Source organism: Melampsora larici-populina (genome assembly GCF_000204055.1).
Source record: "Melampsora larici-populina 98AG31 unplaced genomic scaffold MELLAscaffold_54, whole genome shotgun sequence".
NCBI lineage: Eukaryota > Fungi > Basidiomycota > Pucciniomycetes > Pucciniales > Melampsoraceae > Melampsora > Melampsora laricis-populina.
The window spans coordinates 397184-451954 of NW_006768818.1; the positions used below are offsets into that span (position 1 = coordinate 397184).

The window sequence follows — 54771 nt, forward strand, 5'->3', positions numbered from 1 at the left end:
TTGGATCCAATTGCTCCCCAACCACTGTCTTTTATCAATCCAGCCAACTTTGCCTGCTAACTTTGTCTAGAAATCTACCAAACTCACCATGTTCCTTCAATCTTATTGATTCACCTCACCATCAAATTTCAACATCAAACTCTTATTCCTCTAAGGTCAAGCCTTGCAATGTGAATGTAGCAAGTAGCTTTCCAAGCCAAACATGGCAACCAACTCATAACAATGAAAAAGAAACTTGAAGTGGAGAAAAGTCTCAACTAAGAAAACATTTAATTAGTGTTTGTCAACCTACAGACAAATTAAAAGCAATGTCAATATCCTCTTTCAAAGCAAACTCCTATTTATCTATAAATTTACAATATTTGACCCTTGATTTATACAGTTTGAAACTTTCAATAGTAACTCTGCTCAAGAACAAACCAATTCAAATCAAATTCAACCCCTGGATGCAATGCAACAAAAAAGTTACAAGCTCAAGGATGGTTTTATACAATGGGTCATGCAAGCACTGTGTGAATATTCCACAGACAATTTTGTTTTGGCAAAGTTTTTAGAGAACTTCATTGAAGGTGAGTATGAATCATTATACTACTTTGGATCAAAGCTGACATGGCTGTCTGTAGAAACAAAAGGATGCAATTATCCTAGTTATATCAAAGCGGCACAATCAAAAACAACCAAATCAAAACCAAGTACAACTTTTATATGAAAATTCAATCACCTGCCAATATCAAGGTGATACTTAGTCCAAACTAATTGTAGCTTGAGTGTTGAACTTTGTGTAGAGGCACCTTGCAATGATTAAATGGGAGTCAACAAGTAATTGAAACATGAGCATTATTCTTATGTGTAACCACCAGATAATTTGTGGGCACTGCTACTGATTGCTTTTACTACTCTAATCACACTGTATTCAATGACTACAAAACAGCAAGTGCTTGTTAAAATTTGTACAATTGATAAAACACATTTCCCTCTCTGTCACAAGAAAATATTGGACAAGCTTCTTGATCACCTCCAAGGATTCCTGACACTAAACCGTTCAATTTCTGTGAGGTGATGTTGTGACAATCAGCCTGGGTGGATTTATTTTCATGATCTGTGGAATTTTGAGGTTTGGTTGCTCATTCCACTGCGTGATTAGAATAGTTGAAGTAAGTTGGAAATTGAGGTGGTGCCACTGCGGGCACACCTGCATAGTCTCTTTTTTAATCATAAGGTAATGAGATATAGCAGGTGGAAAAAGTATCCAGCCAAAATTTACGGCTCCTATGTCAATTTTTTTTGGATATGATATCAGTCCTTCTCTTGCCGGCTTGCTTGCCCACAGGGGCATAGTTGGGTTAGCAGTTCCAAGAAGGGATGATAAATTCAGCAGGAACTTTCTGCAACAATCATCTCGAAAAGCTCATTATACACCACATATCCACCAATGTGGACACCACGGTTAGGCCAAGGGATTGAGGGGCACTAAACATTCACATTTATATTTGAAGTGCTATGCACCATGTAAATATCCTTGTAGCACTTTGATGTGCACACACAGGTCTTTCCTTAGACCTGGTAAATACCCATCAAAGAGGTACCACAACAGGCACATCTTCCCCTTATCAACTGTGGCGTTGACGGTCAGTTGACCCCAGATGAAGACAAAGAATTCTGCAGATCCTATAAATAAATCAATATTCACAAAGTTTGCTCAACAACACTCTCAGTCTAAATCCAACCAAAATACTTTCAGATTTATTTCAAAACTCTCCGTGTGTGCATGTCAACCTGCTACAGGGCCATTTACATGGTGGTGAGTCCTTTTGCTTCCTCCCATCCCTGAGTTTTTACTCAATTCTCAGCTTTAATTTCATGTTTGTTCAACAAACCCATTCTATCAATCTCCTTTCCTCTCAATCAATCCATTAAACCAATCAAAATAATTGAGTATAATGTTTGTCTTCCTTCTTATTTTCTAAAACTTTTCAGATCTTAATGGGGTTTTTGACAACTTCCTTATCCATAACCCAAATTTATATGTCCTGATCAATACAACCAAAAAGGATATCAGCGGCCTTGGCTGTTTGTGAGCTTGGTTAGTTTCAGTGCCAGGGGTCTTGACAACACAAGTGGCATAGGAAGAGCTTTGAAATTGATGGATTGTTGAAGTCCATCTGTCATCATGGTGCAATTACATCTCTGGACCCTTTGACATAGTTGCTCTTGGCTAACTTTGAAAAGTTTACCCTAATAGAGCTAGTGTTCTCAGTTGACATGACAGTCAAGGTTGAGAAGATGTGATGGTGGTTGGATGGCAAAGGTTTCACAGTATGAAGATGTGTGAGAATAGAAGAAAAAAAATTGTATTATTGTGTTTACTGTAGCTCTGGCCTCATACCCAAAAAAAATCCAGGTACTTGTGCAAGTCCTCCGGTAAAGGATCAAATCAGGCAATAGTCTAATGAAGGTAGACTCTCTGATGATCCACCATTAACATAGATGCCTTGGGTTGTGGAATCTGAGGCATCATCAGATGCAAACACTCGTACAGATCTTGTCCAAGGATTTGAGTCCAAAGATACCTCCAATTGAAAAATCCAAGGCAAAGTTGCTGGATGTGATAGATAAGCACAATAACTGATGTATACTCTTGGATGATCAAAAGAAGCACAATCTATGAAAGAAGATTGTAGCATAACAAAAGATTTGAGTTTGATTACAAGAGAGAAATAAAACAACAAGAACAATAAGTAATACCTGGTAATGAATCAGAGCAGACAATAATCTGATGAAGGTAGACTCCTGGATGAACAAAAGAAGCACAATATATGAAAAGCGATTATAGCACAACAAAAGATTTGAGTTTGATAGGGAGGAAGAGATGTCGTGTCAGGATCATGAAATAAGAGAAACATATATACAATGCGCATCTAAGTAAACCACATCTATACTTGTCCTGCGCCTAAGTGATCACTTTGTGATCCCAATTATAAATAAATATGTTGATATAGTAGAAAAGTGATACAAACTTGATGAAAGAAAAAAAGCCTCTCCATTATGTTACAAAAATAAAAGATCAAGTCAAAATCTTCTTCAAACATGACTAATAGATGTTGAAGCAGTACTTTCACCTCTAGATTGATGATTACGTAATAAATCTTGAACATCTTCAGCAGATAAACCTGATTTCAAAAATCCATAACCTGATCTATAATCACGTGTATCGAGTAATGGAATATTAGAAGTAGAAAAGATAAATTCGGACGGATCTGGTGGTGCCCGAGCCCTGGGGAAAAAAGAAAAACAAACGGACGTTAGTGAGCCTTCTTGGGTTACGGATATGAGAAAGGTCAAGAAAGACTTACGTGATTTTTGCAAGCTCAGGAGCAATCAGATGATGACAAAAATGATCCATATCCAAATCATTCAAATCTAATGTTCAAAAAAGCCATATGAATACATAAGTAGATAATCTTTGAAAAATCCAAAAACAAAAGCCAGAAAAGAAATAAAAAAAGTGAGGAGACGAACCATATCCAAATGGATTCTCGATTTCGTCACCAACTCTCAAAAAACCAAGAAAAGCAATTCCAACAAGAGCGGTAGCAGGGATGGTAATAAATCCAAAAGAAGTTACTAGTTGAAGTGGTAATAATAAAAGATAACCCCAAGTGACTAATTTCAAATGTACAATATAACCAAATGGGATTGGAGTGGTTAGAATTCTTTCTAAATTAGTCAATGCATCTGTTAGAGGTTGGACACCAGTTATGAGTGCATTCGCTGCAGAGGGACTAAATGAATACCAAAGTGAAACGGTCAGGATGAGGTTGACAGATAGGGTTGAGATGCAGAGCTTACTCGAGAACCTGGCGACGGTGAAGTTGAGCAACATAGCTATCGATATGCCAAATGATCTCAAGTGGAATGTTATCTTCATGTATCACTCTAGAATTAATTCCTCTCCGGCGACGCAGGCCGGCAACATTCCGTGTGCCCTAATTGACATGTCAGATTCTCAGCCTTTTTGTTGACACGTTACGTTCCGAAAAGAAGCTTACCTTCCAGAGGGCTCGGGGGATGGCCAAGAATGGAAATCGCTCAACCCATCGCTCATGAGGTGGATTATGAGCTGGTAGGAGGTCACGATCAGCTTTGAACGGATCAAGAGGTACAGCTCCCTTGCATTTCATTGGACGTCTTTGTTGTTCAGAATTATGTAATCTTTCTTCGCCAACTTGTTCATTATGACGAACTTCAAGAATAGTAAAGTCCGATCGGGGTGACTCGCTTCCTCGATTCTCATTCACCTTGACATCAAATTTCAGCGCATATCCATTAATTGAAGGCGAATTTTGAGCACAGTGGGCAGTAGTGAAGCCTAAGTCGAGTCTCTCGACGGGATGGCCAGACGGAAAAGCATACTTGGGTAAGAGACATGCTAGATCTGATAGTGAATACAGTTCAAATACTTCAGTAAGGGAATCATCAACTCTTGACACTAGCACACTGGTACGTACGGTATAAATCCTCGTAGTAAATCCCATATTCTAATGGAAGAATAACATCGTATGGTAATCATTTAATATCAAGGACACCATAACGGTTAGAATATAAGTTCGATATCCTAACTTACCTCCACGGAGGTGATGCTTCAAGCTGACAGCAAACCCTTCAATCAAGTTGATAATAGTCTTCTTCTCAATGATCGACCTCAAACGCTATGATCAAATCCACTTGAAAATATAAGCAAGACATCTTCAAAATGGTGTATTTTTTTTTGGGAAACTCTGACTACTAACCTCTTCTTCTGTGGGCAGATAATTTGGATCGTGTGGTCTAAGTGCATTAGGAACATGAATCCAAATGAGACGAGCAAGGTTACGACCACCAAGAATGATCGAGGACCATTGCTGTCGACCATCATTGTATCGTTCGTATGCACCTATCAGTAGCGAAATTAAATTTCAGTTCATAATAAGTCGTGAAGATTTTCGTACTTGGTGGTGAGAATGATTAGACATACTGGAGGTTCGATAAGATACTACGAAACCAATCACAGTTCCTTTGGTTCAAAATTTTCGATGATTTCATCATCGAGATCAAAATGATTAGACGTTTTACGTTGGTAATGCAAGCCGTACTACGCGAACAAACATACCGAGTACGTTTACGATGGTTGGTGGCTGATTTCATCGAGCAAAAGAGTTATGATCGACATGAACAACTGAACCCAATGTCGTGTTCTAGATGCAAGTTTACGTGACGCGACTGACCAATTGAAGCGAAGTTACATCGTGATGTAGGATAGCGATGGTACTCAGGGTAGCCCAGACCGTGAGAAAGGCAATCTGTTACACGATTTGATAAAGCATATCATCAGCCTAGATTTATATGAGGTGTTCGACTCCCTCAAGATGATTTGGAAGCAAAATCACGCTAGGCCAGAGTCTCCAGATGGTCAACGCCTTTACAAAAGTTAGTGCTGAGGGACTGAGGAAGGCAAAACAGATCAGGGTTTGACATTAATGAGATTTGAGGTGATAATATGATACTGAATCTTACGCTCGAAATGGATTTAGTAAAATCTGTTCTCTTTCTATTTCCCTTTTGTGATGAAACGGTGCAAAACCGAGTGTGGGTACTTGTTGATATATAATCGAAGACATCGCCTCCAACCTGGTATTCGAGTTTTTTAAAGAAATGGTCAGCCGTGTTTTTGAAGGTACCAACTTGTAACGCTGCTTTTTTATGGGCGGAGGCCGGTGGGGTGACCGTGTCAGTGTGGCTCACACTGACAGGTGCAAACCAATCAGTCGAGGAAGTGCCAGATCATCATCGTGCATCTACCAATTCCACGGTCCTTTGTGCCGTAAATGACATTAGCATGCTTCCATATAATACTTTAAGAGCATGAGCGCAATTTACATTTTCCAAAAATCACCCTCCTGCGCGCGCCAAAGCTGAAAGGTCACGCAGCTGGCTATGGTTTTTCGACAAATTTGGTTTCGCAAGTTGTTCGAGGTTCTATTTGGGCTCATCCGAAAAATCTGGAACCGATGCTTTCGCAAGCTTTGGGCAACACTTGTACATGTGCAGGCCTCTTTGGTCTAAATGTGTCTTTTTCTTGATCAAAGTGAACAGTATCAATGGGGCTTGGGACCTTGGGTAGGTGAGGAGAAGATGTGGCTACTCTAGGTGGCCCTGGGGCCTGAAGTGTTTCTTCCCCAAACCGCGAAAGCAAGACTTGAAAGGAAACAAAAGAAGATGGAAGGAAAGTGTAAACTTCCAAAGTCCCTCCCCCTCACCCAAGGTTCACGAGTACAATTTTTGCCTTAGAACAGCAACATGTTGGACTACGTTGGTGCCCGTCCATTACGAATGTTCCACACAAGAATACAACAAGTGTAACGAAATCCAAGATGAATGGCATCGTTCAACTGATTAACCGGATGAGAAGCTCCCCATAATTTTTTTCGATGAAAGTCGCGTCAGGTCATATTCATGGAAGTAATAGAATGATGACTTAAATTGTAAAGGTTATCAGCCATTTTTGGGGGTCTTGAAGTGTATGTTGAGTTGGATGTAGCAATTGCAGTCACCTCAGACACATCTTTGGCTAACCAGCTGAAGGTATCAATCAACTTCAACCAGGATTGTCACGTTTGTTAGCTCATATATAGACTAAGAGCAATGAGACTGTGGCCAAACAGTTCGCTACGTTTGAAAAGTGAAGGCCAGGCACTAGATCTTGACACCTGCTTTTTACTACTAATAGTTGAATAAACAGAAGGTTTCAAATGACTCCCCCACTGCCCACATTAAAGAGGTTCCCAGATGGGAATATAGGTTGTAGGGATCAGACCGCCATTGTGATATATGTAGTCACAAAGGCTGTCTGATTCCTACGACCCATATTCCCAGAGAAATCGAGGCATTGTGCAACCCATCAGGCCGGCCCGCAAAACTGACCAGCACGGGTCATTTCACATGTATTGACAAACCTAATTTGTATTTGATTTGTATTTGACATCCCCTGCGTGTCCCACGCCTCGATTCATCCTGATGCGGGATACTCTCAACAAATTCAAATTTGATTCATAGCAACCCCTAAATGTAACAACTTATTCTTCGTTATCAACCTTCCATGAACTCGCGATATATCGACATTTGCCAATTACCATTACTATACCCATTGTTTCTTAATGGGTATTTGCCAGCGGCAAATAGACGTGCAACAACGCTCAAAACAACGCACACACATCAGACGATGTGACTTTATCACCCAAAAAAAACACCTCGTGCAATGAATCCAACAAAACGTTCCATTTGAGCTTTCCACATGCGCAATGCATCTTACATGACGGGCTAATTCTAAGCGGATGAAATCCTCACCTCGCGAATACGTCCGCGGAGAAAAATGTAAGGTTGATGAGATCATATACACATCAATAGCCTGAAACCGATTTGTGTTTTCCTCCTGCCTTTAAGAATTGGAGGACCTTTAAAAGATATTTTATGAATATCTTTTAACCACCTTTCCAATCACTTTTTATATTACCAACTGCAAGGCCTCCTACATCTCGTCGTTTTTGAGATCGAGATCTTTGTGTTCATTACCAAAGTCTTAGACACTCAGCCAACGAACCATGCTTATCAAAGCCCTTATTTCACGGCTAGCCACATTGTACCCCGACACGTACGAGGACTTGACGCTAAGGCAGCTTGTATCTTTTGTCAATCTCTCCGCCGACTTTTTGAAGAGGAACAACGGCGCTCACAAAATGACGGCTTTACATGGGCCAGTGGAGCTTCTGAACCATTGCCTCGACCCCCAACAAACCACTGAGACATGGAGTCGGCTATGGTTGTTGACATATAAACACCTACCCTCCTGCCAGTATGACCCCCATATGATCAAGAAATATGGGATTCCATTGGAAGACCGACCACCACAAGACGTACTCATCATTCCAGAACGGACTTTCAGACCCCCCACAAACCACTGCTTCCAATGCATCGATTGCGAGACAGGCGAGCCCGAGCGACTGATGATCAGGCCTCACGTATTTGCGTATCTATTCGACATTGACGGCATTGAAACCGTGCAATACTTCCCTATGTACTGCCGCGGTAAGCCAACATCATTGTATAATTCCTTTTCATACAACTACTGAAACCATTTACCCCCGATGGTGTTTTAACTCAGGGTGTAACTCAACTTATACACCTTGTTACCTTTGCCAGGATGAATACCGGGAATATTACTCCGCCAAAGAAGGACAACCAAGAGATTACTTTCAGGTCTCGCAGCGCTACTTCATGACCCACCGCCTTGCCGATCACTTCAATCATTTACAAATGCAAGGCGTGTAAGCAAATTTCAAACACGCTGTGGCCTCAATCGTCACTGAAATAGACACATTTTCCATAACAGCGTCAGCATATACAATGTATTTTGCATTTACAATCGCGCACACGCGGCCCACAACACCACTTACTTGAATGATTTCCGCGACAACCAGTTCACCCGAAAAATTAGTCCCAACATATGCTCGCTTGGCCTTGACATCCACCGTCTGATGAAAAGCACCAATGCACGAGGTGTGCGCTTGAAGAGTGATGTGCATGGCATGGACAACCGCAGATTCCATAATGCCATGAAAAAACACCTGAAATGGCTTCAAGAGGAGGGTACCTCATTTCAATCGCATGTGTGCTTGTTGTGCTGCGAATTTGAACCCACAGGTAACGTTGAAGAAGCCCGAGGTGAGTCGTAATACACATAGCCCGCTTTTTGCTGTAACAATCCTAACACTGCACTTCAGTAATGCGTGCCATGGTGACCGACGGGATCACAATAGGTCATTGGTGTTGCAGCGTATCCGAAGAGCAAATCAAACACTACGACCCACATTCAACACTCAACTACTGCGAAGAGCCTCTCAATAACGTGAATGATCGGTATTGTCTAAGACACCTTCGCTTACTCAAGAAGACATGTCAGGTGCAACCCTGTGTCAAACCAGTCCAGAAAGATTCCGACACGTTGTAGAACTTAAAGCTCAACAAGAGCTTTACAGAGCTTAAAGAGGGATAATCTACTAATAAAGTATCTAGTAGAAGTTGCCTAAGACTGCCTCTTTGAAAGAATCAACACGGGGTTTTGCTGAATTCTTTGGGATAAGGCACCAGAGAAAGTTGTCTCAATACTTAATTCAAGTATTATTCCCGTGATTTTTAATTATAAAGAAATCTCAACACTATTGTAGTGTTATTCCAATTTGAACACAATAAAACACAATTTTAATTACTAGCAAAGCAACAATCACTTTGATTGTTATTCCAATGAAGACTTGTAGTCTTATCACACGTAAAGAAATCTCTCCTTTGATGTAAAGGGGCAATTTAGTGAGCTTAGTACTGGTAAAGTAATTTAATAATGATTAAAAACACTCTAACAAAAGTATAAGATGAGTAAAAAGGGGAACAAAGGCCCGTAAAATCCTTAACAATAGTATATAACTCTCCAACAACCTTCAACAATGGTCAACAACCTCCAAAAACCCTCAAAAACCGTCAAAATCAACAGAGTATCCTCCAATGTAATCATATGATGTCATAAAGATTATTGTTTGTAATGATTCAAGGCGTGAATTTGATCAATTGATGTAGATAAATGATGAACAGATCTTCTTATGATGAATACAGGTGATTTTTTCCTAATATTCATAGCTGAAATCCATTTTTGGAATTACGAATTTTTTGTAAGGTTGTTCAATTTTGTATTACTATAGCTCATTTAATAGCCCTCGTGATTCTGATCATTTATCACCCCTATATCACCTATTTCTGATGTGTGATGAATAAGTTATTGAGTTGTAAAGATTGCAAAAATAAAGTTTTGTCATGTAAATGTCACATGTAACCTCCAAATTCGAAATTCACTCCAGTTTCTTTGTTGCCTTATAACTTTTTCACTACTCCTCCGCTACTAATGATTTAAAGGTTGTACATTATGAAACCAATGATTTTGCGTCGAATGAACTATCACACACCTAATTCTGACAAGTTTTACCATATGTAATTAACTGAAAACTCCCATTTTTGATGAATTTTGACTATTTTCACGTCTAATAATGATTTTCCTTCTATCAAAAGATCATTCCACAGCACTCCAATCAATCACACAGCATTAAAATCCTTCTGAAAAACTCTTGGCACAATCAATCCATCAATGACATCACTACACAGGAATTAATACCATAGTACCTTTCTTCGAAATTTCCCTTTTCTTGAATAACTTCACACCTCCCTTATCAATCCTCATGATTAAGGTTGCTGATGACTAATATGATCCTTCTCTTTCACAATAAAACCTTCCTGAACCAATATCTCTTCTAATAATAAGCTAAAAACCATTTTCCAAAATTTCATACCCATATTTTCGAATTTTTCTCCAACTTTCTTAATATTCTTCTTATTCTTCCATTCTTTTCATAACAGTTTCCATTCCTAAAGATCCAAACTAAATGTTCTTCTTCCTCAAATCTCCTCTTACTAATTCTCCTAATTTGATTTTCACTCTTTTACTATTTTTATTGATCTTTTCGAATTTTTCTTTACTCTTAAATATTCTTATCAATTGCTTATGTAAATATGTCAGGGTGGCAAGTCTCTATATGAGCCTGTAAGGTCTAGACTTACTAGGTTCGAGGCCCTGACTGCTATTTCTCTGGTTACGAGGAATAGGTATGGTAGTAACACTACAAGATGTTTCACAAGGGATATCGAGACGGGTAAGTACTCTAATCCTTCAGCGTGATTTTGGAGAGATAGCGGCTTACCGAGGTTTTCGGTTGAAGGTTGGTCACACCTAAGCCGGTTCGGATCCTACTAGACAAGTCTAGAAGGTAGCCTGTTGGGAACAGGGATCTCGTCAGCTGAGCGATGACGGATCAAGATCAATAGACCAGAAGAATTCCAACTAACTAGTAGAAGGATGGAGCCTTATCCAGGCGTGGACTTCGAGCTGTTGGCTAGGATTAAGGACTGGGAAGCAGAGGCTCCGGAGGCGATAATCCAAGGGAACTAACAGGAATACGGACAGATAAGGGGCTTCAGTATGAAGCAGAGAACTGATTAGATAAGCGTAGGGGAAAGGATTTCCTCAGGCTTCAGGATCAAGAGTGGAACTAACGGGTGATTCTAAAGATTCTAGAAAACGAGTATAGTTGGGCTCTTGACAGGTGTTTTCGGGATAGAAATATCTATACGAAAGTAAGTAAGTTGAATCAGATGCCTTCTCTTCTTCCTGTCGAGAAGGTCGTATTTATACCCTTTCTCTCGACTGCCAGCTTGTGGTTGCTGATATGCTGCGTTTGAACTTGCTTCGTGGGCGCCCACGTTAGTTAGTTGGTTGGTAGGAACGGCTCCTGTTGCCTCATCTGTTTGAAGGACATTAGGTCGAGAGGCTCGTCGTCTCTTCTACGGCTGTTGATTTCATCTCAGCCTCCTTCCCTTTTGGGAAGGGTGACTTATGTCTTGTACTCGTGCTAGGGGCCTTGGAGTCTTGTGGGTTTCACACTTGGTATTCCTTCGTGATGTGGTTCGCGGTCTTTGACACTAGACCTATAAGTTGTAATTCTTTCATTATGCTTTTATTGGGTTTGGGGTCTTTGAAACTAGACCTTAAGTTGTATCTATTTTTATGTTATTTATTAATTATTGCTCAATCTCTTCTTGGAGTACCTTTGGCTCTTCCATCGGAAGGCTCGGGTGCTGACACTCCCCAACCACAAGGAGAGTCACACTCTCTTATGCGCTCTATACTTCCGCAGTATGGCTGAAGAATTAGGTATGTCTTTTGCTTCTAACCATTTGTCTTCATCCGCGTGCTTTCCTTTGAACCTTGCTAGGTATAAACGAGTGTCTCTGCCGTTCAGTCTGACAAGTTTCTCCTGTATTACAGATTTAATAGCTCCCACCGGCTCTTCTTCAACGGGTAGTTCCGGCTCCGGCGGTTGTTCCCTGTTAGGGAACTTATCTTTGTCAGACGATTCATACTTTTTCAACAGCGACACTGGGAAAGTGGGGTGCTTCCGCGCAATCGCTCCGGTCGGAATAACTTCCACAGCATTGCTGCCGTGTAGCGCTTTTATGACATATGGTCCAATAAATGGATCCCTCAGTTTCCTTGGCCCCTTGAGGTTCGTGAAGTGTGCTGTAGAGATTAGTACCAAGTCTCCTACTTGGAAGCTTGGTTCTTGGTGTGTCTTATCCCATCTTGATTTGTTGTACTCCACTGAGGCTTGAATGCACTCTGTCGCGTGTTGTCGCGCTTTTTCAAGCATGTGGTGAAAGCTAACAGATGTCGGGTGGAAGGTAGAGTCCTTTGGACGTAGTAGTTTACTTGGTGTTCGGATGTTAAAACCTCGCTCGATCTCGAAGGGCGATTTCCCTGTGGTGCTGTGCGTGCTAGTATTATATGCTATCTCCAGTGCTGGTAAGAGACTCTTCCAGTCATGTGTATAGCCGTCGGGGTCCTTGAATTCCAACCCAAATCCGCAATACGTTCGGATCAGGGATTGCATGCTTTGGATCATCCGCTCTGCGAGTCCGTCTGTTTGCGCGTGGTGGGCGGTTGACATTGCTAATTTTGTCCCAGAAAGACTAAAAAGACCTTTCCAGAAATCCGAGGTGAATTTAGGGTCTCGGTCACTGATGATGACCCTAGGGAGACCCGAATCACATACTATCCGTTCCCAGAATAGCATTGCTACATCCATGGCTGTCGCGTCTTTATGGCACGGCAAAAACCTGCATCTCTTTGAAAATCTATCCACCACGACTAACACGCAGTCGACATTGTCGTGTCCCGCTGGAGGAAGCCCGCTTACAAAGTCCATGTTTATGACTTCCCAGGGGACTGTGGGTTCGTCTATTTTCTGAAGAAGTCCCAGTCTTTTCCCAGTAGCTTTATTCGATTTTTGGCATCTGTCGCAAGATGCCACGTACTGCTCCGTCAGCGTCCTCCATTCCGGCCACCAGGCCGTTTGCTTGACCCGGTCAATGGTCCTATCGGTACACAGGTGTCCTGCCATGATATCGTCGTGGCAAATTTTTAATATGTCTGTCTTCATATCCGTGGATGTGATCACCATCACGCAGGAGTGTTTCTCCCGATGATACAGTACGCCGCTGAGTAAGGTGAATCGTCCTTCATCAAAGGATTTTTTCCACTTTCCGTCTAACGTTGTTGACAGGGGCAAGTTCTTGTGATCTTGCTTCAGAATTTCGATAAGTTTCATGGTATTTGGCTCCAACATGTAGTCTTCTTTGACTTTATCAAAGAATTCGTCTGAGAGATCGCAAATGCTGATCCCCATAATGTGGAGGTCTCTCGTACTGTCTTCAGGATCCCATGCTGGGTTTTGCGCGTCGTTGTTAAGTGCCATGCGGCTAAGTGCGTCGGCATTTTCATGCTTCCTCCCTTCTCGGTGTGTGATGGTCATGCACGACCTGTACTCTTGGATGGCTATTTGCCAACGCAACATGTGCCTATTAGGCGTTTTCATATTTAGCAAGGATTTCAAGGCCGTACAATCTGTAATTACTTCGAAATTTGCACCATCAAGGTAGTAATGGAATTTTTCCAGGGCCCAGACTAGGCATAAATTCTCAAGTTGTGTCGCTCCGTAGTTCAACTCAGACTGTTTCAATTTCCTCGAGATACAACTAATCAGTCCCTCTACTGGTTTGCCGTTGATGACTTGGGTTTGTTGTAGAGTTGCTCCCAGCCCGTCAAAACTGGCGTCAACGTAGACCTTAAACGGAAGCTTGAAATCTGCATGGAGCAAGAAAGGTGCTTCTGTAAGCTTTTGTTTCAGTGCTTTCCATGAAGCTACTCTATCCTCGGTCATCTCAAAAGTAACACCTTTTTGTAAGAGTTTGTACAACGGTCCACTTACTTTGGCGAAGCCTTCCAAGTGCGACCTATAGTAATTCGCGAATCCCAAGAAGGATTGCACCTCTTTCACCGATTGTGGTATGGGCAGCTTGAGGACTGCTGCGACTTTATTCTGATCTACTGCGATCCAAAGTCCTGAGACCACATGTCCCAACGCTTTCAGCTCTTGGAAGGCAAAGTTGGTCTTATTCAACGAGATCGTCAAACCCATCCGGATTAGTCGTTTAAAGACCCACTCTAGTTTGACCAAGTGTTCTTCCCAGGTCTTGGAAAAAACTATAATATCGTCGATGTAAACTATCATCCATCCTTCACTTAACTCGGCCGCGAATTCTGTGTCCATAGTTCGTTGAAAATGTGATGGCGCTGTCTTAATTCCCATTGGCATTTTCAAGAACTCGTGAATTCCCCTATGCGAGATAATCCTAAGGTATTTTCTACTCTGTTTCTCCACCACGTTCTGATGGAAGCTTTTCATCGCATCCATCGTCGTAATGTACAGCGCCTCGCTAAGGTTTGTCAAGCAGTGATGGATCCTAGGCATCGGGTACCTGTCTGGAACCGTAAAGGTGTTCAGCGCTCTGAAGTCACCGCACATGCGTGACTTTCCATTATGCCACACAATGATAACGGGGGTTGTAATATCTACCTCCTCATCCGCGCCTACTTTCCGTATAATCTGCAGGCGGAGTAGTTCGTCAATGTGTTTATCGATTTCGTCCCTGCTCCTGGGACTCGCGGGATAAGCTTGCTTTTTCAGCACTGGTGGGTATGGTTTATCCACCGTGAGCTTAATTGTCATCTCATGACCTTTGATTGTCCCTATTGGGTTCTCGCCGTATGCAAACGCTTTTTTATGGGATCTCACTAGTTTATTCAGGTCGTTTAGCTCTGACGCTTTCAATCTTGGGGATATATTGCATAGGTTGTACGCTTTCTCGAATTCTTTATCCGTGTCCTGCGTAATCGCTTCTATACGATTCTCTCTAAGGGAGTTCAGAAGAAATTTCTTTTTCTTGTTTTCATTGCCTATAGTAAAGTATTTCTCCTTGCTATGGACAATATCTATCCCGTACAATCGCAAATACTCGCCTCCTAGGATTAGATAGTTAGATGTTGCATTGTCCATCACCACGAACTCAGGTTGAATCCGAATGGATCCCAATCTGTGTGGAAAAGTGAGTGGTAACTCTATCACTCCCAGAGGCGTAAGGCTTGTACTGCATCCTCTGAAGGTCATTCTGCTCGGAGGCATGATCCTATCTTCCCATCCCGGAAGGATTCTCGACAAGTATTTTTTACCTACAATGGAACACGCGGCGCCGCTATCGAGCAGGACATGTACCTTCGACTTGTTTTCTAGCAATGCTGGTGTTACACAGTGGTCCCCTAATGTATGGGCTTTGCCCTTCTCTGGCTTCGACATCATCAGTCTCGCATCTGAAACCTGCTTAGACGCTTCATCCCACTCCTGGGGTATTGCTGCTTGTGACTGAAGCTCAGCGATGTCTAGGTTCCCATCGGGTTCCACTGTTATAGTGGCTATTTCGCTTGTCCCTTCTGAAGAGGAGTAACACGGCGATAATTCATATTCTCTCTCAAGCGATCCAATGTAACATCGTGGGTTATATCCCAGATGAAGCGTAAATCCGAATTCGCTCAAATCTCTGCTTCCTAGTACCAGATAATCTATATGTTGATCCGTGGTCACTACAAATTTAGTCATAAGCAGACAAGGGTTCCAAGTGTGTTCGATTTTAATAGGAAGGGCTAGTTCTCCCAGTATTTCCGAATCGTAATCCTGATTCTCAATCGCGGTTGAACGGGTGTCCGCCGCCCATGTTCGCCAACATACGTTCAGCACTCTGGTAGAGGCCATCGAAGGTCTCAGACCTGTGTCCAACAACATCTTACATCGGATACCGTTCACGGAGACCGTCAAAAAGGTTCTTGTTTCTGGCACATCCAGTATCGTTCTGGGTATTTCTATAGGAGGAGCAGTTGAAATCGCGTTTTCCGAGATCCGTAAGTTGGTAGCGAGCTGCTGTAGGGTTATCCCCGCGCTTTCTGTAAGTGTATTTTCTACATCCAACGTGTTTCCTGTATGGCTTTCGGTTTCTGAGATATTCAGATCTTCGGCTATCCTGAACATGTCTACGTTCCCTACACAGAAGTCAACGTCCTCCTCTTCCGTCGTGCTCTCGGAGTCTTGTGACCTACTTCCTTGTAGCTCACCTTCATCGCTGATCTGCGGTTCCGCATCCACTGCGTTGATCTTTTTCTCGAATGAGAACTTCTTCCCGTCTTTTGTTTTAAAGGGTGGCTTTTTGCCTTCTCCATTCTCTGGTTTCCCGTCCTTACCTCCGCGGTAGTCTCTGTTTCTATACTCTTTGTTACTATAATTCTTATAGTCTCTGAATTTCGAGTTGCCAAGCTGGACCTGCTTGATGTTTTCCGCTTTCTTAAAGCGACGGCCGATGGAGGTGTGCGTTACCACATCTTCAAAGATGTTGACAAACGCTTCGAAGTCCGAATATTCGCGTATCCTGGACTGAACTGCGTGTTCTATATCGCCGTCGCATAGACCTAAAATCTTATCAATTTGTTCTCTAACGCTCAGCGTGGGCCAAGCCGCTTCCATTCTCCTTCTCTGGAGTAGGAGCCATGCTACCGGCTTGTCTTTATGTTCCCAGCTGAACACATCTCGGTCGAAAGCTGTACTCATTTTCCTTTTCCATAGGGGTGTCCCAAAATGCTCTTTGATGATCTCGCGCCACTCGGGCCAACTACGTGCGCCTACTGCTTTCCGCTTGTTGGTATACCAAGCTCTTGCTGAGTCTGTCAAGATGATACCTAGCTTACACGTGATAAGGTGATCTGGCATTTTTGAATCTTCCGCGTTATTGTCGATCCATTCGATCCATTCCAAATGATTGTATTCTCCTTCTCCGGAAAATTTTGGCCAATCTTTGGCCGGGAGGTAATCCTTCCTCATTTGCTTCACAATATCCGCATCCGGAGACGCGTTATTCGCTTGGACTGGGAGTGTTGTGTCCCTGTCATACCCTTCCATTGTGCGCCGGTGGTTTGTTACTAGCTCGTGAGCAAAAGGATTATTACTTAGTGATGGTCCCTTATCGAACACACCGTTAGGTTCCGGTAACTGTTCTTCGCTGTCTTTTTTAGCGGTTGATTTGTCCAGCATCGATACTATCCTGGACACATTCCTATTGGTAGCTAGATTCATCTGAGCTTGCTCATCGAATTTTTCCCCTAATCTACACATCAGCTCCCCCAAATGGTGGCTATGCGTTTCAATCAGTTGCTGATTCGTAACCACCTGGTTGATTAGCAATCTTTCGATTTCGTCTTGATGTTTGGTCCATGCCGCACCTACATCCGCACAGCTGCATTTAAACATGATTATCGTTTCTTTGATATCCTCAAAGTTTACACTCATCTCGTCGTTCAGGATGTTCAAACAAAAATCCCATTTTTCGTTCAATTTGGATATACCTTCGTTGAACTTTTCTTCCATGATTTTCTGCATTGTTGCGAACCTTGTATCTAGGTCTTCCTGATGGTCTTTCCATGAGTGGATGGACTCTGCCGATAAGCTTTCTGTTTGTAGTCTTAGCTTCTTAAATTTCTCGCTAAGGCTAAAATTTTTATCTTGTGAAATGGGACTTAGGTCATGCGACGTATTTCTCAGAAGGCCTGGTAACACGAAAGGGGACGCTCTTGTTTTAGCGTCCGCTATCCCTGTATCCTCAAGTTTCCTCACGTGCTCTGTCTTCTTGGCTTCGGCAGGTGCGTGGGTTTTCGCATGAAAAGGCTCAATTTCTCTCATGTTCTCACTAAGGCTCACGCTCTTTGGCTCGGTCATCGTTTTGGGTCTCATTTCTAAAGCATTTGTTCTTCTGTTCAGGCGTGTAGGAACGGTAAATACAGGGACAACAAGTTTTGGGGGTACAACTTCGCTAATTATACGGTGCGATGAAAGAAAAGGACTTGGTGTCATAAGCACTGTATTACTCATTGTTGGGGTTCCTTGGGGTTCTCCTGATGTTGCTTTGGGTGATTCTTGCCCTTGTTCTTCGAGCCCTTGATGCCTTTCATGGCTCGGTAGTACGCTCGGCTGAATGACAACATTTGTTGCATGTTGCGGGCTTCTTCCTCTGCTTGAGGAGGTTTCTGGTACGGGGCGTTGTTCGAACGTTGGGTTTGGGTTCTCGAGGGTCCGGCCGTTGAGGATGCTTGCGCCGGAGGGGGAGGTGTTTGTTTGACATGCTGGTCCCGTCCGATGAAGCCGTTGTGGGTTCTCGCTAGCAACTTCTGCTCCTCCACGAATGGATCCCACTGCGTGTTCATCACTTTCTTGAACTCGTCCCCCATCAAGATCACCAAGGTCTCGTGAGTTGACTTCCACAATTTCAGATAGATCATGATACTGCGGGTGTTGTTGGGGTTCGAGGTCTGAGCGCTGAGCCAATTCTGGAAGTTGTGGTCGTGCAGCTTCATGATCTGTTGTACCTGAGCTTTGTCCTGCTCCACTTGCAAGTCCGGTGGTGGATGCTCTGCTGGGTGGTCTGAATCCATGAGGACGTCTTGGTTGGCTGCCAACGGAGTTGGATCGACGGATTGAGTCACTGTAGTTTGGCCGTCCGACGGTTTCTTCAAGATCTTTAACCCGGCTAGACTTTCTGGGTGCCATGGTAAGAAGATTTCGTAATTGGATTAGAAATGGTAGAGTATCAAACTAAAAGGAGTCTATCTTCGATCTTTTGACGAAGAAAAAACGGAAAAAAAAGAACGGTCCTGAACCAGTACTTACTAGTCACCCCTGTGGCTGTAGTAATCGGTATCTCCCCAGTACTCGGTGTGGAGGTAGGGGTCTGGACTGCGTTGCCTTGGTCGCTCGTCGACGATGAGGTGGGGGTTATTTCTCCCTCCTGGTGGACCGGGGTCTGCTGCGTTGACTTGTGCACTTAGTACACAGCGTCAAAAGGAACGGCGAGAGAAGGAAACGAAAGGCAACAAGCGAAAAAAAGTATGTGTTTTTTTTTTTTAGGATAAAAAAAAAAGGTAGTTTTTAATCAGACTTTTTTTTTTTATTGTTGAAAGAAAGAACGAAAATTTAAAATAACTAACTCGAGCGTGTTTTCAAGTTCGGTAAGTAGCTCTCTGATTTGGTTCCAGATCTCTCTGAGTTCCGCTATCCTTTCTTCGGTGGTGAAGTTTCGTAACGGAATTTTGAAAACCTAAAAAAGGGAGTAGTAACTAAACTTTCTGTGTCTTGGGTTTCTACGCACGATGAGGCCCCCAATTGTCAGGGTGGCAAGTCTCTATATGAGCCTGTAAGGTCTAGACTTACTAGGTTCGAGGCCCTGACTGCTATTTCTCTGGTTACGAGGAATAGGTATGGTAGTAACACTACAAGATGTTTCACAAGGGATATCGAGACGGGTAAGTACTCTAATCCTTCAGCGTGATTTTGGAGAGATAGCGGCTTACCGAGGTTTTCGGTTGAAGGTTGGTCACACCTAAGCCGGTTCGGATCCTACTAGACAAGTCTAGAAGGTAGCCTGTTGGGAACAGGGATCTCGTCAGCTGAGCGATGACGGATCAAGATCAATAGACCAGAAGAATTCCAACTAACTAGTAGAAGGATGGAGCCTTATCCAGGCGTGGACTTCGAGCTGTTGGCTAGGATTAAGGACTGGGAAGCAGAGGCTCCGGAGGCGATAATCCAAGGGAACTAACAGGAATACGGACAGATAAGGGGCTTCAGTATGAAGCAGAGAACTGATTAGATAAGCGTAGGGGAAAGGATTTCCTCAGGCTTCAGGATCAAGAGTGGAACTAACGGGTGATTCTAAAGATTCTAGAAAACGAGTATAGTTGGGCTCTTGACAGGTGTTTTCGGGATAGAAAGATCTATACGAAAGTAAGTAAGTTGAATCAGATGCCTTCTCTTCTTCCTGTCGAGAAGGTCGTATTTATACCCTTTCTCTCGACTGCCAGCTTGTGGTTGCTGATATGCTGCGTTTGAACTTGCTTCGTGGGCGCCCACGTTAGTTAGTTGGTTGGTAGGAACGGCTCCTGTTGCCTCATCTGTTTGAAGGACATTAGGTCGAGAGGCTCGTCGTCTCTTCTACGGCTGTTGATTTCATCTCAGCCTCCTTCCCTTTTGGGAAGGGTGACTTATGTCTTGTACTCGTGCTAGGGGCCTTGGAGTCTTGTGGGTTTCACACTTGGTATTCCTTCGTGATGTGGTTCGCGGTCTTTGACACTAGACCTATAAGTTGTAATTCTTTCATTATGCTTTTATTGGGTTTGGGGTCTTTGAAACTAGACCTTAAGTTGTATCTATTTTTATGTTATTTATTAATTATTGCTCAATCTCTTCTTGGAGTACCTTTGGCTCTTCCATCGGAAGGCTCGGGTGCTGACAAAATATATGATTTGAAAGATAATGAAATGAAGATTATAAATCAACTTTGATAGCCTTGATTACTAATAACTTCAATAATAATAGTGCCTTTGACCAAAAACTCGAGTTTTCACATAATTTTTAAATTTTTTGCTTAAGTAGAGATCTTGCTCACCACAACGTGTGAAAATGCTGAACATATCAAAGCCTTTGCCGACTTCAAGATGCGCAACCAATCTCTATTTGGCCTTCGCAGGAGGTTAAATCGGCCCCACACCAATCTTCACCTCGATCCTACTGCAATAATGATGGATGACACTGGCGAAGCAGACATCACCGAAAAAGCACTAATGCTTGCCGACGTCGAGGAACGCGAGCACGAAAGCGCTCGAGATGGTGGCGAATCCAATAAATTCAAAAAACCTGTGATTATAGCACATAGTAAGACACATAACAAGCAGCTGATGGTTGCACCTTGTGGGATGATCATCGCACGAAAGACGTTTTACAAATCCAAAGGAGTTTCCAAAGTGAAGGTACAGCAAAGCTTACATTCTCTTTTGATCATTCTATGTTTTGTTAATTGCTTCATTGATCATTCAACAGGACTGGATCCGAGAAGTATTCCCTAAAGAAATGCCACAGGTTGTATTTTATGACAATGCGTGCGGGCTTTACTCTCATATACAAAGCAGCAAAGAAGATCGCGAAGCATTTCGCAACACCCTCCTCCCTGTCGACGCTTTCCACATCAAGTCTCACAAGGACTCTCATAAAACCTGCAAAATCAACAACGACCCAGAACTTTTTCCAGAACTCAAAAGAGGTGGCAAGTGGAAATTCAATTCCTCAGCTGCAGAGATCATCAACACCTGGTTTGGAAGCTTTGATTCTATTTGTTGGAACATGACTCACACAAAGTACAATTTCTTTTTGGAAGAGATGATACTTTTACATAACGAGCGCTTGCTCGAAAGATTAAAAACCAAGAAAGGGATGGTTTTCTGCGGAAATGTTGATTATCAGACTTATACTAAGCCCACAGTCCCCGTAACAACAAGTTAGACTATTCATAAGTAGACTTCACATTTGCTTTATCCTTTGTTCATGTTGTCCATTTGCTACTCTTTTTGTTACAATCATCCGCGATAACGTTTTTTTTTTCTGTGTAATTAAGTTGCCATGCCGTTTACTTGTTTGTAGTTCTCGTCCGTTTACTTGTTTGTACTTCTCATAAATGATGATCAACACATGAACATGCGCAACTCATCCGCTGCAGGATCTTGCTTTTCACATTCTAGATGTCAAGTTCCGACAACTTACTTGCCATTTGAAAGCGATCACGGTCTTACACGGATAGACAATTCTTCACTCTTACGGAAAGTGTGATGTCATACGGAAAGTGTGATGTCATAAGGAAAGTGTGATGCACTAACAAGCGTACGAGGTGGTCAATTGTATAAAGTACAAACGGACTCTCTCCTCTCTCTTTTCATTCCTCTCACTTTCTCATTCTCAGATTGAGCATCAAACTTCTTTCTTTGTTAACCAACAAATCACCGTACCAATGCCTTCCCCGTCGATCATTGATGCAGATGCGGGTACGTACAAACGCACTCTCTCCTCTCTCTGGTCAATCCTCTCACTTCGTCATTGGCATCAAACTTCTTTCATTGTTAACCAATGAATCACCGTACCAATGCCTTTTTCCCTTTGATCATTGATGCAGATGCGGGTACAACCCCTCCCACCTTACTCATAGAGGCCAACAACAGCGACCAGAAAGGCAGCGTAGCTTGGTCTGTCTCTGCCAACTCTTCTGCACATGTTGCCCCTACCGTGATCGATCTCACTGGTAGCGACCACGATCACAGCAGCGAAATTCTTCACGATCACAGCAGCAGCGATCTTCTTCCTCCATCCATAATCCGACCATTGATTTTAAACCCTAGTGGCGTTGTTCAACCTGACGAAGACCCCGTCCTTGCTGGCCTCAAAGATAGCATTCAAAGTATCAGTATGAACGAAGTATCGGGTACATTTTATTTGTCTACCTTCAATATGAGATATAAACTTACTGATATTGCTTTTATTCCCGAAGTTCCAAATGTGTCGACGCAGTCTCAATCCAACACAGAAGGTTTCAAAGTTCCGTACTACGAAGATTTGGAAAACTTGGGGGTGAAAGAGGAGGGTCGTCTTTACCGCGTAGAGGAAAAGACGTTTCAACAAGACTCGCCTTATTACGACGAATACGAATTTGTCTCCCTTTTGAAAGACAGCATCTACTACAAATGCTTTGACAAAGTCACGGTTAATGTCAGAGACAATGCTGATATGTACCATTGTAGGATCTATCTCGATCACCGAGAGGCCAAAGGTTGGTATTTTCTCAAATACGAAGACACGTGGGCCCGTTTGGAATCACAAGGACGCGCGCAATGTTTCGAGCGTGCTCTGAGTTCTCGAGACGCGAGAATGGTACTGGCTAGGTTTAAAGACGAACTTTTTAAAAGAACCAGGAACGAGCGCGGAAAGATCAACCCAGTGCACCTGCTATGGCACGGCCTTGCGGAAGCTATGAAGGTTAGTACCTAACTTCATTCATCTTTGCCACCGCCGTATTAACACCCTTTCCTTCCACTTCAGGTTCAGCCTTGTCATGTTGTGCAATGTGCAGGTTCCAAATACGAAGATGAACCTCGTTGGATGGTAATTGAGGGTGTCAACGAAGAGAGTACCCATCGCTTTATATACGAATATGGTTTTAACATTCAGCCGATGGAACCGCATAACTGGACAGACCTAATTAATGCATTTGTTCACTTCACTTACCAATTAAGTGGTGGCAAGTCTTTGATAGCCAAACTCAATGGTGACGCACGTGGTCAAATTACCAACGTGGTAATTTATGACAAAGAGTATGTTTTCAATTTCATACTTCAGAAAGGGCGTGCTAATTCTGATAAATACAACAATGCATTTAGGCGCCGCCCATTTCACAGCCAAACCAGTCAAGAAATGATGGATAAGATCAAGAATGTGTTTGAAGTGCACTTTCCTTACGAGCATAAATGCAATTTGATATGCCAACATATCGGCGACCAAAAGTTAATATAGTTGTTAGTGTCTTGTAGAAGTATTTTCCTTACAACCTCCTTTCTTTGTGTTTCGAAACCACGATCAACGTGCAATCTGACAACTCTTGTGTGAGTTAAACTTATCATCCTGTCATTTTGTGATTTTGCTGGCTTTGTATGTTCAGCTTTCGCCAATTTCAGCTTGTTTTTGGAGTTTGTGTCATCGAGCGATTCTGCTTATTCTAGTTTCTTATTCAAGCAATTGCAATCTTGTTTACGTAGACTTCAGTTAGAGAATTTTGCTCATTGCTTTTTTAATCTCCGTTAGATAATGTTGTTTATGAAGTTGCCTCTTGTGTTAATTACAATCTGTCGTTTAACTTTTAGTTACTATATTTATAGCAGCAAATCATTTTATGAGTGCATGTAAGAGAGCTGGCCTCCATGCCTGTCGTATCTGGAATGTAAAATAGTCAATGCTCATTGGTCTGCGATCATTTGATCGACCAGTGGATAGCTTATCCATCACTGCGTATCTTTCTCCACCTTATGCGTTTCCATATTGTCAAGTAAGCAGCGAAGAGCAAAGAGCTTTGACACAGTCCTTTGTATCCGAGTTAAATAGCAATCATGTTTCAACATATGGCACACACACTGTTATATATGTATATCAGGTTATACATGTCAGAGCCAATATATAACATTTCATGGTTGTTTGTCTCCTTGTAAAACAATCAATAACCAAAACGGATTCATTACTAGGCAGGAATTGAGAGAACAATGGAACAGTGACACTAAGTACAACACTAATTACAATAGTTGATGAAGATATGTACTGATGTGAAGGGTGGGAAGAATACAAAATATGAGGCATCAGCAAAAGTTGAAACATAACCAACTCTTCATTCCATTGAGTCTATCCTACGCTTCTTGTTGGGCTGGTTGTTGTCTGGTTCTTTGTCCGCCTGTTCGTTTTTGCGTCTGGTGTCGATCTTTTTCCACTCGTCATTAAAAACCTTTTGTGTTTCTATCAGGGAGGACGGTCCGTTGGTAGAAATGTAAGCACTCAATCGGTCGGCGTCTACACTATTCAGCCATCTTAGATTGTTGTTGACAGTTGTTTTTGAATATGCACGGTGTGAATGAGCAAAGGTCCGAATCCAAGCCTGTCTACTTGTAAGATTAAGTGGTGGTAGCATGGCATCCATCATTTTCTTGGCATCGGACATAGTCACGCCTTCAGGCCACTTGGGTTTAGTTGCCTCGGGTTGAGGCGCAGGCGTAGGCGTAGTATCTGATCCTCCTTCTTGGTCGTCCAACAAAGGTGACTTTGGAGGCGCGGTGTCGGTGTCCATGGCCACTTCTTGATGTGGAGCATCTTGAATCATATTGAGGCCGTCTTCTTCAATTTCCATAATTCCCTCATTGTCGTGCTCAGGTGCTTGTTGTGATGATTGGGAAGGGGTGTAGTTGTCCAAGTACAGGATTCGATTTTGAGGCGCGTTCTTGCCCTTGTTGATCCTGATTGGAGTGGGGCTACCGTTTACAAATGTAACATTATAGTCGGGGTTCGTAGGGGTGATGTACTGGTAAAGTTTGGTACGTTCTTTTGTGGATCGTGTCGTGACAGAGTCAATGTGGTATTGCGCGTCTTCACAGCATTCTCGTTTGGTGCCTGGTAGGATCACTAGAACCTTGCGGAATTCGACTGGGTACTTTTCCATGGTAGTGACCGCAGTCAATGCCTGTGAACAAAGATGTATTAGTTAGTTTATGGTAGTTTGATGGATGGACTTCACTGTTGAATGGCTTACCCAGCTTTGCTCCTTGTCATTCCAAACACGAACAGTTCGATCCCACAAAGGGCCGGAAGTTGCTTCGGCCAACTGCACCAACAAGCTACATTGGTCCAATCTGAATCGCGGCCAAGAGGGTGCAGGTACTCGCCAGAGATCTGGCGCTACGGAAGTCTGCAAAGGTCATTTCTTATCAGGCTGACGTTGCTGCTTACTGTGAGTAACGTATGACAACGGATGACATACCTCCTGGCCCTTTCTGGCCCAGAACAAGATGGATATCGTTTGGTTGACTGTTTCTTCGGCTGCATTGTTGATGCGTTCGTTGGCTTGATCCTGTATGTTGACATCGCGGAAATGGCGGAAGCCGCTTCTGTTGGTAAATTGGGCGTCCACAGTCTGCCCATTTCTGGCAACAGGTACTGGAGCGGGGAGGAGGGCAGGGTCCAAATTGTCTGTGGCGGTTGGACCCTTTGCCTTGGCCTTGCGACCCTCGTCGCCGTAAGGACCGTCCTTCATTTTGCAATTGCGCTGTGTCGTGTGTGGGCGGCAGCCAGCTGACTGATCGATCAGCTCGCAACACTATACAAATTGGACTTGTTAATTAGCTAAACATCGCGTAAGTTGTTTGATGGGAAGAAAAACCGACTGACCTCGGCGCACGCATTGTTCCTGCAGCTTGCATTCCTTCGTTTTTTGTGGCATTTGGGACAATCTGTCGATGAACCTTTGGGCTGCGGCATGAGTTGATTGGGGTGAGGTAGAAACTGGGCGGCGTCTCCTAGGTTCATGGCGAGTAGGGCGTTAGAAGAGGTATGCGTTGGGTTGTTTCAATGATTTTGAGATAGTGCTTTGTTGAATGCTAAGATTTCGGAGGTGAGTTTGGGGACAAAGTAGGCTCGATAGTGACCCTTATCGTATGGGCACTGCGTGTTATAAAGATGTGGTTAATTTTTGTGCAGCGGCTGTTTGTCATAACTCTACGGTGATATGCTCACCCTGACAGCAATCGTGGCGACAAGGCCTTGTTTCTTTGGTTTAAAGTAGGTGGTTGAGTGTGGTCGGTGATGACATAGGTCCGAAGAGCAGAGAAGGCTGCTGTCTTTTTTTGCTTTAGGTAGAGGGAGTGGTAGCTGTGGGTTGAGCGCGATCAACGTGTAAGGTTTGGGGATTTGGTTTTTTGGCATGGGGAAAAGTTGAAAGGTTTTGTTAGTGTGATGAATGCGAGTTAATCAATAGCACAAGGGAATAAGGAAGGGTGACGAGCTTACTTTATGTTAAGCTTGCGGGAAACGGATTGCTATTGTACTCGATTATTAGTGATCGAACACAAAGAATCGAAATGTAGAATTTTGATCGGCGGGTTAATGGTGGGTGATCTTCGTTGTATTTCTACCTTCGCCATGTGTGTGTGCCCAGATGGTACCTATCGGGAACATGGTATCCTGTCAGTCCTTTTTCGGAGGTCACGATAATGGTACACCGAAACGAGTATGTGGGAGGCTTTGCAATGACGGATGAGGAATTACAAAATAACACTGCGTTGACGGATTGGTAATTACATATAGCTGTAGTATCAAACGTACTGACCCGCGACCCGCGACCCGCGCTGGTCAGGATCTTTGCACAGCGCTGCTATTGCTCACCATATTCCCATCTGGGAACCTCTTTAATGCTGGCAGTGCCCCCTATATATATGAGTCCCTCATTGGTTGTCTTAACCAAGGCACGACTTAAGACTTAGGTCCATGACCTTAATAGTTCTAAGTAAGTGAGGTGCCTGTACAGGGTGCGAGATCCAAAAATTCTGATCAAAGTTTTCAACCTCGAAAAACTTTCACACCCGCACCAGAAAAATTTAGTTTTAGAACCTTGTTGATCACCAATCCTCTCAAGAAATTTTATATATTCCAAATTCAAAAATTTTTTTACCTCCCACCCACCCAGCTGGAAACGGACCTGTGCCACCCCCCCAAAAAACCGAAGTTTTTTAACCGGGGTGGAAATGGTGGCGCAGACCCGGGACCGGGCTCCCCCAAACGACTCCTATCTCAGTCTGGAAAAAACAGACCAAGGTAGGAGTATCTTACGGTAGGTATATATAAAAATAGACAGCTCTATCGCAAGAGCTTAAGAGAATGGAAGGGACGCAATGGTCCACAGCTTCTTGTTGGCCGTGATGGAAGTCTTTGAGTGACTCCCCATCAAACCATACACAATTGCCATCCAAGGACTCATCATCCATGTTGGCAACACTACAACAGAAACATACAACCTACACTCAGTCACAGAAAGTAAATGTCACTCCACCAGGCCAGCACAGGCCAGAGCTACTAAAGGGGTGACATACCTTCTGTGACTACTTGTACAGATATCCTGATTTGTATCTGAGAGCGCTTTCTAGCAAGCACCTTTCTGTACTTCAATATAAACTCCCTTTGAAATCACTGAGTACTTCCACTTAAAAAGTCCTGTTACATAAAAAATGTGATCCAACTATAACAAGTACAATTGTAACATGCAAAACTGATCAAAATTCAAAGTAATCCCTTTACCTTGGTAAGTAAATACGTCCATATAGTAGAGAGAAAAAAAAACCAAGCAATACAAATGTGATGAAAGAAAACAAACGTTTCGATGAAGATAGAGAAAAGACCATCTATGAAAAATTCTATTTTTCAAACATGACTGATAGATGTTAAAGAAGTAGTTCCACCTCTAGATTGACGAGTACGTAATAATTCTTGAACATCTTGAGCTGATAAACCTGATTTTAAAAACTCATGACCTGATCTATAATCACGTGTATCAAGTAATGGAATATTAGAAGTAGAAAAAATAAATTCGGATGGATCTGGTGGTGCCCAAGCTCTAGATGGAATAAACAGAAAAAAACGGGCATGAGTCAACCTTTTGGTGATTTTGGGATATAAGGACTTTTGGAAAAGACTAACGTGATTTCTGCAAGTTCTGGAGCAATTAAATGATGACAAAAGTGATCCATATCTAAATCATTCAAATCTAATTATAAAAAACACATCATGTATTAGTCATTCTTATCCCAAAGATAAAAGTAAAGAAAAGTTAGAAGACAAACCGTATCCAAATGGATTTTCAATTTCTTCACCAACTCTCAAAAATCCAAGAAAAGCAGTTCCAACTAGAGCAGTAGCCGGGATAGTAATAAATCCAAAAGAAGTTACAAGTTGGAATGGCAGAAACAAAAGATAACCCCAAATGACTAATTTCAAATGTACAATATAACCAAATGGAATTGGAGTGGTCAAAATCCTTTCTAAAGTCGTTAATGCATCTGTTAGAAGTTGGATACCAGCTAGGAGTGCATTTGTGGTAGGTACACTGTATGGGTAGCGAAAGTGAAAGAGTCAGCGTTGGGGTCGATATATGGTTTTAAAGTGGATGAAACTTACTCTAGAGCTTTACGACGTTGGAGTCCAGCAACATAACTATCAATATACCAAATGATCTCAAGCGGGATATTATCATCATGTATCACTCGAGAATAAACTCCTTTCCGACGACGTAGGCCAGCAACATTTCGTGTACCCTGATTAAAGTCTCAAACACTTTAGTCCTCATCTCGGTATATCTGTTGAGAAAAGCGTTTTACCTTCCAGAGGGCTCGAAAGATGGTCAAGATCGGGAATCGATCAACCCATCGCTCATGAGGTGGGTTATAAGCTGGTAAGAGGTAATGATGAGGTTTGAAAGGATTGAGAGGCGCAGTTCCCTTGCGTTGCATTGGACGATTGTCTTGTTGAGCTTGAGGTAGCTTTGGCTCAGAAACTTTTTCATTGTCTACCTGATGACCAGCTTCAAACATAGAAAGGTCTGTTTGAGGTGTCTCAATCCCTCCGACCTGTTTCAAATTGTCGTTGGGTTGCCCCGTACATCCATTAATTGAAGGAGAATTTTGAGCACAGTGGGCAGTAGTGAAGCCTAAGTCGGGTCTCTCGACGGGATGTCCAGACGGAAAAGCATACTTGGGTAAGAAACATGCTAGATCTGATATTGAATAGAGTTCAAATACTTCAGTAAGGGAATCGTCAACTCTTGACACTAGCACACTGGTACGTACGGTATAAATCCTCGTAGTAAATCCCATGTTCTAATGGAAGAATACGATCGTATGGTGCTCATTCAATATCAAGGACACCATAAAAGTTGGAATATAAGTTTGATACCCAAACTGACCGCCACGGAGGTAATGCTTTAAACTAACAGCGAACCCTTCAATCAAGTTGATGATAGTTTTCTTCTCAATAATCGACCTCAGACGCTATAATCAATTCCATTCGACAATGTAAGCAAGTATCTTTGGGCTGGTGAGAATTCGTTCATGAAAAACTTGAACCACAAACTTCTTCTTCGGTTGGAAGGTCTTTCGGATCATACGGTCTAGGTGCATCAGGAACATGAAGCCAGATGAGACGAGCAAGGGACCGTCCACCAAGGATGATCGAGGACCATTGCTTTCGACCATCGTTATATCGCTCATATGCACCTATTCATAGCGACATCAAATTTCAGTCAGTAACAAGTGATTAAAATGTCAAGATGATGAGTCCTACTTGAAGTTCGATAAGATACTACGAAACCAATCACAGTTCCTATAATTCAAAGTTTTACGCGATTCATGATTGAGATGGAGGGAATTCCACATTATCAGTCCTCGATTTGGTGACGAAATCCATGCTTTTACGCGAAAAAACGTACCGAGTACAGTCAATATGGTTGGTGACTAGATTAAGTAACATGATGCAAGAGTTATCAATTTCAGGAAGAATCGAATCGAATGGCGTGTTTTAAATCCAAGTTCAGGTGACTGACCAGTTGAAGTGAAGTTACATTCCGATGTATAAGGATAACGAGAGTAGCCCAGGCCGTGAAAAAGGTAATCTGTTATCCGATTCGATAAAGCATATCTAAATCAATACAAGGTATCACGCGTTTACAAAGTCATCTCGAAACCAACTCACGCTAGGCCAGATGGTCCAGATGGTAAACGCCTTTACAAAAGAAAGTGCTGAAGGACTAACGAAAGAGTAAAACAGATAAGTATTTGATTCGAGTTGGGATTGAAGGGATATGGATCTTACGCTCGAAATGGATTCAGTAATATTTGCTCTCTTTCCGTTTCTCTTTTGTGATGAAATGGCGTCTGAGCTGGTGCCAATGGATGAGCAAGTGTAGGTAGTTGTTGATGATTCACTGAAGACATGACCTCAAGAAGGCCTGAAAACAGTCAAACTTGTGGAGTGTAAAAAATGGTCAAGGGTGGTTGATGTCCGATTTAGAACGTTGCACTTCAAACCCTCTTGCATGAAGCTAGGTGGGGAGATCGTCCCAGTTCACTGCGGCTCACAGGTGTGGCAGGTAGACGCAAATCAGCCAAAGAACATCGTCGTGCATCTACCAAGCCCACATTAACTTTAAAACGTAGAGGTTCATGTACTTAGTTTCATTTTGTAAATTCAATGCTTTGACTATGTGCATGCATACTGTTGGTTGAACTCTGGGTAGCTCAAATCCCGCAATGACACTGGGTATCATAGCCATCATGAAGACCTCACCTGGAACATCCTGGAACAGGTTGATCGAAAGAGTGTTTGAAGCTATGGTGCTGGAAAGTCTGGACTCCGAGAGGATATCCGGGTTGATTGGAAGGCAACTTAGACCTCGCATGCCGCATCTTGACAAATCTGGATTCTGCAGGGGAGACCTTCTGGAAGTGGGAAGATGGCTTCACTTGCCACAAGCTTGATACCATGATGATGTATTATGTAGTGGAAAGGTAAATAAACAACTCCTAATTTCAGCACTGAAGCTCCACATTTTATCATCCAGTTATTTCCTCTTCAACCCATGACCTGAATTGCAAGTTGGGTATGTTATTCGGCTCGGACCAAGTAAAAATGACCTTGTCTTGAGGCGAAAGATTGAAAAGTTATTTGAAGTCGACGGCACGGTGCACCAGTGGCCGAGCAGGGGGAAAAGTTGAGGAGGGAGAAGGCGTGCTCTCAAATCCCGATGTTCATATTTCGCATTCACGAGACTATCCGGTCCACACTTGATGAGCGGTACCGAGAGCTTACGGTCTGAGAGGTGTGGTGAGTGCTCCAAATAGGTTTCGCGCAGCACATACCGCTCGCACCAGTGTAGCGAACCAGCATACCTCACACATACAACCTCTTTGGACTCAGCCGATAGCACCTACGATTCACGCCCGTCCGATTGGTCACCCTTTTCATCATGGTTAGTCTTCCTTCAAACTACGAAGTCTTACTTTCAAACACTGTCACGAAGGTCTTCCTTTCAACACTTGAAAAATGCCACGCCCTGAAATCAAGAAAAAGCAAGCTATCAAGAGACTCGATTTTCATACTTTACAAATATAGCCCTTCTATGATCTATGATCTTGAAACCCCTTCGCTGGCCTTCTCTACCTAGAGATATATCGATCTTTATTACGGTGGCTGATGAGACATGAATCACCTTACTCTTCATTTTCAGGATCCCTCCGGTTCAGTCACAGTTCGCACCCGAAAATTCCTTACTAACCGTCTCTTACAAAGAAAGCAGATGGTAGTCGATATCATTCATCCTACTCGGGCCAACTTATCTAAAGATGAACTCAGGGACAAATTATCAGCCATGTACAAGGCTCCTAAAGAACAAGTGATTGTCTTTGGTTTCCGAACACAATTTGGTGGTGGAAAGAGTACTGGTTTTGCTTTGATTTATGATAACAAGGAAGCCTTGAAATTTGAGCCTAAATACAGGCTTATCAGGGTACGATCTCTTTCTCTATTTTTCTCTAGGAAAGTAAAGCGTGATCGTTTGACTTATCTTGCTGTTGTTTTCTTTAGTTTGGAATGGCAGAGAAGAAACCAGCAGTTGCCCGTAAACTCAGGAAAGAACGAAAGAACCGTGCCAAGAAGTTAGTTATCATTCACTCTCTTTGTCTGTTCCTTTTCAAACCCGCTGATTCGATCACCTTTTTTCACTTAGGTTCCGTGGTACACAAAAGAAGAAAGCCGACGCAAGTGGCAAGAAGAAATAGATATAGAAGCATTGTTAATCTCAAGGCTGTTCTACTATGCTATATTTCTATGTCCTATGAGGTCCTTGAATGCCATCTGGCTCAAAGGATCGGTTATCTCTTCCAGATCTTGGCTTTTGTGCAACTATTCTGTACACAGTTTTTACACGCTTTGTTGCATTCTTGGACAGATAACTACAGATCCTTTTCTCGCGTTACGCGTTGAGGTGATCGGGTCTAGGGGTAGGAGGTCTTTGCGAGGTCCGATTGAAAAGACGGCTTGCTGCCATGGTTTCGTCATCATCATTGACTTGAATCGAGTTACCCGATCTATTCGCCAATCATCCTCCCAAGCCTGCTTGACTCTACATCTCAAAGGATTGAAATATCCTTCATATAGGTCTTGATGCGAAGTCTGCAGTGTGTGTGGAATCGCGATTTGAAGATGTAATTGGCATCCAATCATCTTGCCAAAGTGTAGCTCGACCAGGCCTCATGACCTCTATTAGCGTTTTATACTTTGAAGGCATTCTTTCTTGAAAGGTGCAAAACGGGATGAGTTTGTGTAGTCATCCAGTATAACAACAGTTGGTCATTTATGAATTGCGTGTAGTACAACAACCTGCATAAATACCCATCAAGCCTTTTGTTTTCAAGTTCATCTTGGAACTTGTATCAATCTTTCTGCTTCTCTTTTCATAATTGATGAAGCCAGATCTACATAGCAAGATAATTGGGGTGTACGTCTAAAGAGGTTTTCTATCTGTACCCAATGTGTTTCCAAAGTGGAGAGTTTCAGTCTCACCTACGAAAAGAACCAACATTATGACGTCGTCTGAAGTGGATTATACGACACTGGGCTTTCAAACTATTAAAATCGAAATCAAAGGTTATATTGCCATCGTTTATTTGAATAGACCCACTTCACATAACTCATGGTAGGTCTTTACCTAATTGAACCTCAGATGATGCATGAAATCAGTCATACTAAAGTTTTTGGTTTTGATTTTAAACGACTTCAGGAATGTGTTAATGCAGGTAAATCAAGTTGAAAAAAGTCTGTAACAATCTCAAAATATCGTATAGATCTGATCTGATATGTTCCGGATCGTTCGAAAATAGGAAGAGTTAGTAAAAGTATACGGTTTGATAGATGAAGATAATCGAATCAAAGTAATCATCTTAAGTAGTATACCAGTAGGACGACATTTTTGTGTAGGAGCAGATTTATCTAACAGTGATTTTTCAAATCGTGGTCAAACAAATCAGAATGGAAATTCAAAATATGAACCCGAAGGTAAGTCTTTTTTAAAAACTTTTTGTGATCGATTTCGATCTATTTCTGATTTTCTTCTTCTTCTCGGCATTTACAGAGCATAGGGATACTGGTGGAAAGGCTGCATTAGCTATTTATCGTGTCAGGAAACTTACTATTGCAGCTATTAATGGTGATGCTGGTTAGAGTTTCGATCTTTTTATTGTGTCATGCGTAAGACGAAATGAGAAAAGATCATGGATCACTGCTGATTCGATTTGTTGTCCATAGTGGGAATCGGGATCACGATGGCACTTGCGGTGAGTTCGTAATCTTCGCAAAATCTTGCTAAACTTGAATCCAGACTGAGAATCATTAATTCTTATCTTTTTTATGACCATTGGGTATTTCTTTACTCTGAAATCCAACAAACTTCGATCATATCTTGAAAGTTTGATATTCGAATCGTTTGGTCGGAATCTAAAATCGGGTTTATCTTTGCAAAACGTGGTATAGCACCAGAAGCATGTAGTTCATTCTTCTTACCAAAACTAATTGGTTATTCAAAAGCATTAGAGATCTTCCTTACAGCCGAAATCATACCTGCTCATCATGCTTCACTTAAAGATCTTTTTTATCAACTAGTTGAGAATCAGAATGAAGTTTTACCCACTGCTTTGAATTTGGCTGAAAGGTTATGTAAGAACAACAGTGTGATTTCAATGGTTGCAATCAAAGTTGAGTTTCTTATATACTCCTGTTAATGAATTTCAATGATATTAAAGATGATTCCTTTTTTTTGAAATTTCATAGCAATTAGTTTGGCATTCATATTCAACACCTGAAGAACAACATTTAATTGAATCTGAATTTTTAGTTAGATTAGGTAATTCACCTGACAGTATGGAAAGTGTAAAGGCTTTTAAAGAAAAAAGGAGAACGTATTATCTATCTAAAGTACCAGATGATTTAGTGATTGAACCTTGGTGGAAAAATATTGATGTACGTTCTCGATCTGAGTGTAAACCAAAGCTATGAACCTTGGTGGAAAAATATTGATGTACGTTCTCGATCTGAGTGTAAACCAAAGCTATAATTCTTGAGTGTATCAATTTTCTGTACCTTTCAATTTTTTGATTGTAATCTGTTATAGCAATCATTGATTGATGATGTTTTTCTTGAAAGATTTTAAAAGTTGTTTCAGTAAGCTTGATGGAGTATTGTCTATTGCTTTTTAAGGTTATGATGACCAAAATGATCATCTAAAAAGGTTTCAAGGTTGAATGATACATTTTGATCCTTAATAAATGTTGTACTGCATGATCATCACTATCTATCAATACTGCACTGCAAAGAAAACTTCAAGATCTGAGTTCATGTGGATTTTTATGGCTTGTGAAATTTATGAGTTCATCAGGTTCTTGTCAAGCTGAAGCAATCATGTACTTACAAATGTTTTCTTTTGCACTGCTTCCAATAAACAAACATGAGAATTGAAAACTTTAACTTCTGGTCCGAAAGCTCGGGGACCGGGACGTCTCGGTCCCCGGGCCAGGTTCGATCAGGAGTTAAACAGTGGGCGGGGTCCAGATCGGCTATTTTAAATACCCGTGATCGAAGAGCTGTGTCACTGTTACCATAGAAGTCAAGACTTTCAGGAGCAAGACCAAACCTCAAGATGTTATAAACAAGCAACAAATTGAATTTCACAAATCCGATACTCATCAACCAGACCACAAGAAGACCAAGTGAACTAGAACCAACAAGAACGAAAGAAAGAAAGATTACAAAAAGTTTTGTTTAAGGAAAAAGCTTTCGACTTTCAAATGACATCATCAATAAATCAAGAACAAAAAGAAATCATTAATTCGTTTTTATCGATTACCAATACTACTAATTATGATTTAGCAAAATCAAGATTAGAAAGTGTTCAATGGAACTTAGATGTAAGTAAACCTTACATGCTTTTTTAAATCTATCCAATAATCACTCAACAATCAAAAATCTAATGAGGTTTTTTAATCTTTTGGGGGGGTTGGGTATGGTTAGTTTGCAATTTCTAGTTTCTTCGATTCGAAACCACCGATTTCTAGTTCTACTTCTAGTTCTAATTCTTTAAATCAAATCAATCATTATACGAACTTTAATACAGATGATTCAGAACAAAATGATACTTTAAGAAATTCAAATCGAACGAATCCTAATAAAAAGATTAATAAATCTTTTGATCCTATTAAGAGTAAAAAATCATCTAGATGGTTTGGGTTTATTTTCAGGGTGAGAATTTTCTTCATTTTTTTGGGCGGATTAATGTATCAAGATCATCGATTTTTTCTTTTACAATTTCTGATGTTTTTTTGCTTTTTCAATTTTAGTTATGGACAGGTCCTTTACGATTCTTAGCAGTACCGGTTTCATTAGTAGCAGATCTGACCTTAACCTTTGTAGGAATGTTTGGTAAGCACTCTTTTGAAACCCACCACCAGATCGTCATGATTTTGTTCTAATTCGATCTTAATACAATTTGAACATGTTTTTTGTTTTGTATACAGCAAGACTAGTTGGACTTAGATTACCATCAAGTTTACTTTATTGGTCACGATCCAAACCCAATGAATCCACCCGAACTGATCCACGTACATGTGCCGAAAGATGGATCAGAGAACTAGAAGAAGAACTCCAACTTGAAGGGGTTTCAAGTCATTCTTCTCAAGTTTCAAGCTCTTTATCTACCACGACATCTAGAAGAACTCCTATGATGAATCGTGATCGACGATTACCTGATTTCTTGGTCCTTGGGTATGATGAAGCTGTAAGGAAAGCTAAAGAAGAGCTCAAGATTCTTATGGTCGTTCTTGTTAGTGAAGAACATGATGATGTGGCTGAATTTAAGCGGTAGGTCATCGATCAATTCATTAGTTAGGTTTCGTTTGACTCGGTTTATATGATTACTGAGCTTTTGAAACTCTTGAATTAGGACCACTTTGACAAATGATGAATTACTTAAAACGATTCGACGTCATAATATCTTGGTATGGGGTGGTGATGTACGTGATCGGGATGCTTGTCAGGGTAAGTAAGCCGACGAAATTCGATCACTTGACCTTTCTCAATCACTTGGAATAGAACAAATGATCTGATTCTATCAATCCTCTGTTCTGATTTATCTGATCCAGCTGCCCAGAATCTGGAGGTGACCACATACCCTAGTATTGCGTTTGTTGCACTTCAAATAAGACAACCGGTTCTAGGTACCGGATTTGGTGTGAGTGCCACTCGAAACGGGAGCAGTACTCAACCTATCATGAGCATGATTGCAAGATTATCAGGATCATGTGAGAATGGAACATCACCTAATACGATCAACAAGTTGATCACCGAAACTATTGTTCCAAGAACCCAAGGATTCTTTCAACATTTAAGAAGCGAAAAAGACAAAAGGGAATCTGAAAGAAGGTTAAGAGAGGAACAAGATCGAGCGTATGAAGAAGCCGGAAGAAGAGATCAAGAAAGAGTTTTGGCTAAACAGATTGAATTAGAACAAACCGAATTGAAACGTAAAGAAGAGACACAAAAGGTTTTATTATTAAATGAACAGAGAGAAAAGAAAGTATTGGAAGAAGAGAAGAGATCGGTATGGAGAAGATGGGCATCGAAAGAAGTTTTACCCCAAGAACCGGATGTAAGGATCACTGAAGGTGTATTAAAGATTGGATTTAGATTAGGTGATGGAAGACGAATTGTGAGAAGGTTTTTCAAAGACACTAGTCTTGAAAGTTTATATACATTTGTAGAAATCGAATCATCATCAACAACAACAACAAGAGGAAAAGAAAGTAAACCAACTGAAGAAATTAAAGAAGAAGATTATCAATCGATCTTGAAGGGATATAAACATGAGTATAGGTTTAAATTGTCAACTGCTATGCCTAGAAGAGTTTTAAGTTTAGAGGATCGAATGAGTATTGAAGAATTTGGTGGATTGGATGGTGCTAATATTAATGTGGAAGGTAGTTTTGTTGGATCTGATGAAGAATCTGAGGAAGAAGAAGAAGAAGAAGAAGAAGAAGATTAGAATGGTTTTGGTTTGGTTTTTGTGGTTTTTTGGTTTTTGTGGGTTTTAATAGTTTTGATTTGTAGATTCGAATGAGGATTTGGTTTTGAGTTTGATTGAATTTGAATTCGAATGTAAAAATAGATTTTAGTGTTGAGGATGGATGAGTTTGAAATTATTAAAAAGCAATTGAGAAAGAAACCCATCAGATTGAGTCACTGTCTACCAATTGAAGTTGAGTACCCCTAACTAAGTCTATCTGGATTGGTTTTCAATGAAATGATCAAGTGATGGTTTTCAAGGATGAAGTGTATGCGTTCCAAGTCAAAATGGAGATTAAGATTTCAGTGATCTCTACCAAATTACCATTCACCTCATTACCATTAGTTTACCATTACCAGCATCTTCTATAAAAACTTATCATCATCCTAGAATGTCTCTTGGTCCAAAGATTTTAAATTATATTCATCATCATAGGCTTACTCGTGATGAAGAATGGACACTTGAATTAGCAAGTGAATTGATTCAACAAAGTTTTTTAAAATCTAGTTCAGTTTTATCATTCACAGAAAATCAAATCCAACTTGATCTTGAAAACCTTTGGAACGGTTTAGATTCAAATACGCAAGATTTAAATCAGATTATAGGTGATCATTGGTCGATTTCAGTTTTACAGGTTAATCAGATTAAAGAATGTTTGAAAGAACTTAGGAAACCTTTGAGTGATGAAAATGTTCAATTGTTTAATGGTAAGTCAAAATGCAATTCGATTTCAAATCAACATTCTTTTCTTGTTTTGCGGCGATGGTACCTGGTTCATTCTGATTGGATTGTTTTGGTTTTGTAGATGATTTATTTTATCAAAAGTTTCCTTACCTAGAAGATGATTTTTTACTTACTTTTACTTCAATTAAAACTAAAAGAATTCAATCTAAACTTATAAAAGATCAACTTGGAGTTAACAAACTTTTAGATTTCAAAGAAGGAAAAGGTTCAGTCAAATTCTCTTCTGAAGAAGATTTGATGGTAGAGATTTCAACTGTAGAAGAATTGATGTACGTTCTTTTTACTGTGTTCTCTTGAATTATTGTGGCTTCTAGGCTGATGTGTTTGTATCTTTTATTAGGGATATAGAACCGATTTATGACCTTGAACAGGTTATTAGTGAGAAAGAAAGGGTTTTAGAGCCATGGCTCGGATCTGAAGACTTACCAATCGAATTCAGAAGTCTATTACTCGAAGAAAGCTCAACTATAGAAACCCATATACCTGTAGGTTACGTTTTCCGTAATGCTTTAGATAATTCTTTGGTAATCAAGTGGACTGAAAGTTATTTGTTTGGTATTCCTTAGACTTGTCTGACTCCTCCAATGATGCCTAGAGAAGATGAACAAAAAGGAGTGAATTTGATCAATCAACCTACAGAAATGGCTCGGTTGGTGATTAATAGTATGGAAGAAATGGAGATGACAGATTCTCAACCCGAGCTTTCGAATGATATATGGGATGAGCTAGGTTCGTAAAACTAATTGATCCACTTTGAAATCATTCTCAGAGCGAAACCTGATAACTTTATAATAGAGCCATTCCCTTCTTTCTCAGTTACGCCACCATCAAGTCCTGCAGTTCGAAATAAAGAAAGGCCTATAAAGGTTTCAGATGAATGTTTAATACCGAAAGAAAATGAAGATGTTTTAAATTTAGTAAGATCAGACAAACCGATTTTAGAAACTATTCTTTTCCCACTTAAACATCAACATTCAAATAATAGATCAAATTCATTTGATCCATCTTTATACCTAAACTTAAGGCCATTCAGACCACTTCCATCAAAGAATCAAAAACATGGTAATAAGAATACTTTGGAATTCATGGATGTAGAAGAGACAAATAGTCATCAAGTGCTTATTGAATTGGAAACATTTTTAGAAAAATTTGATCATGAAGGAGATTATGAGAATGAGAGGTTTGAAATCCCTAACATCAACACGGGTAGTTCTCCAAAGCGCATTAAAATCAATGGTAAGGTTTTCTCAATTTGACAGTCTTAAGAAGTACAAGTGTTTTATTCTCAACTTACTTTGATCTTCTCTTATCTTCATATCAAGCTACGAAACCCGAATCACCACCTATGAGACGTAATAGCATTACTGGCATTTATCGACCCAGATTGCAAGACTTTGGACTTTCAAAAGGAGACCGACCAAACGAAGATGGAAAACAATGGTACTTACCTCTAGAATTCAACAAAGTGGAAGGATTAAAGTCACTTAATATTGATTTATCATGGACACCTTATACACTTCCTGAACCATTAACTGTAGAAAGATTAATAGATGTAGAAGAAGCGCCTCAAGGATGTATTGCAGAAATTAGTTCAACTGATAGTTTTGAAAAAGATTTAGGAGATAGTAGATCATCGATTTTATTTGATCAAGAAAATATGATTGAAGTATTAGAGATAGATCAAAAATCAAAACAAGATTTTAAATTAATAGATTTCTCTTCTTGCTCGAATTCATTTCAACCCATCATAAATCATTCAAAAGTAGATAATATTTTATATGATGAATTGAATTCTAAATCAGAATCAGTTATTGAAAGTTATTCTATAGCAGAAGAAGAAAGTTTAATAACTTCAAAGATTGAACCTACAACGGAAAATGGTTTTGTTTCTGATGATGGACGAAATGTGAGGTTTCAAGAAATCGAAATTGATGATGATAGTCCTTCAATTATGTCACTTCATATGAGTGAAGGGATCAATAATGATGATAGATCAGATTCGATTCAATCAATTTCTCCTATACCAGAACTTCATACTCCAGAAAGGCATGTTACACCGTTATCAACTTCAGTTCAAAATCCAATCAGACAAAAGGAGTTTGATCCAAATCACTATGTGGATTATTATCCTAGCTTTTTAGATCATCATACAAAACCTGCTCCACTGGGTGCTTCAACAAGCAGTGAAAATGTATCATCAAGAACCCGTTTGGAAGAAAAGATTGATTGTGAGTCGGTGGTCATTAAAGTTTACATTTCATTGTTTTTTATGAAGTTCTGATTTTTATCAAACATTTGGAAAGCCACAGACGATGAGGAGGAAGCGCGAGTGATTGGTGTCAGTGATCATGAGATGGAGGTTAGCTAACACGAACTCAGTCTCACTGATTGTGATTTCATATAGATCGACTAACCTACATTGCACCCATTAAGAAAATACCAGTTGAACTTTTCCATGAAGGAGAATCAAATGAGAACATAATCCACGATGAATCAACAAACCAATTTGATACTATATCACTTTCAATTGTAGAAGAAAACGAAATTCTTGATAATCAAAATGAAGAAAATGAATCAAGAGATTTAATTCAGTTTTCAACAAACCCTGGTACTCCAGAAAAGATTCAATCAAATTTAAAGATTCCTATTGTAAGAGAAAAACTTTCAGAACGTCTTCAACACTTTATGAAATCTCGTAAAGTGAAAAATGAAATCCAAAATTCTACGTATCAAGAAGAAATTGGATTAGAGAAAACTAACAAAGATGAAGAGAAAACAATTCGAAAGAATCTAAAATTTAATTCGACTTTACCCAGAATTTGTCCACCACCACCATTATCAATTCAAGATCAACTTTATTTACCAAATCCAATCTCAATTAATGAAGTAGAAAGTCATGAAAAGTTAATTGGATTTTATTCGATTAGGATTTCTGAAAATCGATATTTAAAATCCCAACTTGAAAACTATTTTAGTTTAGAAGAATCTAATGAATTTGATTGGAAAGAGAAAGAAAAGATCTTAAAACCTGATTTAATTTTTCAAGATCAACAAACCGGTTTAGAAATCGGGATTGTGTTTATCAGGTTATCTACTTTGATTAGTGGATCATATAAACCCAATGAGATTGAAAAGATTGATAATGGTGAAGATTTGATTGAAGAAAACTCGATTAAAAATCAAGTTATTCAAGAAGCTTGTTTTACAAGTATTTATAGATTATCGAAAAGCTTTTCAAGATTATTGATCGTTTTAGAAGCATATCCAATTAAACCAACATCATCTTCAAGTTCAAATGAATTAATTGCTTATGCATATACACCACCGATTTGTAACAGTTTAGAAATTTTAAAATCACATGTTTTGAAACTTGAAGAAAACGTTCAAGATCATCAAGGTGATTTTAATGCTGATTTAAGTGTTTCTGAATCTTATGAAAGGTCTTGTGAAATTGCTTTACAATGGGTTAAGGAGGTTTTACCTTCTACATAGATTGAATTGGTTGGATTTGAGAATGTGATTGATTTCGACCGTGAAAATGTGATGGATGATCTTTCGAGGAAGAGAAGATGGAGTACATATTTCCTTATGTGCTTAGGAGTGTTAAGTACTTAGTGACTTGCAGTCTGCAGATTTCAATGACATCATATTTATTTGTTGAAGAAATGACGAAATGAATACTTGTAGGTTTCAGTTTGAGAGATTGAAATCTGCAACAAGAACATTCCTTCCAGGGTACTCCAAAGGATCGACATCTTAATTCGTAGATCGATCAAGGGATTGCAATGTCATGAACTGAAGCTTTTGTTTGTTCGAGTGTTTTGAGACTTGCTGAAGTTAATTCCCCTTTCAAAACCAGTTCTATACATATTTATCAGATGATCCAAATTTCGATGACGAGTTGTATCTTGTTGAAATTTTGATGAGTAAGAATTTAGGATTGGTTGTTTTGAAGATTCAACAAGATTCGAATTGATTGTAGACAGTAAGGTGATAAGGTAGGATAAACTATTGATCGAAAGGTATTAAAAGCTCGATTCAAACACTTCAACCAAGAACAAACCAAAAGTTTCAATTAATCACGTTGTATCTCTTTGACTTGAAAAATTAATAACTTTGAACTTCTGATATGCAGGTACGAAAAGATGTAAGAAGAAGTTCGATTTAATTAAAGTTTCGGAAAAAAACGTGTGAACAAATCCTAACAAATCGTCATCATTTTATGTATCAATTCTGAATTCCCGAAATCGGATTTTAGGTCATCGAAATGATATGGGATTGAGTTTGGTTATAGATCATAAATCACTTTATAAAAAGTCTTCATCCAGTCTGTCTTAGGATTCTGAACACATCCTATATATCAAATATTCCATCATATATCCCATCATCACAGATAATTCTCATTTCACCATGTCAATTCTTGGTTACAATCATCATTTAGAAAGATTAAATAGTTTGATCAATGAATCTCATTCGATTTTAGAATCATTGGATTTAAATGAAGCAACTCAAGTTAAAGATTCGAATCAAGATTTAACTAATGGGAATGGTATAGAGAAAAATAAGAAGCAAGATAAAGACAGATTAAAAGTGATTTTAAATGATGCTAAATCTGTGATTAATGGATTAGAACCATACGTAGAAAAATGGTAAGTAAAACTCACTTTGACCTCTTTTCTCAAACCTTTCAAATCTTCTTTAAAAGAAACTAATTTGTCTCTTTCTCTTTCTCTTTCTGAAAACTAAACCTCGATGACTTTAGTACCAACTTACCGAATCCAAAGTTAGAATCAACCAAAGTTTTAAAAGAAATGATTTCTGAAACAAACCAAACTGATTGGACCAAACTTTTCGAAACCAACCAAACTCAAATCAAATTAATGTCAGAGATGTCATCCAATTCATATGAACATGGATTAATTAAATTCTTATGTGATTTAATCAAACCTAAAAGGATTTTAGAAATCGGTATGTTTACAGGTACGATGACTTTAATATTTTCATTGACTAAAGGGATTGAGAAAGTCGTTAGTTTGGAGTATGAACCTTTTTTGGAAGAATGGTGTAGGACGTTTTGGAAGAGGTTGGATGGTGGAAAGGTTAGTGAAAAGATTGAAGTTAGGATCGGATCTGCTTTTGATAGTTTAGAGAAAATGAAAGTTGAGGGTGAAGAAGCTTTTGATATGGTAAGAATCAAGTTTTCATTGAAAAAATCTAGCATGAAGTTTCTTTTAACTGATTTTGATTTTTCTTTTACACTTTCTTTTTTTGGTTATAGATTTTAATTGATGCAGATAAAAGTTCATATTCAAAATACTTTAATCAAATCATAAATCATAAATTATTATCAAAAAATGGAATTTTATTAATCGATAATACGATTTATAAAGCCACTACCTTTTCACCATTTTCATCGAATTTGATAAATGATTCATTGAAATTAAATGTTAATGAAGATTCAATTCAACAGATTAATCAAAATGGTCAAAGTTTAAATGATTTGAATCAAGAGATTTCGAACCATTCTGAAGTTGATGTGGTGATGTTACCTATCAGAGATGGGTTAAGTTTAATTAAATGGAAAGAAGTTTGAAGAATTTAAATTAGTTTGTTTTACTTCTTTGGGGGGGTTGAATGGTTGGAATTTGAAGACTTGTGGGGTTCATTGATCATTGAAGTTCATTTATTATGTTATATCTTTAAAACAACCTTAAAAAAAGTGATTGTGATTTGTTATACTATATGATCTTTAACCTCTACAGAGAAAAAAATTGTATACTTTTTTTATCAGTTGATTGAGTTTATCATCATGAAAATGAAGACAGAATTTTGTAAATCTAGTGACTTCTTTTTTTTGTTGAGGACTACTAAAACCTTTTACTGGTCTGGTCTCTTGAGAAGAGTTGAACGGATCCCAAAGATCTGGCAATTCATTTCACTAGGTCTCTTAAAGTGAGTTCTTTCAGTTGATGGTCATGGGCAGGAATAGCAACTGGCATATGAAAGGCAGGGATTCGTTGATATTCACAGGCTCTGAAGTGAGGGGCGCCGTGGTTCAAGGGTTAATCGAGTGTGACTTTCAACTCTCATGTTCAGAGGTAGATGAAGTTCGCTAACAATTGGAGCTTGGTATGATTACGCTTTCAATCTTGGTCGCGCGCACCACTCGCCATGGATTTGGCTTGGATTTTGATGCCAAACCGTATCAAATAAATTGAAATACAGTCGAAATATGGGTTTGGTAGGAAATGACGGTTGCTGCAGGAGTCCTTCGCAGAAGGACTTCAAACATGATACATAGATTTTTCTTCGAAGTTGAACGCTGGGTCTTGGTTTTCTTTTCACGAGAGTACATACACTCTATTCTACTTTATCGTACGCAGGTTTGCGTGTTACAAGGTATGAAGCAGAGCTACATCCTTCTGCGCCCATGAAGTCTTTGAGTGTTTGAGATTGTGCATTTCGACGAAGATGATGGAGCTTGGGATCCACTTTTAAGCAGACAAATCCTTTCTCCTCGATTCTATTCCTAATCCAACTCTTCTCGCTCGATTCCAAACAGAAACCACTTCTGATTGCTCTGTTCCCATCATAATCACATCCTTTCAACTCATTTCCATTCAGGATGTTGATCTCGCTGTGTTTGTTCTTACCAACTGTAATTTGTGCCATCAGGTCAGAATGCACCTATTGTGAATCATACGAAAATCCAAGAAATTTTGGTCGCGGAAGAGTTGATGCACCTTTAAGGTGTTATCATAGCCAGGAAAGGTTAACAAACAGATTGGCAAGCGTGTCTGTCTTTGAGATCAAGGGCCATAGCAAACAGTTCAAAATGATTGAAAACTCTAAAGATATAGCCAACAGGGATAGATCTTATTGGAGCACGAAAAAGCTGCAAGGCCACCTCGAACGATTGGAGCTTTTCGGCACATATGCAAGGAAGCTATACGACGATCAGTATTTTCTATCGATGATGAATTCATTGAATCTTATCTTGAATGGCGAATCGACGGACTCATTGCCATTGGAATGCGATTTGATTGGTCAAGCTGTTGATTTTTTTGAACAAACTGATACTAATTTGATTCAGAAAATATGGGTACTGGGTTTGGTACAAAGATTTCAAATGTATCATCCTACTATCGACGTACTGTCAACGGGCTCAAGTGATGGTCAACGAATTGCTCTTTCACGACTAGGATTAGCATTGTCTTTGACACAGAGTACGTCTTTGGATTGTACCATTTGAGATCAGTAAACTGGAGTTTCCTGACATGATAAATATTGATGGGCGAAAAATTGATCATATCATCAGGAATGAATTTGTGGGATCCATTGATTACTTCTGTGACATTTAACTCAGCTATATGGATCCCTACTGGTTAGTTTCATTCCTGTTTTGCTATTATTGGCACAACGCAGAAAACTGAGCGCTGAAAACGATTTCTAGATCTCAAAAAAGCTTTGAAACGAGTGGATTTATTGCACCATGTTGGTAAATTGAATCAAGAAACAAATCAAACCTCTCAAAGTATATTTTTCAAGGAAGTATATGATGATTTACTTCAAGCAAGTTGTCCTTTTGAACCTAAAAAAGCAAACTCGTTGGCTGAAAGATGTATTGAAGGTATCAAGATACGGGAAGAAAAAACAGTAGAAGAAGAATCAATGGATTATATATCATCACATCTTTATACGTTTTCCAAAAGTGCCAAGAATTATATTAAAAAATCACTCGGTTCACAGTTTGATTCATCAAAGAAAATGATTAAAAAACATTTTGAAGATATCGAACATCAACGTGTTCGTACCTTGAAGAGAAATCAAATTCAACATTACTTACAAGAGTCTCCTGACCCTTTTATCGCAAACTTACTGAAACCTTTTACGGATGAAGTACCTGTGAACTTGGATCATTACAAATACATTCTGGATTGCTTTGAAGCGCTTAAGACGATTAAATATGATTTAGATATACATCGAGTACATGATCCATCGTCTTATTCGAGTGACCGAAGGTTTGTGATCAGTGTGTTGTATTCAGAAAGCCCATATATAACAGGTGCTGGAAACTACCTCGCTTCAAGGTTTAGAACAGGTAATTATCTCCTACATATTGCCATGAGCAATATCAGCTTGGGTATTTGTTGAAATGTGTTTTGTATTGGAGGATATCATGACAATCCGGACATATTGATATGTCTTGAATAAATTTCAGTTAAGATTGCTGACTTGAGGGATGGATTCCATGTTTTTCTGTAGGGTTGGGAGACTATCAATTCAAAACAAAAAACCAACTAAACATAAAGGAACACAACAAAGATGACGAGGAATGTGCTGTCTGCAAAAGAGAATTTGTTTTAGGGGAAGAGTGTATTGCAATGGACTGTTTTCCAAGTCATATATATCACTATGATTGCTGGAAAGTGAGTCTGATGGGATTTTGTATTTGATCTTTGAGGAACCTGACTTCATTTTAATCCAAAACAGGGATTTCCTCGCGGTGGGGTCAGATGCTTAACTTGTCAAACACCTGTGCAGAGACGGATTGACTTCAGCCATCATGTTTTCTGGTGGGATAATGGAAGATTACAGAAGCAAAAGTATGCAGCAAAATGCTCAGAGGGTGTGGAGTGAAGCAAGTTTGAGTATGTATGACTATCTCTTGCTCCTCTTTGTAAGATTACACCTTACAATTGTCACAAGTGCGACAGGTTGAGATATTCAATGATTCAGTTTCTATAAGCAGGAGTTCTTCTTTTTTTTCTCATCTATTTCTTCTTTCTCCGAACTGATTCTTAGTTTCACTGTACTTGAGGGTTTTTATCTGGTGTCTCTCTGAGCTAGGTATGATGGCATATCTCTTCTTTTGTTGTTTTGATTAATAGTTCCATTTTTACTTGGTTGTTTTATCTAATATCTTTCTGAAGTAGGCCCAGTGTTAGTAGTTTTTCATTGGCTCTAAGAACTTTGTGGCTGTTGCCACTTGTATCATCTACCTTCAGTGCAGTTCCTTCATAGGAACTTCCACCCTTTTATCCATGTAAGTCTGGTCCGTGGAGTCCAAAAGATGGTATATGGAGAATAAAAGTTAAACATCCAAGACTTATTCCAAAATGTCTACACCTTGTGATGCACATATCTCCATCTCACTCAGAGCTTTCACACCTAAAATACTGATGTTTTATTGGTGATAAATGGTATTGTACTGGATATACAATACATTCAAAAGAAGATTGAAATCACTGGGCTACATAGAAATTGTTAGGACTGGAATCCTGGCATAAGACTTTGCAGTCAGAAGTTCTAACTGCAAAGTCCCAATAGAAGTTAACCCATCTAAAGCAATGCTATTATTCAGGAATGTTCACCTTTTTATTACTGCATTATACATACTTTTATAATAGCACTGGAAAGAGTCTCACCATCACCTTGCCTGCCTGTACTGGTGGTGATGCTCCTCTTTACACAGGGATGAGATCAACTTTGAGTTCAGTGACTATATCTCAGTGTGTAAATATAAACAATACATAGATAAAAGGATGATCAGAACCACCATATCACAGGTGGTTTGACTGTCCATGAGGGCATTGTGCACAACCTGTGACAGGTGGCCTGTGAAAGGTTTGCAACACGCTGTGAGAATCTTTTCACCTGACCACTCACAGTTGTCTCAGCATTCCTCTCAGCAAGTATCTCAAGGAATTTCACACAGTCATCAGGTAGTGTGTTGATCTGTTTTTGCTCCATCCCACCCACCAACCCACTGGAGCTCCCCAGCATTAGGAGGTTTGGTTTACGGAAACCAACCACCTGGTTCTCAAGAACCAAGCGCATACACTTGACAATTAGTAAGGGGTATGCCCAGGGGGGATGTTGATGGACATCCTGTCTGAGCTGAGCCCCAAAAGCTCGGACCAGGACCAAAGATCCACCTACAACTACCTGTTGCAAGGAGCAAAATGGAATGGTAAGTGATCAGTGTGTAAAGATTCAAGCCCAGCCCTAAGGGGCCCCCTTTTTGAAAGCTCCCCCTCTAAAGATTTATTTTCACAAAGTCAATTCTTGGCTATAATTTCTATTAAGAATGATAGAATAATTTGATTAATGAATCTTACTTGATTTTAGAATCATTGGATTTAGATGAAGGAACTCAAGTCAAGAATTCAAATCAAGATTTAAGTAATGGGAATTGCAAAGATAAAGATAAGAAAAAAATGAAAAAGATTGGAGGTGATTTTAAATGATGATAAATCTGATATAAAGGGATGAGACCCATACATAGAGAAATGGGAAGTGAAACTCACTTTGACTTCTCTTTAAGAATCTTTCTATCTCTACTCTGTGGGTAAGGGCTAGGCTTATAAGCTCTTCTAATTTCTCAGATATGTCTAGTCTACAATTGTATACACATATCTCCTTCTCAGCCTTATGCTATCCTAACCTAGGATTGCCTAAGTTGAGAATAGTGTGGGGGGGTGTCTCAAGCCTGGACGTGTACTGGGTCTACCCCAGGGCCTCCTTTCAAGGTCCTGCAGGTCTGACTCCAGCTCTGTTCCAAGCTCCAGATGGCAAAGTGCCTGAAAAGGGTACCAGGGGGCTTAGTCCTAGCCTAGAGAAGGTGGGTGGGTGCAAAAAAAGGTGTTAAACTTTGTCTGTTTAACTAACTGCTTGAAGAGCTTGGATGTCAAGCTTACGACTGAGGTGTGAGGAAAAGAGTTCTAAGAGTAGAGGAAATTTTTTGTTCCTCTCTCTGTCTCTTTGACCCACCCACCTTGTTGTGTATGTACTGTTACATGTGCACCTAGTTGGTACCCGTCTAGTAACAATAGAAGCTTCTTACCACATTGTGCCTTTGGTGGGAGGTTGTCATCAATTTATCTTTGAAAGAAACTAATCTATGTCTCTCTGAAAACTAAACCTCAATTGTTTTAGTACGAATTTAGCAAACTAGAGAACATGCGGGCGTGCCCGCAACAGGGGAACACTTTATTTATCCAATTGTCACAAAATAACACACTGTAACTTAAAACCACTTCAAAGACTGAATAAAACCCATACACATTCCTAAACCCATCCTTGCAAGGCATTCAACTGGCCACACCAATATGGCATGGGACAAAATGGGTAATTACATGAAACGCTATTGTTTAAACTTGATGAAAGTGTGCCACAAACAAGTAATATTACAAAATATTTCTATCACACTACATGAACCATGAATGGTCATACAATGATATTGAAACTTGCCACACAAAATCATGCTTTATCATTGTTATTCCCTGACAAAATGGACAAGATTAGGGAAACATTAGTGTTGAAGATCTGTAAAGAAAGATAACACTTGAACAGATGATGTTCATCACCCCCCTGCACTATTAAGTGTCTCAATGTCTCTGTCCAGTAAGGCTCACAATGCAAAATTTGTTAGGCAAACAACATTTTCTAAACCAGTGACTGATAATCTAAACAAAAAATATATGTTCAGGTTTGTTTTGTCACTATGATAGTATATAGGAGTAAAAACTTATGATCCAGAATTCATATTTCTGAGGTCAACCCTGTGGTTGAATCCATTCTTTCAACAGCAATTCAAATAATCTTCACTAGACTTTTTGCCATAGTGGAGATCAATGATTATATGAATCAGAAGAACCAATTGTTTGATTTTGTTGTTCATATTCAGGAACATGAGGATAAGCTGGATTGTGATAACTTGACATTTATTGAAATCATTCTGAATCAAGTACGTGAATTACATTCTGGTGTTGACCAATTTTTTTGTTTTTGTGGAAGAATTTTGTGATTGATTGAAAGGCACTTATTGATGTAGACTTACTGAGCCAGGTCTAAGAAATTGATATCTGAGAATATGGTTTCCTACAAAGAGATAAAATTTGCTTATTCCTTCAACCACACAATAATAATGGACTCAATTTGTTTCATGTAATACTTCAAGAGTTGATTCTTCACTCCAAAAAGATAGAAGTGGTTGAAGATCTGAACTCAGTCTCAAGTCAATTGCTTGAGACAAACTTGTGAATGAAGCTCAATCAAAATTCACTTTTGTTATTATTTCCCAAATTATCTTGTATCTGAGAATCATGAATGGAGCAAAATTATAACATTCAACTTCACAACTCTCTTTGTGATGAATGGATAGATCTCATAGGGTATGGATGGATGGATGTTTATGATTTTTCCTTCAGAAATTAGAATGAGGTTACAAATCCTTCTGCCAAGTTGATTTCTCTTGTAATCATTATGAGCCTCAATGTGTTCTTTGCTCTGAGAGGCTGAAAATTAACAAGTTACTTTCATGGATTGGATCAAGTCAATTATCTCATTTTATAGTGAAAAGAAATTCCAAGATGGGCCTCTTCTTCTTCTTGATGTCCATGTACTGTGTCCCATTCATACCTGCTCCACTTTTCTTTATCAATGGGTTTGATCTTACAGTCGTCACTCGTCACTGTGAGACAAAATAATTGAATACATGTTTATCGCTATTTGACTTTGAACCTCTCTATCTCTGTCTTTCTCTCTTGCTGAGCACTGACAAATGTTGACCAAGAGCGCAGAAATTCAAAAGAGGAACGGAAAACTAATTAAGTTGAAAGTCGCAAGAATCATAAATTCAGATTGTAAATCATCACCAGCCTAATGTTGGTTGATGAAAACAAAGCTGAAATTATAACACCACATATCTGCTACATGTGTGAAGTAAAAGTTGTGAAGTCTTCAACAAGTAACAATTTCTTGAAATTCAACTTGCGCTGTGATTATAACTGATAAAAACTGCATAAATTGTGATTTGAGGATTCATTCTGTAGAGCAGAGGAAAATTGAAATAATTTCATGTTGTTTCATCTTTTATGTGAATCTACGCGGTTGAAATGGAATACAAGAAAGAGGAATTGAGGATTGGTGCAAGATAAGAAAAGCAATAATAATCAAGGACAGCTACAATGAGGGATTATAAAATATCAAAAGTAGTGTTGTCCATAGAGTGCGGGGAACTGTGGAGATATGATGGTAAGCAAAAGATGGGCCATTTTATAGCCTGGATTGGTCTCCACAAGCAGTGCACAAGTGAGGCGGCGCCGGCAGTGATTTGAAATGCACCTCACTTTTAAAAGCAAGCAAATTTAAAAAGTCATCAAAAGGACTTTGAATGACAAAGAGAAGACGTAAATGAAATGTGTTTTCTTGAAGAGAGAAAACAAAGAGCACCAAAATATTAAAATCGATGAACAATCCATGTCGATCGACCTGAAATTGGCATTGAGTGAGGACATGCACCTTTGGTGTGCTAGATACAACTATGAACAAAGTTGTTGTTGTTCAAAACTGCAATTGAAGCGTAAAATTACCGGTCTTGAAAAAGAAGAACACAATCGGTGGAAACAAAAGTACAAAGGTTGCTTCGCAAACGTGGCTCCTTTACAGAGAGCAAGAAAAGCAGCCACAAAAGGTGGGTGCAGAGAAGAACAAACGGATAAAAAGCATGAAACATTTGAAAAGCAAAAATGAAAAGAGACGTGGGGCAAAAAGAACCGGACCCAAGAGAACAAACGAACCGTACTGAACGGTCCTTCATGCGAGTCCATTCGACATATTTATATATTAGATTCTAACTTACAGTCAACAAAAGTTTTAAAATGTATGATTTTGGAACAAACCAAACCCAAATCAAATTCATGTCAGAACTGTTGTCATACTCATAAAAACATGAATTGATCCATTCTCCAAGGTTTGTACACTGGAGTAAAGGATTAGATCATCTATGTAACATCCTTTAATGTTCTGTGTATAGATACTGTTCCTTGGCCTGTCATTATGGCTGAGTCTAAAGTTTGTTTGGGGAAACCCAGGCACAGGTCTGCTACTTTGTGTTGCAGTGTGTTTGATGTTGATGTCAGCATGATCTGCCCCCAAGTTGGGTGGGTGGGTGGTCAAAAAAAGGATTTAATCTGTTCAAATCACTTTGAACATCATTCAACTTCCCCAAGTGGAAATGAGAAAATGATGAGCAGTGTCATTTGTCATAAAAGGATCCATCAATGCACACCTGAGCCATGACACCCACACTACATATGTGCAGCAGGCTGAGTGAATAGGTAGCTACCATGTACATACATGTTTGCTCAGTTATGTCCTCATCTGGATGGGTGAATCTTATGTAATACACGCTGTAACTTTTTTCAGCTTGACAAAATCATTCCAAAGATTGGCTACATACATGACTGACTCAGATTTTTGATGTATTTTTGTCAACCAAACTTCATGTAACACCCTTTGTGTTACTGGCCAATGGCCACAAGAATGTTGCCTGAGTAGCCGTGATGACACATGTAGTGGATTGTTGGGACAATTTTGTCAATGGAAAAAAAGTTACATGATTTATCACATGTGATTTATTTAGTCCGGTGAGCAGACCTGTATGTATATGATGGGCAACTATTGACTAAGCCTGCCAGAAATATGTAGTGTATGTGTTATGGTTCAGGTGTGCAGTGAGGGATCCTTTTATTACAAACTACACTCTTAATCATTTTCCCCTTCCCACTTGGTGAAACTGAATGACATTTACAGTGACTACAGTGGAATTCCTTTATAAGCATTGCAATGGTTGGGCGAAATCTTATGCTTACATAAAATGTGCTTCTTATTGAATAGGTGCATAATCCCCAATCAAGGAAAATGCTATGCTTAAGGAAAAAAATAGTGCTTGACCATTTTTTTTGAATGGGAGGTGCTTGATACAAGGCAAGAAAGTTCACAGAATCAATATTTGTAACCTAAAGGGTCTTGTGTAAAAAGACGCAGAGATTTTGGAGCATGTATTGTGGGACAAGAGTACAAATAGAAAGTGATGTAGGGTCTTGATTTTTTCTTGTAGAATTGGAGTGGCTCATGTAGGTTGTTGTGATTAGACATGATTTGAAACTCAATCAGAGGAGTTGCTTAGGGAGAGAAGTAATCAAAAGACCAAGATCAAGAAAAATCAACATCAAGTAATTATAAATAGGATGAGAGAAAAAAAGAAAAGATCAAGAGATTTGAAAGACTCACTCATTGAGTTGAGTACTGCCATTTTCGTCGTCATCAGATGAAGACAGATCGGATGATGAAAAAAGAGAAACACTCAAGGTGTCAGGTACATGAGCTGACTTTCTATTGGAAAAGAAGCTGGTTATCTTTGGCTGAGTCAAATTTTCAGTCTGTCACATGCCAAATAGGAGCATATGAGCCCAGAATGCTTGATTTAATGCTTCCATTCCCATGCCTACCCCCCATTTTTAGAAGCATATCTTCCAAAAGTTTATGCTTTAAGCTTATATGCTTGTATTTGGAAAATTACCACCAACCAAAAATGGTTGGATGGGATTTGATGCTTATAAAAAATTATGCTTGTGTAGTGTAGGCTTACAAAGGAATTTCACTGTACTCTAAAGATTGTTGCATAAACAAAACAAGGTTTGACTCATGAGGTGTGAAGCGTGGGATATCAGCACTTGCTATTATTCCTAAACTTGACAAAGTTCCTTTCTCCTTGCAAGTCAGGCCTTCAGCCCCAAATGCCAAAATTGAAGTTCCTGGCTGCTTTTATTTAAAAGGCAGAAGAGGGACTGACCCTGTTTTTTCCAGTGCAGTTTTTAAATCTGAGACACAGGCTGTCATTCAACCAAGCTTACAAACAGAAATTGTTGGGTGGATGGGAAAACCAGGGGATTTGCAGGGATGCTCTGGGTACTCAGAGTTCCCTTTTGAATACCCTGGGGATTCCTGGGGCTTGGGCTTGCTTGAATTTCAATCACCACATAATGTTGATATTTCCAATAGGGATAGACCACCAAAGCCCATCTACAATATATAGTATCAATTTTGAGGTGAAGTTTGTACATTTTTGTGCATACATATTCTTGATTTTCTTGCAGCTATTCAATATTTTTACTGCCTCTCAGAAAAACATTGGCCCTGCCAATTGGAAAAACCAATCTGCCGGGGGTTGGGGCCCACACTGACTTGCAACTTAGGTTGGGGAAACAGCACAAAATATCATTCGAAAATGGGGGTTGGCACGCCTTTTGAAACATACCACCAAGACCAAATTTGAGTTGATGAAAACAGTTGGAGGGGACCACTCTAGATGTTGATTGTGACCTTGAGAGCTGAGAGACTCTGAAATTGGAGGTTCTCCTGTAGCACACACCAATTAATCACCTTTTTGCCAATGAATTTGGATTTTCATCTTGATAGTGTATCTGATTTTGATACTTTGAATTTTTGAAATCAAATTGCTGCTGGGACAAGATCACAAGTCAAATACATTCATTGTGA

General features: G+C 39.9%; 10 protein-coding genes across 10 annotated transcripts; 6 read left to right on the plus strand and 4 right to left on the minus strand.

Moving 5' to 3' along the window:
* Nucleotides 1-2674: 2674 nt before the first annotated feature.
* Nucleotides 2675-5699, minus strand: MELLADRAFT_79151 (uncharacterized protein; the record flags this gene model as incomplete). The annotated part of the gene is made up of 13 exons (XM_007415855.1): nt 2675-3274; nt 3354-3420; nt 3520-3782; nt 3850-3986; nt 4050-4435; nt 4509-4538; nt 4625-4709; nt 4791-4933; nt 5015-5053; nt 5150-5174; nt 5265-5339; nt 5427-5481; nt 5554-5699. 13 exons carry the CDS (start codon nt 5655-5657, stop codon nt 3082-3084), a joined length of 1602 nt encoding a protein of 533 aa, XP_007415917.1.
* Nucleotides 5700-11449: 5750 nt separating this feature from the next.
* Nucleotides 11450-18671, minus strand: MELLADRAFT_111514 (uncharacterized protein; the record flags this gene model as incomplete). Its single annotated transcript, XM_007415854.1, has 4 exons — nt 11450-11551; nt 15405-15850; nt 15872-16766; nt 16962-18671. The coding sequence occupies 4 exons, from the start codon at nt 18669-18671 to the stop codon at nt 11450-11452; spliced, it is 3153 nt and encodes a 1050-aa protein (XP_007415916.1).
* Nucleotides 18672-22073: 3402 nt separating this feature from the next.
* Nucleotides 22074-23510, plus strand: MELLADRAFT_111515 (uncharacterized protein; the record flags this gene model as incomplete). The annotated part of the gene is made up of 2 exons (XM_007415814.1): nt 22074-22976; nt 23040-23510. 2 exons carry the CDS (start codon nt 22074-22076, stop codon nt 23508-23510), a joined length of 1374 nt encoding a protein of 457 aa, XP_007415876.1.
* An 862-nt stretch (nt 23511-24372) lies between these two features.
* MELLADRAFT_111516 (uncharacterized protein) lies at nt 24373-26057 on the minus strand (the record flags this gene model as incomplete). Its single annotated transcript, XM_007415853.1, has 4 exons — nt 24373-25215; nt 25285-25430; nt 25482-25848; nt 25920-26057. 4 exons carry the CDS (start codon nt 26055-26057, stop codon nt 24373-24375), a joined length of 1494 nt encoding a protein of 497 aa, XP_007415915.1.
* A 1641-nt stretch (nt 26058-27698) lies between these two features.
* Nucleotides 27699-30592, minus strand: MELLADRAFT_79152 (uncharacterized protein; the record flags this gene model as incomplete). Its single annotated transcript, XM_007415852.1, has 13 exons — nt 27699-28137; nt 28221-28287; nt 28364-28626; nt 28698-28834; nt 28898-29292; nt 29366-29395; nt 29482-29566; nt 29649-29791; nt 29859-29897; nt 30004-30028; nt 30118-30186; nt 30267-30321; nt 30387-30592. The coding sequence occupies 13 exons, from the start codon at nt 30506-30508 to the stop codon at nt 27945-27947; spliced, it is 1623 nt and encodes a 540-aa protein (XP_007415914.1).
* Nucleotides 30593-31539: 947 nt separating this feature from the next.
* On the plus strand, nt 31540-32350 carry MELLADRAFT_92979 (uncharacterized protein; the record flags this gene model as incomplete). The annotated part of the gene is made up of 4 exons (XM_007415815.1): nt 31540-31542; nt 31801-32079; nt 32157-32227; nt 32299-32350. The coding sequence occupies 4 exons, from the start codon at nt 31540-31542 to the stop codon at nt 32348-32350; spliced, it is 405 nt and encodes a 134-aa protein (XP_007415877.1).
* Nucleotides 32351-33154: 804 nt separating this feature from the next.
* MELLADRAFT_117956 (uncharacterized protein) lies at nt 33155-34866 on the plus strand (the record flags this gene model as incomplete). The annotated part of the gene is made up of 8 exons (XM_007415816.1): nt 33155-33267; nt 33352-33367; nt 33452-33626; nt 33703-33786; nt 33876-33904; nt 34037-34321; nt 34398-34570; nt 34629-34866. The coding sequence occupies 8 exons, from the start codon at nt 33155-33157 to the stop codon at nt 34678-34680; spliced, it is 927 nt and encodes a 308-aa protein (XP_007415878.1).
* Nucleotides 34867-35410: 544 nt separating this feature from the next.
* MELLADRAFT_92981 (uncharacterized protein) lies at nt 35411-37659 on the plus strand (the record flags this gene model as incomplete). The annotated part of the gene is made up of 6 exons (XM_007415817.1): nt 35411-35530; nt 35634-35861; nt 35960-36041; nt 36137-36479; nt 36562-36656; nt 36761-37659. 6 exons carry the CDS (start codon nt 35411-35413, stop codon nt 37657-37659), a joined length of 1767 nt encoding a protein of 588 aa, XP_007415879.1.
* Nucleotides 37660-38071: 412 nt separating this feature from the next.
* MELLADRAFT_111521 (uncharacterized protein) lies at nt 38072-41916 on the plus strand (the record flags this gene model as incomplete). Its single annotated transcript, XM_007415818.1, has 8 exons — nt 38072-38387; nt 38486-38693; nt 38765-38909; nt 38991-39153; nt 39241-39660; nt 39747-40652; nt 40728-40783; nt 40858-41916. 8 exons carry the CDS (start codon nt 38072-38074, stop codon nt 41914-41916), a joined length of 3273 nt encoding a protein of 1090 aa, XP_007415880.1.
* A 2679-nt stretch (nt 41917-44595) lies between these two features.
* MELLADRAFT_67528 (uncharacterized protein) lies at nt 44596-46578 on the plus strand (the record flags this gene model as incomplete). The annotated part of the gene is made up of 5 exons (XM_007415819.1): nt 44596-44626; nt 44808-44823; nt 45100-45650; nt 45743-45808; nt 45878-46578. The coding sequence occupies 5 exons, from the start codon at nt 44596-44598 to the stop codon at nt 46576-46578; spliced, it is 1365 nt and encodes a 454-aa protein (XP_007415881.1).
* Between the last annotated feature and the right edge of the window lie 8193 nt (nt 46579-54771).